The 72,089-nt window shown below is 43.4% G+C and overlaps 1 protein-coding gene and 1 non-coding gene across 3 annotated transcripts; one reads left to right on the forward strand and one right to left on the reverse strand.

The window, feature by feature from the left end:
• The first annotated feature begins 5,860 nt into the window (after positions 1 to 5,860).
• Positions 5,861 to 50,571, forward strand: APOB (apolipoprotein B). 2 transcript variants are annotated; one of them, XM_038751640.1, is made up of 29 exons: positions 5,861 to 5,962; positions 7,817 to 7,855; positions 9,749 to 9,864; positions 11,755 to 11,900; positions 14,132 to 14,285; positions 15,170 to 15,325; positions 17,172 to 17,296; positions 17,391 to 17,476; positions 18,728 to 18,950; positions 19,979 to 20,206; positions 20,430 to 20,547; positions 20,656 to 20,799; positions 23,305 to 23,516; positions 23,808 to 24,042; positions 24,557 to 24,733; positions 25,550 to 25,741; positions 26,654 to 26,821; positions 29,044 to 29,255; positions 30,350 to 30,532; positions 31,302 to 31,423; positions 32,251 to 32,461; positions 33,302 to 33,477; positions 33,915 to 34,093; positions 34,302 to 34,447; positions 36,738 to 37,111; positions 38,446 to 46,026; positions 46,895 to 47,009; positions 47,114 to 47,297; positions 48,556 to 50,571. In XM_038751640.1, the coding sequence occupies exons 1-29, from the start codon at positions 5,899 to 5,901 to the stop codon at positions 50,170 to 50,172; spliced, it is 13,683 nt and encodes a 4,560-aa protein (XP_038607568.1). In that variant the 5' UTR covers positions 5,861 to 5,898; the 3' UTR covers positions 50,173 to 50,571. The 2 variants fall into 2 exon arrangements, with proteins under 2 accessions (XP_038607568.1, XP_038607569.1); XM_038751641.1 differs by having other exon boundaries at positions 5,867 to 5,962; positions 7,820 to 7,855.
• Positions 14,894 to 15,031, reverse strand: LOC119932642. Its single transcript, XR_005452386.1, has one exon. It is a non-coding gene; the product is annotated as a small nucleolar RNA SNORA7 (small nucleolar RNA).
• Positions 50,572 to 72,089: the final 21,518 nt, after the last annotated feature.

Below are 72,089 nucleotides of genomic sequence, written 5' to 3' on the forward strand. Positions count from 1 at the left end.
ATTCATCTGGTCTCAGTTTCCTCATCAGCAAAATGGGAATCAAATACCTTTTCTCCCTCCCCCTTAGAGCGTGAGCCCCATGTGGGATACAGACTGTCTGATCTGATTCGATTTGCCCCTGTGCTTTTCACAACATAATCAAGTAACAAATACCATTAATAAATAAATAATAGCTTATTCGTCCAGCGATGGAGCTTCGAAAGAATTCTGATTTTGTTGGTCTCACTGCATGTTTACTTTCTAGAGGGAAGACTGGGTTAGCAAATGTTCTTGCGGGCTGATTTTTTTTCAAAACTAGTTCACAGAAACAAGTTAATGACTAGGAAGAGGGAGAGTTGCAATTCTGACTTGAAAAGCAGAGAAATGCAACATACTGTATATCTGATGTTGCCATATGATTTGTAGCTGGCACGGTCTTTATAGTGTCTCATCCACCACTTTGGAAAACACCTGTAAATCATAGGCTAAAATTCAGATAAAGAATTCATGTTGGAGCCTAAAATATTCCACTGGTAGAGGACTAAAACGAAATTATTCCATCCAGAGTTGCAATGGAAAGGGCAAGAATAAAGATTAATTCATTTTCAAAATAAACCTTCATAATATGACTGTTCATTCCTACAAGACAGAGAAGCAGCATGGCTCAGTGGAAAGAGCATAGGCTTTGGAGTCAGAGGTCATGGGTTCAAATCCCAGCTCTGCCAATTGTCAGCTGTGTGACTTTGGGCAAGTCACTTAACTTCTCTGGGCCTCAGTTAGCTCATCTGTAAAATGGGGATTAAGACTGTGAGCCCCCTGTGGAACAACCTGATCACCTTGTAACCTCCCCATCACTTAGAACAGTGCTTTGCACATAGTAAGTGCTTAATAAATGCCATTATTATTATTATTATTATAAGCTCCATAAGCACAGGGACAGTGTCTACTATTGTATTCTCTTCTCCCAAGTGTTTAGTATGGTGCTCTGCACACAGAAAGTGCTCAAAAATACCATAGATAGATTGATTGATTCCAAATATTAGATGGATGACTATCTGGCTTCTCCTCCTCTTGCCACCCTTGCCTGTAGAATAAATCAATCAATCATTCAGTGGTATTTTTTGAGCACTTACTGTGCAGAGCACTGCATTAAAAACTTGGGAGGGTACAACAGAGTTGGTAGATACATTCCCTGCCCATATGTAGCTTCCAGTCTAGAGGGAATGAATGAATGAAAGTGTTTGAATCAAGGTAGTAGCTGTTTGGGTGGAGATGTAGGGGCAGATCTGGGAAACCAGTGGGTGAGAATGGGACCCTGGAGAGACCCCTTGCAGTACAATCATTGTTAGGCTACATGAGGCAGAAGAAGAGCCATAATAGAAACTGAGAAGGAAGGCCAGAGAAGATGAAGGTGGACCAAGAGAGAACTGAGTGGATTAAACCAAATTTTTGATAGTTCTCCAGGAGAAGAGAATGGACTAAATGGTTGCAGTCACCTAAACAGGCAGTTGAAGAAGGTGAGGAAAGAGTAGAGTCTTTTAGATATGCAAAAGGGTGATCAGTGGTGACCTTGGAGAGTGCAGTTATAGTGGAGTGAAGAGAAGGTAACCACATTGTGTTATGAAAAGAGATGGGAGTGAGAAAGTGGGAGGCAGGAGGTGCATGTAACCTGTTTGAGGAGTTTGGGCAGGAATTGGAGGAGGGAGATAGGGCAAAGGAAGGTGGAAAGTGGACGGTGGAAGGTGGGTGATGGAAGGTGCAGTGGGAGCCAAAGGATATGTTTTTAGGAGAGAGGAAATGTGGGCATGATGAAAGACAAAAAGGAAGGAGCTATCAGGAAGTTAGCACTTGGAAAGTTCATTCAATCGTATTTGTTGAGCGTTTACCGTCTGCAGAGCACTGTACTAAGTGCTTGGAAGAGTACAATATAAAAATAAATGGACACATTCCCTGCCCACAATGAGCTTACAGTTTAGAGGGAATGGTTGGTCAGGAAGGGAAAAGGAATAGGTACAGGTGTCTTCAGGTGAGAAGACGGGGTCAGAAGCACAAGCAGAGAAGCTGGATTTCGAAAACAGGCTGAAGATTTCCTTGAGAGATGGCAGGAGATGATGAGAGAGTCTAGAATGCAGGAGTTATTTGGGCAGTTTTCAATTTCAAAATCGACAAAACTGAATTTACAATTCTCATGGAAGAATCAGGCGTCTTATGTGTCTAACTGATTAAAGCACTTGATTACTGAGTGGAAAGAGTACGGGCCTGGGGGTCAGAAAACCTGGGCTCTAATCCCAGGTCTGCCACTAGCCTGCCATGGGAAAGTCACTCTACTTCTCTGGGCCTCAGTTTCCTCATCTGTAAAATGAGGATTCCACACCTGTTCTCCCTCCCTCCTACTTTGATTATGAGCACCTTGCGGGGCTGTGTCCAGCTGGATTATTTTATATCTACCCCAGCACTTGGTACGGTGTTAGACAAATATTAAATGCATAACAAGTGCCACAATTATTATTATTACCTGATATGTGTTCTGTTCCTATGAATTGCATGAACTACATGGATTGCTACCTCCATTATTTATAGATAAGGTACTGAGATACATCAGGGTTGTAATTTATCCAAGTGTTAAGCTGAGAATGAAACTCAAGAATTCTGACACGCCGCCTAGATTCTATTCCCTGGGGCTTGGCACCTAAAAAGTCTTATACATCTTAAGTTCAAACATACCTCCCTAAGTGCTTAGTACAGTGCTCTGCACACAGTAAGCACTCAATAAATACGATTGAATGAATGAATATATTGATTGTTATTGGATTCCCAGCATGACAGTAATGTGGGTATGTTTATGTCCGTGTGTTAGAAGTAGTAATAGTGGTAATAATATTTATTTAAGTGCTTAAGGTGTACAGAGACAATCATCCTCATGACTAAATTACTCATCTCTTTTGTGCAGATTTACAACTGCCCTTCAACAACCACCACCCTCTTACTCCCAGAGGCTGAGAAGCAGCGTGGCTTAGCGGAAAGAGCACGGCCTTGGAAGTCAGAAGACGTGGGTTCTAATCCCGACTCCGCCACTTGTCTGCTGTGTGGCTTTGGGCAAGCCACTTAACTTTTCTGTTCCTCAGTTCCCTCATCTGTAAAATGGGGATTAAGACTGCGAGCCACATGTGGGACAACCTGATTACCTTGTATCTATCCCAGCGCTTAGAACAGTGCTTGGAACATAGTAAGTGCTTAATAAATACCACAGTTATTATTATTAAGAGGGCTTCTTGGCCTTTTTGCTCCTTCCTCTGAAGGACACGGTGACAGTGGCAGCCTAAAGACGTACTTCCTGCTCTGTGGCCCCTTTGGGAAGGGTCTTTGTGATCTCCCTGATTAATGACTCTTTAATTGCTGAAGGTTCTGATTGGTTTAATCAAGGGAAGCTCCACTTTCCATCACATCCCTTCACCCTCTGGAGGTATGAGAGAGACTGCAAAAGAAACAGCTGGGCTGAAGAGGGAACAGTTGGCTTGGGGCTGAAAGTATCAGCACAGGCAAAGAAAACATTGGAAACAGATCCCAGGTCTCTGTTTTCTGTTGCTTTAGAAAGGGCGATACTACTGTCAAAAAAAACTGTAAAGAAGATTATATGGGCAAGAGGTAGAAGAAAGAAGGAGGAAGAACACAGATATTTATGTCTATGAGTATAACTGTCTGTATGGGTGTGTGTTTGAGTGTTTGCATGTGACCACATGTGTGTATGTGTGTGGCTATGCCTTCATGTCTGGTTAAAGGTATTTGATTCTTTGCTCCATCTGTTTCTCTCTGACATCACCCTTTGTTATCACTCAGATGTCAATTTTCCCCTGACGCTATGCCAACTGAACAGACACACCCCCCCGGCAACCATGAATACCAGTGATAGTCACCGTCACAGAATTACTGACCTGCAAGGAACTTGGAGAGTTTAATTTGATCCTCTCATTGTCATCACCATCGACAGGCTATACTGAGTGCCTGCTGTGGACAAAGTACTAAGAATGGGCACTTGGGAACATACAATACTATAGACAATGAAGATATAGTCTCTTTCCTTCAGAAATAACAGGGTAGGGCAAGCTGACATAAATCGCCCAACATACAATGGGTAAAAGAGTACAAGCAGAATAATACTTAAGGAATTACTAGAGCTTACTATGTGTAAAGCACTATACTAAGCACTGGGTTAGATGCAAGATAATCAGGTCGGACATAGTCCCTTTCCCATATATGGTTCACAGTCTCAGCAGGCAGGAGTAGGAGTTATTATTATTATTATGCGCCATCGAGTCATTTCCGATTCAGAGCGACTCCGTGGATATACTTTCTCCAGAACGTCTTGTTCTCCGCCATAATCCACAACTTTTCTAATGGTTCTTCAGTTAGAGAAGCAGCGTGGCTCAGTGGCAAGAGCCTGGGCTTGGGAGTCAAAGGCCATGGGTTCTAATCCCGCCTCCGCCACTTGTCTGCTGTGTGACTTTGGGCAAGTCACTTAACTTCTCTGTGCCTCAGTTGCCTCATCTGTAAAATAGGGATTAAGACTGTGAGCCCCTTGTGGGACAACCTTGATTACCTTGAACTCCCATCCCCCAGCACTTAGAACAGTGTTTGGCACATCATAAGCACTTGACAAATACCAATATTATTATTATTATTATTACAGCCTTTATCCACCTAGCTGCCAGTCCGCCTCTTCCACATTTTCCCCGGACTTTTCCTAGCATTAGTGTTTTCTCTAAAGAATTAGTCCTCCTGATTATGTGTCCAAAATATGCCTATCTAAGTCAGTGAGGAGGTGTTAGAGGACAATACTGAACCGGCTGGGTTGTCGTAGGAGAGGAGTGAAGTTAGCTGTGAAAGAGAGTGATCCAGTGTCTTACAGCCATAAAAGTGGAGATTCTACTTATAAAATGAGCAAAAAATAAACAGGGAAGTTCTCTTTGAAGGGTATCAAGTCGATACATACACCTTTCCACTAAAAACATTAAAACTGTTAAAGGAAAACATCTAAGTGTCCTGACTGTATATTCCATTCAAAAACCTTACACTTAAACTTAATCAGAATTCCATAATGATTTGGTTGAAATCTCCTGGATAATAAATATTTAACAATTAATATTATAAAATAGATAAATGAAATGTTTCTCTCTTTTGATAACAGTAGAGGGGCCTAGTGGAAAGGGCACTGGACTAGAACCCAGTTCCACCCAGTGTCTGATGTTTCCACCTTTCCCCTACCCCTGAACGTAGGGAATTTATGTATATATTAATGTTCTAATTACCCTTATTATTTATAAATATGTACATGTGCATATATGTTCATATATCAATATTCTAATTACCTCTCATTATTCAGGGATATACAGCAAATCACCCTAAATGTATCTGTAGTTATATCTACATATGTTTTGGTTGATTTTCTCTCTTCACTGCTAGATTATAAGTTCCTTGAAGGCAAGGGTCATGTTTTACACATTCTCTTTGTACTGTCCTGTTCCAAGAGCTTAGCCCAAAGCTCTGCATTCTGTAAGCTGTCAATAAATACTACTGACTGATTGAATTTTGTTGCCCTAAAGGAAAGATATGACTTCTTCACTCGGATGATACCTTCAACAGACAAGGTCTTGGAAAGAAACGTAAAAAAATCTCAATCAGTTCAGTTCTCAGCCTACCCCACTTACTCTGCCAGTGGAAAAAACGCAAGGAGGAATCCCGGACTTTGACCTTTGGACCTTTTGCAATTCGGCTCTGGACTTTCCAAACAGTGTGGCTCAGCTGCTCGCCTGGGGCTATATAAATGCAGGTTTCCCCTGAGGTGTGCATTATCTTCCTCTGAGCCTGTGAAGAAGAGAAGCAGGGAAGAGCCAAGAAAGGGGATCCGGCAGCACTCCAGCCATGGGCCCTTTGAGGCTCTTGCTGCTGCTGCTGCTTTTGCTGCTGGCTAGCGGCCCTTCCTCCCGTAAGTGTTGGCTTTTCTGCTCACCTTTCGCCTCAGAAAATCCTCTTTCTCACAGAGAAGCCACAGGAGGGAAAGACCAATCGGTAGGACTGAACCTGAGATTTGCTAAACTGGAAGAGGGAAATTGGCTCTCCTCTTTCAAACAGATGTTACTGGGGAATGACAGTTTGGGGCAAAATCATGCGGGGGAAGACCTGGAAACGGGGGACGTGGCTAAGGTTTTTTGAATATTTTCCATTTTCTTGAAAGCCTGAACACAGGTAGCCTGGTCTAGTGGAAAGAGAATAGGCCTTGTATTTAGGAGACCTTGGTTCTAATCCCCACTCTGCCGATCGCCTGTTTGGTCTCTTAACTTTGCTGTTCCTCGGTTTTCTCATCTGTAAAATGGAGATGAAATACTTGTTCTCCTTCCCTCTTAGAGACAGTGATCTCTGTGTAGAACTAGGACTGTGCACCACCTTGTACCAAGCACTGTGTTTGATCCGCAGTAAACATTTAATAAAGACCATCTTTTTTTTTAGCAAAATGATATGTCTACTGTGCCTTTCTAAAATAACTTTGTACAGAATTAAGAGGTGGGGGCCCTCTCTTTTATTGTGAAAAGGCATTAGATTTCTCTAGCAGTTTGTCATGAAGCCAGGGACATTTAGATTATTTTAGAGCTAATGAAGATCAACTCGAAAGATTGGATGAAAAGAATCCTCTTGTTTCCTAATGTGCAATTTTTTTACTAAGAGGAACAGATTTGAAATTCCTAAACCAATTAAGTCAATCAATGATATTTAGTAAGTGCTTACTGTGTGCAGAGCACTGTAATAAGGGGTTGGGAGAGTACAATGCAACTGAGGTGGTAGACGTGTTCCCTTCGGACAAGGAGATAACCGTCTAGAGGCGAGACAGACGTAAGAAGAAATTACGGTCACGTATGTAAGTGCTGTGGGGCTGAGGGTGGGGTGAACAATTCAACAGGGTTAGTAGACACGTTCCCTGCCCAAAAGGAGAGTTCTGTCTAGAGGAGACAGATGTCAGTATAAATAAATAAATTATCGATATGTACATAAGTTCTGTGGTGCTGAGGGTAAGGTTAATAAAAAGTGCTTAAACCATTTCACCAAAATATAGTTTACACAAGGGGATCAAATGGGCACTGCTGTTAGTGTTAAGTTCATTAGACTTTGTCCTTTGGAGAATTGATTCTTTGTTGGGATAAAGCCAAACAGTAGTTTACTAATGGCCTCTCTTAGGAAACAGTTTATGTCATGGGACCATTTTTTTTTTTAAAAGGTGTTTCTTAGGCACTTACTATGTGTCAAACACCGTTCTAAGCATTGGGGTAGGTTCAAGTTAATTAGGTTGGACACAATCCCTGCCCCTCATGGAGCTCACAGTCTACGTAAGAGCGAGAACAGGATTTGAATCCACATTTTACAGTTGCGGAAACTGCTGCAAATTAACCTACTGTATTTCCATCCCAAAGTCACAATGTTTGCGTCATACTTTTATAAGCATACTTATAAAAGTAAAGAAGCAGCGGGGCTCAGTGGAAAGAGCACAGACTTTGGAGTCAGAGGTCATGGGTTCGAATCCCGGCTCCACCACATGTCTGCTGTGTGACCTTGGGCAAGTCACTTAATTTCTCGGAACCTCAGTTACCTCATCTGTAAAATGGGGATTAAGACTGTGAACCCCACGTGGGACAACCTGATCACCTTGTATCCCCCAGTGCTTAGAACAGTGCTTTGCACATAGTAAGCACTTAACAAATGCCATCCAAAAAAAGCATACTTTATTTGGGTTAAAAAATGACATTCAAAAGACCTCACTGAATCTGTTTATTTTTTCCTTCCTTTATAGAAGAGGAGGGATCTGAGACCCCAGGTGCCAGCTGTCCAAGTAAGGTTTAAATCGTGTATATTCAGCATCTTGAGTGTGTACAGTTTGTGTGTGTCTGTTGGGGTGTGGTGGGGGGTGCATGTATTTGTGTGCTTCTGCTTTTTCTGGGGGGTGGTTCATTTCTCAACTTTAACATCCTGTTCTTTGGCTCTTTGGAGATAGCTTGGTATAGTTTAAAACCTGCTGGGTCCATTTGAAAAGTGGTAGAGGTGGCCACTGTGAATCCACTGTAATGGACGCATTTTAATTTTACTGTAAATTCCCTATCACTTTTTCACTGGCTTCCATGGTCCCTTTTGTCTAACACAAGTTTCCAGCTTCACCAAGCCCTTTCATTCTGGTGTCTGAACTGGTACCCATTTCTGGGTACCTAGTTCTCTCCGGTGGATGGAAAAATGCAGATCCCTAAAATTTGACCCACCAACATCATCTCTATTGCACAGGGACTTGTGACACATTTTTAAGTAAACAGGCTTAGCAGCAGGGATAATAATTTATTAAAATGATCACACCGGGTGTTAGGTAATGCTGACTTTAACCTTTGTAATGAGGCCCAGGCTCCTACCCCCACTTATTCCTGGCTATTTATCGGGCTCAGAGTGACTCTGTGGGGTCAAAGATTAAATGAGCCGGGAGTTCGGGGATTTGACCTCGCCTGCTAATAGTTCTCCGCTTAATTCTACTCTGCCCTCTGCCGATTACACACACGACAATCAACGGAGCCACCAGGCCACAGCAGTGGTTTAGCAGATGACACAGCCACACATCACACTATGTGGGTCAAAGATTAAATGAGTCGGAGTTTGGGGATTTGACCACACCTGCTAGCCCTTCTCTGCTCAATACTCCTCTGCTCCCTGCTGTTACACACAAAACATCATTCAGTCAGTCATATTAATTGAGCACCGACTGTGTGCGGAGCACTGTACTAAGCGCTTGGGAAGTACAAGTCGGCAACGTATAGAGACGGTCCCTACCCAACAACGGGCACCAGGCCAAAGCGGTGGTTTATCAAATGCCACAGCCACACATCACACTATTTGGACCTTTTGTGGTATTTATTGAGTGCTTATTATGTGCCTGGCACTGCACTAAGCATTGGAGTAGACACAACACATTCGGAGGGGGCACAGTCCCTGCCCCACATCAAGTCTAACGGACTTTAAGAGGGATTTTCTCAAGCAACGGGAGAATTTTAAGATTTCCAATTTGCGGGTTTTTAACTTCAATCAATGGAATTTTTTGAACACTTCCTGTGCGCAGAGCACTGTACTAAGCACTTGGGGGAGTACAGTACAATGAAACTGGTAGATACGATCTCAGATATGCCACAGTCATACATCATACTATTTGGACCTTTTGTGGCATTTATTGAGTGCTTATTATGTGCCAAGCACTGTACTAAGCGTTGGAGTAGATCCAACATATTCAGATGGGACATGGTCCCTGCCCCACATGAAGATCTGAGTCTAATGGACTTTAAGAGGGGTTTTCTCAAGCAACAGGAGAATTTTAGAATTCCAATTTGGGGGTTTTTAACTTTAATCAACGGAATTTTTTGAGCACTTACGGTGCACAGAGCACTGAACTAAGCACTTGGGAAATTCTACTACAGTGAAACTGGTAGACATGATCTCTGCCCACCAGGATAATGATAGAGCGTGGAACGGGAATCAAGACTGAAATTAATGAACACATCCACCTTGTCTTTCCACCTGTTCTAAACCGAAGTGTGGGTTGACTTTCTGAAATAGACCAGTAGCGTAGCCTCAATCAACTCAGCCCTCGCAGAGAGTGGCTTTCAACCTGTCCGTTGTCACCATTCCACCACTCGACCTAGAAGCTTCACTAAAATGTGTCTCTGGTGCTCAGCCTGACCTTTTCTCATTTTAGAAGATACAACCAGATTCAAACACCTCAGGAAATACGTGTACAACTATGAAGCCGAGACCACAAGCGGAGTGACCGGAACAGCAGACTCTCGAAGCGCCGCCAAGATTAACTGCAAGGTCTGAGCAATCTGGATGCTTCCCTTTTAAACAGTGGTATTCATCATCATCAATCGTATTTATAGAGCACTTACTATGTGCAGAGCACTGTACTAAGCGCTTGGGAAGTACAAATTGGCAACATATAGAGACAGTCCCTACCCAACAGTGGGCTCACAGTCACTGAGGGCTTACTATGTGCGCGGCACTGTACTAAGCCCTTGGGAAAGTGCCATAGACTTGGTAGACGTGCCCTCAAGGAAGGCATAAACAGAGTGGGAAGAAGCGATCCTGTTCTTGATTTAATAGGGGACGGGGTCTCAGGGGGAGAGGAATTTGAGAGACATTGCTTGAATCCACTAAAGAATTATGTAAATGACACCTGCAAATTAAATATGTAAAGAATCATGCCCAGGTGGGACATTGGAGAAACCCAGCACACATTGCCAAGCTTAGTGGAAAGAGCAAGGGCTTGAGAGTCAGAGGTCAGGGGTTCGAATTCTGGCTCTGCCACTTGTCAGCTGGGTTGCTTTGGGCAAGTCACTTCACTTCTCTGTGCCTCAGTTACCTCATCTGTAAAATGGAGATGAAGACTGTGAGCCTCACATGAGAGAACCTGATTACCTTGTATCTACCAAGAACAGTGCTTGGCACATAGTAAGTGCTTAACAAATACCATCATCATTATTATTATCATTATTATTATCTGACAGGCCTACTGGTCTACCAGCCTCAGGTTAGGGCTGCGGCACCATGCCTCTGTCAGTAGCCCTGGCTTCATCTTCAGCTATTTGTAGTCAAGAGACACCGCCAGTTTGGCTTGCAAATTTCCCCTCCCACGATCAGTATTTCTTTTTTTTAATGGTACTTGTTAATCACTTACTATTTGCCAGACACCACAGTACATACAAGGTAATCAGTTTGGCTCAGGCTCAGAGTCTTAATCCCCATTTTGCAGGTGAGGTAACTGAGGCCTGGGGTAGTAAAGTGACTTGCCCAAGGCCACAGAGCAGACAAGCTGCAGAGCCAGGACTAGAACACAGGCCCCTTTGACTCCCGGGCCCTTGTTCTATCCCTTACGCTATATTGTTTCTGTATGGCATTTTGGGTCTCCCATCTCCCTCCATCCCACAATCAGGGGACAGATTCCCAGATGAAAAGGCATCCAGACTCATAGCACCATTTTGGAAGTGTTAAAACCTCATCTGAGAATGCTTGTGGTAGAGCAGAATAGGTTTTGCCCCCTTCCCTTAAGAATAAGAATAGTATTTGTTAAGCACTTATTATATGTCAAGTATTATTCTTAGCTCTGGGACAAGATTCAAGTTAATCAGATTGGACACAGTCCCTATCCCACATGGGGCTCACAGTTTAAATCACCCAAAACTAACAGGCAATCATTTTTGGGTTTCTGATATCTACACTGGATAGGTTTATTCGCCACCTGCATAGAAAAGCAGTGTGGCCTGGTTGGTAGACCACAGACCTAGGAGTCCGAGGACCTGGGTTCTAATCCTGGCTCTCCCACATGCCTGCTTTGGGACTTTGGGCAAGTTACTTCTCTGTGCCTTAGTTACCTCATCTGTAAAATAGAGATAGAGAATCGGAATGCCTCTAGTAAGTAGCATTTGTTAAGCACGTAGTAAGTGCTTAACAAATACCGTAAATAAAAGAACTGCAGCAGCAGCTAGTTCTGCACATAGTAAGCGCTCAATAAATATGATTGAATGAATGAATGAATTTGATGACTGTTTACGAGATACAGTCCCTTCCCTGAAGGAGTATTACAGCCTAATTCAAATCACAAATGTAAATTTATGTATTTTAAAGAACGGATGACACCAGCAGCTCCAAATCCCAGCAATCCGACCGACCAACCAACCAACTAACCAACAACGATCTTGTTTTCAGGTGGAGTTAGAGGTTCCCCAGCTATGCAGCTTCATCCTGAAGACAAGCCAGTGCACCCTGAGGGAGGTTTATGGTTTCAACACAGAAGGGAAAGCCATGTTGAAGAAGACTAAGAACTCGGAAGAGTTTACCACCGCCATGTCCAAGTAAGGAGCTAGTACTGTGTGCATGGTGTGTGTGTTAATCACTGTATGGTCTCCACAGGGTTGACTTGGTTCACCTGCCCTTTGGGTGGTCTCTGGAATCGGGGTGTTGAAGCTCTCATTGCATGTTTAATCCATTTGTTGTCTTCACTCATTCCTCTTTCTCTGCTTCCTGTCACTGGGTTCATCCACACATTGAACTGGGCCAACAATTCCTTCTCCATCTTGACTTTTCTCTTGTCTCTGGGAATAGAAGTTGTGTTTGTTGAGCTGCGTATTGTCCAGCGTACTGCATTTCTGTTTCTTTGTGTGCTCTTATGCTTAGTTGGAAGTGATGATGACCAGAATTTAGTCCTGGGACCCAGGAATTCTGGGTGATTTCATGCTGCATCACCAGAAAAGTAGACCAGGTCATCAGCAACCCCTGTTGGTAATAATAGTAGTGATGATGGCATTTATTAAGTGCTTACTATGTGCATAGCACTGTTCTAAGCACTGTGGAGGTTACAAGGTGATCAGGTTATCCCAGAGGGGGCTCACAGTCTTAATCCCCATTTTACAGATGAGGGAACTGAGGCACAGAGAAGTGAAGTGACTTGCCCAAAGTCACACAGCTGACAATTGGTGGAGCCGGGATCTGAACCCATGATCTCTGACTCCAAAGCCCAAGCTCTTTCCACTTAGCCACACTGCAACTGAAAAACAATTTAAATTCTTCCAAGACTAGATCCTTCCCCATGTGCATGTATACAGAAACACTAGCACTGAGTTAGGTTGGTAATGTTTGAATTATTGCTCCTCTCCTTCCGGAACTTGGGTTTCAATTAATAATAGCTGCTGTTGTTTCTTTTAATGGTATTTGTTAAGTGTCTACTGTGTGCTGGGCACTATGCTAAGACCTGAGTAATACAAGCTAATCAGATGGGACACAGTCCACCACAATCTTAATCCCCCTTTGACAGATGAGATAACTGAGGCACAGAGAAGTTAAGTGTCTTGCCCAAGGTCACACAGCATACAAGTGGCAGAGCTGGGATTAGATCTCAGGTCCTTCTGATTCCCAGGCCCATAGCTTACTCTCCTTATCATTATCCTGTTGCTTGGATCTAATTTGTGCACTATTTTGAGGGAATGTCTCACTCTGATGTACAAAGCATTGACAAATCAGAAGGGATTCCATAATGGCTAGGACAGGTATAGATACTGAAAAAGTGTGGAAGAAAAATAAAATTAAAATATGGGGCATCCTGGCACAATTCAGCCTGTATGGGACTTCACACTTTCCTCCTAGCCAGAAGCATGGAGCAGGAAAATAAATCACAATTCCTGGGCAAAGCCAATGGAAGGACGGACATGGAGGTACAAAGAAAAAAAAAATAAACATTAAGAGAGATTGCACTTATCCCAATTTGCTGTCTTCCTGCTGCCTGGTCCTGGATCACACACAAACACACGGATGTGTTTTCAGGATGGGGAATAGATAACGATAATAATAATAATAATACTAATGGCATTTGTTAAGTGCTTACTACGTGCAAAGCACTGTTCATCCTTCCCATTTCCCCCATGGTGTGAAAATGTGCGGCATTCTTACTCACTCATGTGCTTAAACTCACACAAATCTACAGTCTTTGGGATCTGAAATTGTCACAGCTACCAGTGAGATTCTGTCTAGGGGTGGGTATGAATAAGCAGACCAGTGAGCACCAAACATGCCTTCCACATGGCCCACAAAAAGATCATTCCTTATTAATCTGTTGTATCTGCTACCCGCGACCTAACATCTGAGAAGCAGCGTGGCTTAATGGAAAGAGGACGGGCTTGGGAGTCAGAGGACATGGGTCCTAATCCTGGCCCTGCCTCTTGTCTGCTGTGTGGCCTTGGGCAACCCACTTCACTCTTCTGCGCCTCAGTTACCTCATCTGTAAAATGGGGATTACGACTGCGAGCCCCACATGGGACAACCGGATTACCTTGTATCTACCCCAGTGCTTAGAAAATACCATCATTATTATTACTACCAATTACACTTTTGCCACTCTGTTCACCCTGGCCTCCGAGTTTGTCTGACCTCAGCCTTAGGAATAACAACGTCTGGGACAAGAATGACAAGAGAAAACTGACTGTAAAAAGGAAAGGGCATTGGGAAGTTGCGTGTGGGAGAAGAAAAGTTAGCATCACGGATTTAAATGATCAATAACTATGTCGACAATTGCCTGACTTCTCTTGGATAGGTATGAACTTAAATTAAGCGTTACTGGAGGCAAGCAGGTCTTACTGTACCCAGACAAAGATGAGCCAACCCACATTCTGAATATCAAGAGAGGCATCATTTCGGCTCTCCTACTGCCCCCGGAGATGGAAAAAGACCAACAGCAATTGGTTATGGTAAGAGTTTGGACTCTGAGTGGTGGAACTTCTTTATATTCGTTCATTCAATCGTATTTATTGAGCACTTACTGTGTGCAGAGCACTGTACTAAGCGCTTATATCATAGCCTTCACAAACTGGGGGCAAAGCCTCTACTTTCAAAGTGATGAGGATCACTGGATCAATGACTTGATCATATTTGGGGTTTTTCAACGAAACCAGGGTATCGATATTGTTCAAACAGAACAGGCTCTAATCTTGATTGGACTCCCACAGTCTCTAAGGGTTTATTCTTTTGGCCCTCCTGAAGGAAGTGAGCTGTGTTCTAGAGTTCCCATTCCAGGCTTGATTAGAACAGATCTGCCTTGAACACAGATAAAACCTTGGGATTGAATGGTGGGAACTCTGATAGGTGTCTTGTCTTATGCCGCCGAGTTGTTTCTGACCCATAGCGATACTATGGTTACAGCTCTCCGAGAATGCCCCTCTCTCCATCTGCAATCGTTCTGGTAGTGTATCCATACAGTTTTCTTGGTGAAAATGTGGAGGTGGTTTACCATTTTCTCCTTCCAGGCAGTAAACTCATGTCTCCACCCTTGACTGTTTCCCAGCATGGGTGAGTTTTGACTTGTAGCAGATCACCTTCCACTTTCTAGCCACTGCCCAAGCTAGGAATGGAATGGACAGGCCTCTGCTTGACTCTCCCTCCCATAGAAGAGACTGGTAGAGTACTGGAAACTCTCCAGTTGCGACCCTGAGAGGCTCTCCCTCTTAGAAGATGTGATTATCACAGTAGAGATCGGGATTGTTGCACTTTTTCTTCAACTTAAACATCCGCTCTCCACTCTGTTATAGATTTCCCTTCTCTAATTAGTGATGATATTTCCCCTCTTCTTCCTAAGGAAACGGTCTACGGGAACTGTTCCAGTCACATCACGGTCAAGGCGAGGAAGGGATCTACAGCAACGGAGATGGCAATTGAGCGAAACCTGAAGAAGTGTGACCACTTCAGTCCTATCAGCGGAGACATGAGTCCATTAGCACTCGTCAGAGGCTTGGTAAGGAGTCCACACCCAATCACCGGCGTTGTACATTGGCAGCTGCAGATGTAGCTTGTCCTAGCCGTCATTTGTACTAGCTGTTTCTCACCACGGGTGGTCTTGCAGACCGGAGACAAAGGTGGTCCCATGGGAAGCCAGCCTTTCAAGAAACAAAGTGGCCTAGTGGAAACAGCTCAGGCTTGGGAGTTGGACTTCTGGGTTCGAATCTCAGCTCTGCCACTTGCCTGATGTGTGATCCTCTGTCACTTAACTTCTCTGAGCCTCAAAGTGTAGCTTAGTGGAAACAGTACAGGCTTGGGAGTCAGAGGTCGTGGGTTCTAATCCCGGCTCTGCCACTTATCAGCTGTGTGACTTTACGCAAATCACTTAGTTTCTCTGTGTCTCGGTTACCTCATCTGTAAAATGGGGATTAAGTCTGTGAGCCCCACGTGGGACAACCTGATTACCTTGTATCTCCCCCAGCACTTAGAACAGTGTTTGGCACATAGTAAGCACTTAAGAAATACCATCATTATTATTATGAGGATTCATTATCGGCTCTCTCTTCTTCTTAGGCTGCAAGCCCTGTGTGGGACAGGGATTGAGTCTGACTGGATTAATTTGTAGCTACCCCAGAGCTTAGTATAGTGCTTGACATATAGTAAATGTTTAAGGTATATTATTATTATTGTTATTATGTTCAAGCAGCAGTGATGGGTAGTAGAAGCCATTTATATAAACTTTATAGCATTGGGAAGGTTGTGGCAATCAGTAAACACTTAACAAATACCACAATTATTATTATTATTCAGGGTCCATTTTGAGACCATAAGACTCTCACAGTCCTCCACCATTTTCTTTTTCCCCCATTGCCAAAAACAAACACTTATGGCTCCATCCTTGATGCCATGTCCCCGGCCACGTGTTGCTCAAAGGGACTAGTCAATCAATCATATTTATTGAGTGCCAACATGTGCAGAGGACTGTGCAGCATACTTGAGGGAATACAATGTGACATAGTTGGTAGGCATGTTCCCTGCCCACAAGGATCTTACAGTCAGTCAGTCAATCATATTTATTGAGCACTTACTGTGTGCAGAACACTATACTAAGCTCTTGGGAGAGTACAACAGGCACATCCCCTGCCCACAGCGAGCTTACAGTCTTGAGAGGAGTTTGGATGTGTTTCCCCACCCATCCCATTCCTACCCTGCCCTTTTGTGGCACAGAGAAGCGTGTTCTGTAGGTCAATCCATCGATTGTATTTATTAAGCGCTTACTGTGTGCCCTGGATTACTAAAGCTGTCCCTACTTTCAATCAAATTCTTTGTTAAAATAGTCATCAATATTAAATGAGACAAGGCCGGGAGTTCTAATTCCAGGGTGGTACATCTTTTTACCCTGTGAGCCCACTGTTTGGTAGGGACTGTCTCTAACTGTTGCCAACTTGTACTTCCCAAGCGCTTAGTGCAGTGCTCTGCACACAGTAAGCGCTCAATAAATACGATTGATTGATAAAGCTAGCACAGGTCAATTGGATATCATATTCCAACAGGGAGGCAGTCTGTGATTCTTCCCCTTAGGCAAAAATGGTGCAAATAGGAGGGGTGAGCAGGGGAAAGAGCCCAAATTCCATTCCACATCATCCATTCCCTTAGGTCCATTTTGTTACCTAGAGAAGAGTCACTTCACCATGCTTCCTCCATCCGTAAAATTGGTCTGACCATACAACAACTGGGGGGAGAAATGGAATGTCCTTTCTTCCTTCCTGAGGATTAGTCTGGAAGGGGCTGAGCTCCTCTGGAAAAAGGTTCACTAACTGGGACAAATGTAGTAAAATGGATTTCAAAACACCTCTCTGCAGAACACCCCACTCTCTACACTGATCAGAAGCAGCCAATCGTGCCAGTACACAGTGGACAACAGAAGGAAACATGTGTCTGAAGTCATCTGCACGGAGAAACATCTCTTCCTGCCATTCTCTCACAAGTAAGTTCCTCTTGCATTCATTCATCCACATGACCATCATCAGTGACGAGTGAGTTCAGGAAAAGGCAAAATGTGTTTTTCCTCTGCTCCCTAGGAATCAGTATGGCATGATGACACAAGTCAGACAGACCCTGAGACTGGAAGATACCCCCAAAATTAACAGCAGAATTTTTGATGAAGGTAAGTCTGAGTATCAGAGTAAATCTTCAGGTAACTTGCCTTTGACACACACACACACACACACACACACACACACATATACACACACACACACACAACACTTTTGGAGAATAACTTCGGGGATCTTTAACGCATGCTCTACAATGGATAAAATGCACTGTGATTTCTCTTTTCAGCAGTAGATCAGCTCATTTCAATGGGTTAACATTAGGACAGTATACCTTTGAATTTGTATAGTGCTTTTCATTTTCTCAAACCCTCCCATTCTGATTTATCATTTGCCCACTCAGCATCCCTGTAAGTAAGTGAAGGATGAGTAATATTATCCTGAAATTACAGAGGAGAAAACAGATCCAAGCAGACACGTTACCCAACATATGCAAGCAGCTCTACGGCTCTCTTCCCACTAGACCATATAGCTTGTTTTTGTTAGTTTGTTTCTTTAGCAAAATGGGGAGAAAATCTAGGGATTGAGCAAGTGAGGAAGACTGAATTTAGATAGCAGCAAACCCACACAAATCTCAAAATGCACCCAACTATCCACAGAAGCGCAACAATAAGATACTGGCCTTCTGTCTGAAGAAATAAGATTTTTCACCTCTTGCGACTTTCTAAAGAGCTTTCACTCTAACCATCTGGAGGACTATAAAGCCACTGTATGTTCAGGAGAAGAAGGTTTCCTCCTGCTTGGGGACCATATTATAAGATAGCTATGTTGCCAACTGCCACAGGTATTTCAGAGGCAAATGGCAGTTGGCCCAAGACCTTGATCAGACCTGAAAAAGAGAGTTTGTTGCAGGGGTAGCAGAGGAGATGTGGAAGCTAGAGAAACAACTGTTCTACTTATGAATAACAATAGCAACAATAATTCTGTTATTTTTAACTGCTTATTACATGCTAAACACTGTACCAAGCGCTGGGGTAGATACAAGAAAAACAGGCTGGATACAGCCCCTATTCAATATGGGGATCACAGTCTAAGTGGAAGGAAGAACAGGTATTGAATCCCCATTTTACAGATGAGGAAACTGAGGCCCAGATAAATTAAGTAACTTGTCCAAAGTCCCAAAGAAGGCAGACGGTAGAGCCAAGATTAGAACCAAGGTCCTCTGACTTCCAGCCTGTCCTGGTCATCTCTGGGCTATAACTAGATCTCCGGTAGTTAAAATCCTAACTAACTCTCCTAAGGCAGAAGACTATTCTTCTGGAGAGAAATAACCCAATGGCATTTTCTGGTTTCGTTCTTTCCAGCTTCCTTGCCAAAGAAAGGACTAGCATTTGAGAAGACCGAAGATACACCACCTCTAAAGCAGGGAGAGGACGTGCTGAAGACCCTCAAGGACCTCCAGAAACTGTCCGCCACCGAGCAGAGCAACCAGCGCGCTAACCTCTTCGGGAAACTGGTGACCGGACTGAGAGGGCTGAACGAAGAAGCGATGCTTTCATTGCTCCCGAAGCTGATTGAAGTCTCCAGGTATCAGAGTCCCCTTATGGTCAGGAGCCACTGGGAGACTAAGCCTGCCATCTTGCTCCAGGTTGATGGCGTTGTGCTGTCTGACACAGGAAAATCAAGATTTTCATTTCATACACAATTCTGAAAAACGGGCCGTGGGCCAAACGGAAAAGGCAATAGAGAAAGGGCATATAAACTTTCAGACAACAACGAACCTCTTTCTTTGTTCTTTCATTAACTAGTATTAACTGAGCACTTACTGTGTGCGGAGCACTGTACTAAGCACTTGGGGGGAGTATAATATAACAATAAGCAGATACATTCCCTGCCCACAACGAGCTAGAGTCTTTGCATTTCCAACACCAAACCGAAGGCACTTAATGTATCTTAAAGCAATCAGCGCAGTGGATAGTTGGTTTTTTTAAAAAAAATTTAAATGGTATTTGTTAAGTGCTTATGACGTGCCAAGCACTGTACTAAATGCTGGGGTAGGTACAAGATTCATTCATTCATTTTTTCATTCAATTGTATTTATTGAGCGCTTACTGGGTGCAGAGCACTGTACTAAGCACTTAGGAAGTACAAGTTGGCAACATATAGAGACAGTCCCTACCCAACAATGGGCCCACAGTCTAGAAGGGGGAGACAGACAACAAAACAAAACATGTGGACAGGTGTCAAGTCGTCAGAACAATTAGAATTAAAGCTAAATGCACAATTGGTTGGATACAATCCATGTCCCAGATTGGCCTCACATTCATCGATTCATTTAATCAGATTTACTCTCTGACCCTCTAGACTCGCTGTGGACAGGAACGTGTCTGTTGTTATACTGTTTTCTCCCAAGCATTTAGTACAGTGCTTTGCACACAGTAAGCACTCGATAAACACGACTGAATGAGTAAACAAATTTACTATTCTCCTTTTAAGCAGGTAGGAGTGGGATTTGTTTGTGTCAGGCTCAAGAGCAAGGTCCAAAAGGGGTTATTTAAAACCGTGGAACCTGGAATTGAATTTGCACTCACTGTCGCTTGTGCTTTCCCTTCCAGCCCTGTCACTCTTCAGGCTTTGATGCAATGTGGTCAACCACAGTGCTACTCTCAAGTATTTGAATGGCTGAAAGCGGAGAAAGTGAACCCTCTGGTTGTAGATGCAATCACCTATATAGTTGGCCTGCTTCCTGAACCGGGTCCTCACAGGGTGAGGGACATCTTCAAGACAGCAAAGGATCAGAAAAGTCGAGCCACTTTCTATGCCTTGAGCCATGTGGTCAACGGGTGAGTCGAGGACATTCTTGTTCTACCTCGGTGATGGTGAATCGCGGTTATCCAGGCCATTGACTCCCGAGAAGGAGCCAGAGGTCTGGATAAAACCAGCAATCACAGTTCCTTTTAGCTTTCTTTTGAGAGTAAGGATTTGATGAGGATTTCAGGAGGTGCAAACATACACACACACCACACATCCGTGAAATGTCTCTGACTCTGCTTTCTTGCTCTCTAGTTTCTATGACTCAAACCAGGAGGTGACCCAGGACCTTAAGGATATTGCTGAATATCTGATGGCACAGATTGGAAATGAATGCTCTGGGAATGAAGAATTGACTTACCTGACCCTAAAGGTACCCTCATTTCTGCTGTTCTTGACCACTTTTAGCTCCCTCGTATCATCAAATTTTCACGTGTTGCGTTCCATACACTCAGCATTGTCTTGTCTTGTTCATCTACAGGTCACTGGAAACATGGGGCAGGTGATGGATCTGGCGAACCCCAAACTGAAGTCTTCCATTCTGAAATGTATCACGAATCCAACCTCTTCTTCCGTTCAGAAAGTAGCGATCCAGGCTCTCAGAAAAATGGAACTCACTGATGAGGTAAGTCCTTTACAGTCCACTGAGAAAGTAGCATGGTACCATAGCATGATTTGTGTTAAAGATTCTGTTCAATTATGTTATGATTTTGGGACAGCTATTTGTTTAGGTGTGTAATAATGGTGAAAAGGGTTTTAATGTCAGACTCCTTCCTTGGAAAGATTATTAAAAAACTGAAAGGTCATTAAAAACTCATCCCCAAACCATTGTATATTGAAGATATTCAGGTGGGGCTTTGATATACCCAGGGCCTCATAGGAGATAAATCTATGGGGTCCTACGAGAAATCGGAGGGGAGAGAAACTAGGATTTCTGCCTCAGTTCTGACTTTAGCACACAACCCTGCTCCCCTGAAATCTTCAATTTCATACCAGAGCTTCTGGATGGAATTGGGAATTCTTGGGTTTGGAAGGGGTAGCCAAGTCTTCAAATCCCACATGCCCAAATTCCAAGATAATCCTGGGAAATGGCTAATAGTAATGATAGTACTTGTTAAGCACTTGCTATATGCCAAGCACTGGAGTAGATACAAGATAATCAGGTTGGACACAGTCCCTGTCCCATGTGGGGCTCACATGGGGAGGTACTGAATCGCCATTTTGACAGATGAGGAAGCTGAGGCACAGAGAAGTGAAATGACTTGCCCAAGACCACATAGAAGGCAAGTGGCAGATTTGGGATTATTCATTCAATTGTATTTATTGAGAGTTTACTGCGTACAGAGAACTGTACTAGGACCCAGATCTCCTACCTTGCAGGCCCATGTTCTTCCCACTAGCCCACACTGCTTCCTGTTCCTCATCACTACCATAGGGGATGGAAGCTGTATATATGTATATATGTTTGTACGTATTTATTACTCTATTTATTTTACTTGTACATATTTATTCTATTCATTTTATTTTATTAAAATGTTTTGTTTTGTTCTCTGTCTCCCCCTTTTAGACTGGGAGCCCACTGTTGGGTAGGGACTGTCTCTATATGTTGCCAACTTGTACTTCCCAAGTGCTTAGTACAGTGCTCTGCACACAGTAAGCGCTCAATAAATACGATTGAATGAATGAATGGATGAAAGCTGAGGCTCCCTATAGACAAAGCCCACTGGGCCCCTCCCCAGAACCTAGTATAGAGAGAAGCAGCATGGCTCAGTGGAAAGAGCATGGGTTTTGGAGTCAGAGGTCATGGGTTCAAATCCCAGCTCTACCAATTGTCAGCTGTGTAACTTTGGGCAAGTCACTTAACTTATCTGTGCCTCAGTTACTTCATCTGTTAAATGGGGATTAAAACTGTGAGCTCACCGTGGGACAACCTGATCACCTTGTAACCTCCCCAGCGCTTAGAACAGTGCTTTGCACAAAGTAAGCGCTTAACAAATACCATCATTAGTATTGTTATTATTATTATTATAGGGCCCCTCCCAACACAGAAACACAACATACTGCACCCAAAGTTCATAAAACGGGGAGGTAAGCATGATGTAGTGAAAAAGCACCAACCTGGAAGCCCCAAATTCAAATCTGACTCTGCCACTAGCCTTGCTGCATAACCTTGAGCAAATAATCACTTAATACCTTGGTATTTAAGTCTCTTCATCTGCTAAAAGGGGATAATAATACCTGCCTTAATTAATAATACACGCATGTATTAATAATACATGCACCCACTCAACCAGTCAGTTATCAATCAATCAGTAGTATTTATTGAGCACTTTCTCTGGCTGTACTAAGTTCTTGGGAGAGTACAATGGAGCAAGTAAAAATTGCACTCTGCCTTCCAGGACTTTACAATCTAGCTGGAGAGACAGGAGCTAAAATAAGTTACAGGTAGGGGAAATCAATAGAGTTAACTTTCCTATTGACCAAAAAAGTTCCCACATTCTGCTTTCCCATAGTAATAATGATAATAATAATTAAGTACTTAGAACAGTGTTCAGTGTTTAGAACAGTGCTTGACACACAGTAAACCCTGAACAAACATTATATGCCAAGCACTGTACTAAGTGCTGGGGTAGATACCAAAATAATCAATGGGATAATCACAGTGACAAAGAGGTTCATGGAGGAATCAAAGGACTTTCACAATTTGTAGAAAACCATTTGCAATCAAGATAGAACTCTGAGTGAATGGGCATGGCAAAGTCAGAGAGTGGCTAACAGCCCCACCACATAATAATAATAATGATGGTATTTGTTAAGCGCTTACTATGTGCAAAGCACTGTTCTAAGTGCTGGGGGGATACAAGGTGATTAGGTTGTCCCACGTGGGGCTCACAGTCTTAATCCCCATTTTACAGATGAGGGAACTGAGGCACAGAGAAGTTAAGTGACTTGCCCAAAGTCACACAGCTGACAATTGGCGGAGCCGGGATTTGAACCCATGATGTCTGACTCCAAAGCCCGGGCTCTTTCAGCTTCTCTAAGCTTCTCTGAGCCACATGACAGTTTGATGCAAATTGTTCTGGACAGCTGAAGAGTTCAACAATGTCTTCATCTCCCATGTCTATTCCAGGTCAGGGGAGTCCTCCTCCAGACTTTCCAAGATGACAGCTCCCCAGTGGATAAACGTTTGGCTGCTTACCTAATTCTGATGAGAGATCCTTCCCAGTCTGATGTCCACAAAGTTGCTAAGACCCTCCTGAAGGACAACAGTCAACAAGTGAAAAGCTTCGTGGCTTCCCATCTCGCTAACATTTTAGAGTCAGATGAAGCATTTGTCCAGGGGTAAGAGTGAATCCTTTAACGCCGCCAGGTAGAATCTGGTCAGAGTTCTGTGAAACGGTCATGTAAATGACGACTTGTTTTGGAAAGTGGTACAATTGGGAGATATTTTTTGACACCCCAGATATGGAGCCCAAAGTAAAAGAATGATATCAGGTCCCCAGAAGGGGAGATTTCTGCATAAACCACGGTAAATTAGGTCTTGAATAGTTTAGTGAAAGTACGTAAGGAAGAAGAATGCCACTGTGGTCAGCTATTTCATTGCACTTACATTTCTTTTTTCTTTTCACTCAGTCTCAAAGGCAAAGTAGAAGAAGCTCTTAAAGGCTCCCAGGTCCCCACAGCCATGGACTTTCGAAAGTTTTCCCGAAACTATCAGATTTCCAAGACGGTCTCCGTGCCAGATCTTGACCCCATCTCAGCCAAAGTTGAAGCAAATCTCATATTTGACCCAAACCATTACCTCCCTAAAGAAGCCATCCTCAAAACTACACTAAAACTCTTTGATCAGGCAGAAGATCTCTTTGAGGTATGTGTCATGTGCTTTACCAATAGGCTTTGAAAAATAACCCTGCCATCCTGTTCTCAAGTTGAAATCTGACAGCCTCTCCAATCCTCTTAGTAGAACCTACTTGCTTTGAGAACCTGAATAAATTTTGGTGGATAAGAGAAGTGAAGTACCTGCATCTTTCTAGGAGGATAGAATAGTAGCAGGTCTTTACTTGTGATTTCAGCTGTCCACCACTCTATTTTCAAAAGCCCTATAGTTCTTAGTACTAGGAGAGATAATTTTTTGGCATCTTAAACCCTCTTAATGCCTACCTTTAAGTTGTAATTATATACATCTGGGTGTACAGTGTAGCTAAAGTATACAGATACACACGGTCACACTTTTGTCATCCAATGTTCTGAACTGAGTTCTTCAATGCTGATTTCCAGAATCTTTCATAATTTAAGCTTGTATTTCTTGGATGTGCCTGAGAGTAGGAATTATGTACAGTATCCTGGTGTTTTTCCATGCTGATGACCTGTTTCTTCTTCAGATCGGCTTGGAGGGAAAGGGCTTTGAGCCAACTTTGGAAGCCCTTTTTGGCACGAAAGGATTCTTCCCAGACAGTGCCACCCAGGCTCTCTATTGGGTGGATGGCAAAGTTCCCAACCAGGTTTCCAGGACTTTGGAGGACCATTTCGGCTACAGCAAAGATGGCAAACGAGAGCAGGTACCCAGCTTCTCGATACTGTGTTTTGAAAGCAATTTGCCTAAATCAAATATTAGTGCCCCCTCATTTGGGATTAGAGAAGCAGCGTGGCTCAGTGGAAAGAGCCCGGGCTTGGGAGTCAGAGATCATGGGTTCTAATCCTGGCTCCACCACTTGTCAGCTGTATGACTTTAGGCAAGTCACTTGACTTCTCTGGGCTTCAGTTACCTCGTCTGTAAAACAGGGATGAAGACTGTGAGCCCCACATGGGACAATCTGATTACCTTGAATCCCCCCTAGCACTTAGAACAGTGCAAGCAAATAGTAAGCACTTAACAAATGCCATTATTATCATTATTATTATTATAGCAGTTCAGATCTTTCTTCTTACTGCATAGTTGTAAAGAACAAAATCAATCAAACCATCATACTTATTATACATCAGACTTATTATACATCAGACTTATGTGCTGGATGCGTAACCAGCACAACAGTTCGGGTTTTGCTTTGTATCCTAAACTTTGAGTGTTGTTCGTGGAACGTGAGATGGAGATGAATTCTGTATTAACACAAACAATTATAATAAGAACTGTATTTGTTAAGTGCTTACTATGTGCCACGTTCTGTACTAAGCATGGGACAAGAGAATCAAGCGCTTAGTACAGTGCTCTGCACACAGCAAGCGTTCAATAAATACAACTGAATGAATCAGATCACATTCTGTATTGACAGTTCCGGGTCATTACGTCATAAGATATCAGTGGCCACAGAATTTATAATCACAGGACTGACTGGGTGTGAGAGCTAATTTTCTGTTTTCTTCTGACTGATTCTCAGGATATGATGAAAGGAATTATGGTCAGTATTGAAAAACTGGTCAAGGAAATGCAGTCGAAGGAAGCCCCTGAAGCCAATGCCTACCTCCGAATTCTGGGCGACGAACTTGGCTATTTGAAACTCAGTGATCTAAAATTCCTAGGACGTCTGCTCTTCAAAAGTGCTAACACCCTGCAAACAATCCCTCGAATGGTAGGCATTCCGATGATGAATATGGAAACAGTTATAATTCCTGTTGTGCCCCTAAGTTGTCTATTGTTTATTTGTATTTAGAAGTATTTGATAGAGCCCGCCCTGAGAATATCGCCTGATAAATAGTTCCTCACTTCTGCTGTAGTTGGAAGGATCTGATGGAGCACACTCTGAGAATATCTTTTGATAAATAGTTCCTCACTCCTGCTGTCCATGGCTGAAATCTGGCAGCATATCCAATCCAATTAAAAAAAAAAATTAGACACTATCGTCCATGTCTCAGGAACTCTAAGGCAGGACAATTTGATGAGGCTGATGCTCCCACAGTCATTTGCCATTTTTTTTCTTTAACATGGTAGCTTTTCTCCCCATCTGCCATTGTTTTCAATGCAGAAGAGCTCATGCACAGATTTTGGAAGCAACGTGGCTTAGTGGAAAAAGCCCAGGCTTGGGAGTCAGAGGTCATGGGTTCTAATTCTGACTCTGCCACTTGTCTGCTGTGTGACCTTGGGCAAGTCACTTCACTTCTCTGGGCCTCAGTTCCCTCATCTGTAAAATGGGGATTAAGACTGTGAGCCCCATGCAGGACAACCTGATGACCTTGTATCTACCCCAGCGCTTAGAACAGTGCTTGGCACATAGTAAGCGCTTAGCAAATGCCAACATCATTATTATTATTATTTGGAAGGCAGAATGATTATGCTTTTAAAACTCAGTGACAGGCATGCTCCAAGTTGCAGGATGAAGGAATTTTGTTTCAAGAAAGCCCGTTTATTACAATTGTTTTCACAATTATAAAAAGCAAACCAATCATACCCCTAAAGAGTCCGCTTCAATGTTCTTTCATTTTGTTACAACTTGTAGTATTCACGCTCACTACCTGTTTTACACCCTCTTGTTTTTGACCACCAGATTGCCGAGACTCTGTCGAAAGGCTCAAAGAATGATCTGTTTGTTCACTACATTTTCATGGACAACAACTTTGATCTCCCAACCGGAGCTGGATTGCCGCTTCAGGTCGCATTTTCTGGAATAGTGGCCCCGGGAGCCAGAGCAGGGATGAGGCTTCAAGCAGCAAACGTGAGTCTGAATTCATTCCACGACCGTACTATTCGTAAAGATTAATTGCACAAAGCAGAGAAGTTAAGCAGAGTAGGTGAAGGGGATCCTGTACCGTGGACAACGAAGGAGCTGAGTGCCATAATTAATACCTCAGGCTCAGTATTGTACAGCTTTGGAATCATGACCCTGTAAGCTGTGCTACCTCGTGACGAGTGGGAGTGAAGGGACCTGCCAAAGTTAGTGGTAGTAATAGCGTTTACCAAGCACCTACTGTGTGAAAAGCACTGAACTTCTTCCTTGGAAAAAGTCTACCTGAATGGGAATCAATCAATCAATCAATCGTATTTATTGAGAGCTTACTATGTGCAGAGCACTGTACTAAGTGCTTGGGAAGTACAAATTGGCAACACATAGAGACAGTCCCTACCCAGCAGTGGGCTCACAGTCTAAAAGGGGGAGACAGAGAACAGAACCAAACATACCAACAAAATAAAATAAATAGGATAGAAATGTACAAGTAAAATAAATAAATAAATAAATAAATAGAGTAATAAATATGTACAACCATATATACATATATACAGGTGCTGTGGGGAAGGGAAGGAGGTAAGATGGGGGGATGGAGAGGGGGACGAGGGGGAGAGGAAGGAAGGGGCTCAGTCTGGGAAGGCCTCCTGGAGGAGGTGAGCTCTCAGCAGGGCCTTGAAGGGAGGAAGAGAGCTAGCTTGGCAGAGGGAGGGCATTCCAGGCCCGGGGGATGACGTGGGCCGGGGGTCGATGGCGGGACAGGCGAGAACGAGGTACAGTGAGGAGATTAGCAGTAGAGGAGCGGAGGTTGCGGGCTGGGCAGTAGAAGGAGAGAAGGGAGGTGAGGTAGGAGGGGGCGAGGTGATGGAGAGCCTTGAAGCCCAGGGTGAGGAGTTTCTGCCTGATGCGCAGATTGATTGGTAGCCACTGGAGATTTTTGAGGAGGGGAGTGATATGCCCAGAGCGTTTCTGGACAAAGATAATCCGGGCAGCGGCATGAAGTATGGATTGAAGTGGAGAGAGACACGAGGATGGGAGATCAGAGAGAAGGCTGGTGCAGTAGTCCAAACGGGATAGGATGAGAGCTTGAATGAGCAGGGTAGCAGTTTGGATGGAGAGGAAAGGGCGGATCTTGGCAATGTTGCGGAGCTGAGACCGGCAGGTTTTGGTGACGGCTTGGATGTGAGGGGTGAATGAGAGAGCGGAGTCGAGGATGACACCAAGTTTGCGGGCTTGTGAGACGGGAAGGATGGTAGTGCCGTCAACAGAGATGGGAAAGTCAGGGAGAGGACAAGGTTTGGGAGGGAAGACAAGGAGCTCAGTCTTCGACATGTTGAGCTTTAGGTGGCAGGCGGACATCCAGATGGAGATGTCCTGAAGGCAGGAGGAGATGCGAGCCTGGAGGGAGGGGGAGAGAGCAGGGGCAGAGATGTAGATCTGGGTGTCATCAGCGTAGAGATGATAGTTGAAGCCGTGGGAGCGAATGAGGTCACCAAGGGAGTGAAGAGTTCACAACTTTAGAATCAGGGGTGTTGGGGAAGAGGATGGCAAAGGCAAATAAGGAAAAATGAAGCTGTCAAAGCACAGAAGAAATCTAAATTAGAAGAATAATCATAAATGCAATAAGAAAAATATATCCCGTGTGTAGAGGAGCAGAGTTTCCTGTTCCTCGCATCTCAAAGTCCAAAGAGGCACAAGAGACACTGCCACAGGCTTTACAATGTTCTGAAGGTTGGAAAGGACTCATGTTACCCCTGGTTTCTCACCCATCCCTATTATTATTATGGTTTCTATTAAGCACTTTCTATGTGTCAAACACTGCTCTAAGCACTGCAGTAGATGTACATCAATTAATTGATCAATCAATGGTATTTATTAAGCACTTACTATGTGCAGAGCACTGTTCTAAGCATGTGAGAGAGTATCATACAACAGAATGGGTTGGACCCAATCCCTGTCCACACAGGGCTCACAGTCTAAGGAAGAGGAGGAACAGGCATGGAATCCCCATTTTACAGTTGAGGAAACTGAGGCAAAGAGAAGGTAAATGACTTGACCAAGGTCACAAGGCCAACAATTGGAAGAGCGGAGATTAGGACCCAGGTCTCCGGAGTCCCAGGATCATTTTCTTCCCACTAGACTATGCTGTTGTAACTCAGATAAATTGAGTGATGCTTCTTGTGACACTCAGAGAGTGATTTTCTGGCTCGCAGATGCAGGCAGAGCTGATTGCTAAACCAGCCGTATCCGTTGAGTTTGTGACACACCTAGGAGTTGTCATTCCGGACTTCGCTAGAAGTGGTGTGCAGATGAATTCCAACTTGTACCATGAATCTGGACTTGAAGCACAAGTTACTCTGAAAGCCGGACAGCTCAAGCTTTCCATACCATCTCCCACGGGCCCAGTCAAGCTCTTCAGTGTCAGGTACCAGAATTGACCAATCTACTGAGCCATCAATCAATACTATTCACTGAGTGCTTACTGTGCGCAGAGCACTGTATTAAGCATTTGCAAAAGCACAGTGCTGCCTATATAACCCTAATTCACCAAATTGCCAGCTCTCCACTTCACTTTTTATTGGATGGACCTTTTTGCTTTCCTTGAGTTTCCGGGAGATAATGTCCTGACTGTTCACTCTAACTGGATGATGTGAAGTGTAATTTAATCAATCTACAGTATTTATTGAGTGCTTACTGTGTGCAGAGCACTGTACTAAACGCTTAGTACTGTTTACCTAGCAATGTATTAAGCGCTTGGGAGAGTACAATTCAAACAAATTTGTGGACACATTCCCTGCCCAGATCGAACCTGCCTCCGAAAATGAACTGTTCAAGCGCATTTCAGGTATTTCAATCATATTGGATTAAAAAAATAATAACCTCCTGTTCCCGACTAAAAGCAGTTTCAAACTTTCAAGATTTTTGTGGGCTCCCAGCTTTATCAGAGGTTTGGCTAAGGGAGACTTTGTGGTATATTACTGTTCCTTTATTTCTCCCAAGAACAAAGTTTACATCAGGTAAAATAATCGGTGTTTTGATGAGTCTTAAAATCTTGCCTTGTTTCCCAACTCATGGAGTCACACTTTGTAGTGCTAATCTCTAAAATGGATTTGAGAATGTAATTAGTTGGAAGCAGTTCCTTTAACTGACATTTAGCTTATGAAGAACCAAAGGATGTGCAATATAATAATAATAATAATGTTGGCATTTGTTAAGCGCTTACTATGTGCAAAGTACTGTTCTAAGCGCTGGGGGGGGATACAATGTGATCAGGTTGCCCCACGTGGGGCTCACAGTCTTAATCCCCATTTTCCAGATGAGGTAACTGAGGCTCAGAGAAGTTAAGTGACTTGCCCAAGGTCACACAGCAGACATGTGGCGGAGCCGGGATTCGAACCCATGACCTCTGACTCCAAAGCCCGGGCTCTTTCCACTGAGCCACGCTGCTTCAATATGGCACTAGGAATGTTTTGAAGATGATTATGTTCACTGTTTTTTTGTTCTGTCTTGTTTTACCAGTAACACCCTTCATCTGGTCTCCACCACCAAAACTGAAGTCATTCCACCCTTCATTGAGAACAGGCAGTCGTGGTCAACGTGCAAACCTTTCTTTACTGGGCTAAACTACTGCACCACTGTAGCCTATTCTAACGCCAGCTCTACCGATGCAGCCCCTTTCTATCCGCTAACTGGAGATACCAGGTCAGTAGCGTTACACCTGAAAAATCACAAAATGTGGGCAAACAGAGGGTTAGCAACAGGGAAATACAGTATACTGTCCCAACCAAGGTTAGTATTACAAGTGCCTTTAGAGGAGTATTTTTTATTTCCTCACATCCATATATACACGGGAAACAACGTGGCCTAATGGAAAGAGCACAGGCCTGGAAGCCGGAGGACATTTGTTCTAATCCCTGTTCTGCTGTGTGACTTTGGGCAAGTCACTTCTCTGTGGCACCATTACCTCATCTGTAAAATGGCGATTAAAACTGTAATTAAGCACACCAGTAAGTGCTTAACAAATACCATAATTATTATAATTAAGAATTAAGAAATTATAAGAATAATTATTATATAGTTATTATATTATATATATATATATATATATATATATATATATATATATATATAGCATTTGTTAAGCACTTACTATATACTAGGCACTTTACTAAGTGCTGGGGTAGATACAAGATGATCAGATTGGACACCTAATCAGGAGAGAATTGAATCCCCATTTTGCAGATGAGGAAACTGAGGCACAAAGAAGTGAAGTGACTTGTCCAAGATCACACAGTAGACAAGTGGCAGAGTCAGGACCAGAACCTTTGACTCCCGGGCCCACATTCTTTTCATTAGACCATGCTGTTTCTCAAGATGGGAGAAAAGGGGTTTATTTCTTCACATGAAATTGATAAGAACACTGATTTTTGTTATGAAAGAGTGTAACTTTTTTGCAATAAAACATCTTTAGGTTTGAGTTTGACCTGCAACCCACAGGAGAAGTGCAGGAGTACTCTGCAAGTGTGAACTATGAATCACAGAAAGAGGGAAAAGACCTGGTGGACAGTTTGAAATTTGGTGTTCAAGCAGAAGGTAAAACAGTGTGATAAAGCACTTGTAACTTATTTTATCCTTGAGGCGTGGACTCTAATGATAACCGGAAGAAAATATTTTCTCATTTGAGTAACTCAGTGTTGAACGCAATGAAAATTCTGGGGTATATATGTCTTCAAACTGGAATCCATAGCCAGCAGGTTTTCAATAAGGAAAATCAAGGCAAAGTGAACCCCCGAAGAGGATGGTATAGTTGGAAGTGAGACTGTAGCTTGTTGTGGACAAGGAGAGTGTCTACTAACTGTGTTGGACTCTTCCAAGCAAATAGTTCATTGCTCTTCACATGGAAAATGCTTTATAAATATTTATAATTATAAATGATTGCTTGCTTGCTTGATTGATAATATATTTATTTAATAACCACATCATGCTGTGCACTTGACTCGCTGTTGGGAAGTACACATAAAAATGTGACACATTCCCTGCCCACAGGAAGCTTACATTCTAATGGAAGAGATAAAAAATATTTATAACTAGAGTAGCCAAAAAAACAAAGTGGATGTGAATATATATGTATATGAAGAGAGAGAGAGAGAGAGAGATGCATATAGTTGATATGCACACAAATACATACACACACACATATATATAGCTTTGTTTATATGTTTATATTTAAAAAATATCTATTTATAAAGACAAACCTATATATCATGCAATTACTACTAAATATGGACCTCATATATGTATTTTAGCTATTTAGGTTGGTTCTAGTTTCACTCCAGTTCAATTCTAGTTCCATTCTTGTTCTATTACAGTAGGAGAAGCAATGCTGTTCTTTGAACAACCTATTAATTATGTTTTTCCAGGTAGAAAGCTAAGTGAGGCTGCAGTGATTTTCAGATACAACCGAGGCAAGAAGATTTTGACCGGTGATTTACAAATTCCAGAATTCGATGTTGACTTTGGAGCCAATTTGCGTGTGAAGGATGAATCAGCTCAGGACAAAAAGGCATATACCCTTACCTTGGACATCAACAACAAGAAAATCCCTGAAATTACCATTACTGGCCAGATGAGGTATTTCTGAAGCTCACTTAGCTTCCTTCCAATTCCTAGAACAAGTATTTAGGAATTCAGGGGTTATAAACTTCCAAATCCTGCACATACTTGGACTGTGATTGAACTACAGGGCAGGGAGTTATGCCTACCGAAGCGATGGCACAGTGTTTGGAACATATTAAGCACAAAAAATACCACCATTGTTAACATGTGCGGGGCCTACCCTGGGTCAGCAGGGCCACGGAAGCCCAAGTTCCTCAATTACCATTTAGCATCTGTGAAACGACGGAAATCGCTGTCAATCAACTATTTCCCTCACCAGTTTCCACAGTGTGAGAAGGCCCCTCCTACAGTTCTTTATTGGGTCTGAAGGACTGTTGAGTCTGGCCAACAGTAACTCTGTTCAGTCCTTTAAATGCTTAGTTGCATATTTTTGCTACCACAGATGCCTTTTTCTAGCTTGTTACTCCATGCAGAATTTCATCCTGAAAAAAAAAATCCACTTTCTCAGGCTCTATGTCAAGTCTATATGAGAAACAGCACAGCCTTGTGGAAAGAGCACTGCCACAGAAGTCAGAAGATCTGGGTTCTAATTCCGACTCTGCCCCTTGTCTGTTTGGTGACCTGGGGCAAGTCACTTAACTTCTCTGTGCCTCAATTGCCTCATCTTTAAAATGAGGACTAAGTCCTAGTCCTTCCTGCTCAAATTTGTGAGCCCCTTGAGGAACAGGGACTCTGACAATCTTGTGTTTACCCCAGCACTTACTACGGTACATGGCACATAGTAAGCACTTAATACATACCATTAAAAAGTCTAAGAAGTTATATTTACTGTAACCTTATTTTATTTTTAAATAGATTTGACGGAAATGAAGAAGGAATGATTGGTGGCATCATATCCATTCCTCGTCTGCAGGCTGAGGCCAGAACGGAGACATTGTTCCACCAGTCCTTTAACAAACTGACGCTCCAAACGGACTCCTCTGCCACCGCTTATGGGATGACACTTTCAAAGAAAATGGGATTCCAGTATGGTACGTAAATGGCTCTCGTGCACTAAACTAACACTCTAAACACAAGTCACTTTACTTCTCTGTGCCTCAGTGAAAATGGGGATTAAATCCTACTCCTTCCTACTTAGACTGTAAACCCCAAGTGGGAAAGGGCCTGGGTCCAACCTAACTTGTATCTACCCTAGTACTTAGTACTTGCTTGGCACATTGTAAGCGCTTATCAAGCATCAATAAAAACACACGCAAAAAAGATCTGAAATCATTCATTCAATCGTATTTATTGAGCGCTTACTGTGTGCAGAGCACTGTACTAAGCGCTTGGGAAGTACAAGTTGGCAACATATAGAGACGGTCCCTACCCAAAAGTGGGCTGACAGTCTAGAAGGAAGATGTTATGAGACCTGTAAGCCCATGAAAGAAATACGCCTGGAAATTTATTTTTATATTTGCATTTTCAGATAATGAAAAGATGGAATTTGAATGGAATACCGGAAGCAATACTGACACCAAAAAAGTGGCTGCCATTTTCCCTGTGGACATCTCTAAGAGTTTACATCAGTATGCCAATGATCTGCTAGATCATCACGTTGCTCATACCAACATGACTTTCAGGCGTATCGTTTCAAACTCAATAGAAGTACGTACGAAAGTTCATTATACATCCATCCATACTGTTCAATTTAATAATGAGTTTCTCATTTCCATATTGATCAGCAAAGAAATATTGAATTACTATGTTTCACGGCATTCCAACTGCTTCAAAGACTGAGGAATTGGAACATTGATCATTTTAACTTTAATCTGGCTTTTAAGGCATTTTGGAAAATGACTCCTGTCTTTTTCAGGCAACAAACACATGGCTTCAGTCGGCTGCTGAGAATGTTCCATATGCTCAGGTGCTACAAAATAAGCTAAGAAATCTACAGGAATTGAACATGGAGAAGATGGGATTGCCGGATTTCCAAGTCCCTGAGAATCTGTTCTTGAAAAGGTACAGAAAACCCTGAGGCCATTCCTCTTGGCACATTGAAAGCAGATACTACTCTCAGTCAGTAAACTTCAGCTTCATTGGCACGGTCCTCTTCTGCTTCTCCTCCGATCTCTCCGGCTGCTCTTTCTCAGTCTTTTTAGCAGGCTCCTCCTCTACCTCCCACCCCCCTAACTGGGGGGGGTCCCTCATGTTTCAGTTCTATGTCCCCTTCTATTCACCATCTACACCCACTCCCTTGGAGACCTCATATGCTCCCATGGCTTCAACTACCACCTCTATGCAGATGATCCCCAAATCTACATCTCCAGCCCTGATCTCTCTCCCTCTCTGCATTCTCACATTTCCTCCTGCCTTCAAGACATCTCTACTTGGATGTCCTGTAGGCACCTCAAACTTCACATGTTTAAAAGTGAACTTCTTATCTAACCACCCCAAGTCTAGACCCTAGATTTTCCTGAAGTATTTTTTTCCAAAGTATTTGTTAAGCGCATACTATGTGCCAGGCACTGTACTAAGTGTCGGGGGAGATGAAAGCTAATCAGATTGGATGCAGTCCATGTCCCAGATGGAGCTCACAGTCTTAATATCCATTTTACAGAGGCACAGAGAAGTTAAGTAACTTGAACAAAGTCACACAGCGGACAAGTGGCAGTGCTGGAATTATAACCCAGGACCTTCTGACTCTTCAGTCCGTGCTCAATCCACTAGGCCACACTACTTTCAATTTCAGTAATCTTATGATAAATTAAAGCAGTCTAGTATTGTATGACATGTTTATCACTATTTCTTTTCCAAGACCATCTGGATGAAAAATGCAAATGTAAAAAGAGCAGAAACTTTGACTGTATCTCTCACATTCCCATTGCTTTTAAAGCTCTCAAGCAGCTCTCTTCCCATTCTTCTCCCACTACAACCCAGCCCACACATTAATCTCCTTTGAGCCTCACTGTCTCTATCAAACTGTTGTTTACCTCCTCCCTTCTCCTTCACGTCTGCAGACCACCAATCTCCATATAATTAAAGCTCTACTAAAATCCCATCTTTTCCAGGAAACCTTCCCTGACAAGTCTCTCATCTCCCCACCATATTTCCCTCCCTACTGCATCACTTATGCACTTGAGTCCTTAGCCACTAAGCAGTTGGGTACTCAGAACACTCTCTCCCCACCGGGGTAGCCTAGTAGAAAGAGTCTGAATCTTATTCACACAATCTTTCTGTGCCTCCGTTTTCTCCCCTGTGAAATGAGGATTCAGCATCTGTTTTCCCTCCAATTTAGACCAGGAGCCCCATTTCTAATCTTTCTGTTGGCTTCTCTCTGTCGGCTGGGTGCCAGTTTAACAAGGTTGACTTGCTGGATTCCTTAGAAATCGAAAGACCACATTCCTATTCAAGGACAACTTTTTTTCTTCCCTTTACCTTGAGGGGTAGAAAAAAACATGATGCTCCCTATTTAGCTTTGTTCTTCATGAAGTAGCCTTGTCACTCTTATGAAAAAAGCCCACTGTTGGGCAGGGACCGTCTCTATATGTTGCTAACTTGTACTTCCCAAGTGCTTAGTACAGTGTTCTGCACACAGTAAGTGCTCAATAAATGCAATTGAGTGAATGAATGGCCTAGTAGAAAGAGCACAGGGTTCTAATACCAGCTCCACTGCTTGCCTGCTTTGTGAACCCAGGCAATTTTTTTAAATTTCTCTGTGCCTCAGTTTCCTTAGGACAGGAACTCTATGTGCACTCATTGCATTGCACTTACCCAGTGCTTGGTACATAGTAATTATTAATAATTATTCTTAATCTTAGGGAAAGGTTTGCAAAAGATAAAATGGAAATGGAAAGAGATGGTAAATTTCCTGTGAAGCCAAGGTTATATTTTCTTCAGTTGGGAAAATCAAGCATTATGAGATCATGCTGTAGAGAAACGAGAGCTTTTTTTTCCCAACATTTGGGCAAAAATCCCCATCCTCATGTACTTTCAATAAACCTCATTATCACAGATCTACTGCATGAAAACCCTTGTAGGAGTGAATCAAGAATAAAAGCCATGAGAAAAGTAAAGTATCTTGAGGCATTAGATGGCGTTCTCATTGTTATTTAATTTTTTGAGCATTATTTTCTCTGTGCTGAGAGTGAGATGCCTTGACTTCATCAATCGTATTTATTGAGCGCTTACTGTGTGCAGAGCACTGTACTAAGCGCTTGACTTCTTTAAGTGCTAAATTTACATACATGGTGATATCCTACCTGAACTTTTCTAGGGCGATTGACATGTGCGTTTGATTGGTTCATTACAGCGATGGCCGGATCAGGTATTCATGGAATGAGAATAAATTTGAAATCGCGATTCCAGTACCTTTTGGGGGAATATCATCCCAAGACATGAAGGTCCCACAGTCCGTACGGATGCCGGAATTGAAGCTGGAGTCAGTGGGGATCCACCTGCCCTCCCAAGAGTTCACAATTCCTCCATTTGCTGTTCCAAAGTCTTATCAACTGCAAGTGCCCCTTCTTGGTGTCCTGGAGCTCTCAACCAATGTGTACAGTAATCTCTATAACTGGTCAGCTTCCTATACAGGGGGCAACACCAGCCAAGATAACTTCAGTCTCCAGTCTCGATACCATGTGAAAGCCGATTCCATTGTAGATCTTCTCTCGTACAATATCCAAGGTAAGACATTTTCATCTATATGGCAATTATACTGACCTAAAACAGATCTTGAAATCTTAGGGCCTTTTCATTAATTTTTTTATAGTATTTGTTAAGCATTTACTATGTGCCAGGCACTGTACTAAGTGCTGGGGTGGATACGCGCTAATCAGTTTGGACACAGTCCACGTCCCATGTGGGGCTCACAGTATCAATCCCCATTTTCCAGATAAAGTTAAGTGATCTCTCTTCTAAGTGATTAACTGATTAAGTTAAGTGATCCCCCACAGTCACACAGCAGGCAAATGGAGGAGCCAGGAAATGTGTTCTCATTTAGCATTTGAAATTCCAAGAGTGGATAATTTTTAGAGGGAATATTGACTTCAGTCAGGCAAAAATCACTCCTGCAGAGAAGGTGATGGTGCTTGATGTCTGTGTCTGATCCAGAGCTCTTTTCTGAAGCAACTCATGAGAAAAGGTAGAGATTGCAGGAAGGACACAATAAAGAATCAACAAAATTGACAAGGAAAGAGGGACAGAAGAGAGAAAACACCTAGGCTAAAAGAAAGAAATTTTTTTAAACAGCCGACTTTTCTTGGAGAGTCCAAGCAAATCACCAGCAGCTCTAGCTTGTTTCCAGGGCCAGTCATATTGAGAAAGCTCACAATCCAACTTTCATTTTGCAGCCAGCATGTTAATAGACCAATGTAGGGACCGTTAGGTATTCCTCCAAAGTTCTTAGAACTTTGGTCCCAATAATGAGTTTCAAAGCTGGAGTATTCCAAGATTAATCAGGTCCAAAACAGTCCCTTTCCCATGGAAGCCTCACAGTCTAAGTAGGAGAGAGATCTCTTCTCAAGTTTCAGTCCTGAGTGAGAAATGGGGACTCTTTCCAATACCATGAATCTTGGAGCGGAAGTTGAATGAAAATAGGCTGCCATGCAATTCCGGGTACTTTCTTGTGTCACTCTAGTCTGTCATATTGTACTCTTCCAAGTATTAAGTACAGTGCTCTGCACACAGTAAGCTCTCGATAAATAAGATTTATTGATTGATGGTTGTAACATTTTTATGTTGGATTTTCTGGGTGCCATCAAAAATGTGCTTTCTCTCTTTACCTTTTGGCAAAATTTTGTCTTGTAACCTGGGAGTTACCCAGATGCCTCCTGTGTTGGAACCCACTATGGTTTTCAGAGAGCATCTCTATTTTTTTTAGTGGGACTTTGGATTACCTCAGAAATTACATAATGTTTTGAAAGTATTTGTGACAGGCATTGAACATATTTTATTTAGACCTATATTTTGTTAGGGAAAAACTTCTATCAAAACTAATTTTTTTCTCCTTTTCCTCCTAGGTTCTGGAGAAACCACTTATGACTACAAAAACACGTTCACCATAGCTCTGGATGGATCTTTACACCACAAATTCCTGGACTCACACCTGAAATTCAATCACAGAGAAACTCTCGGAAACCATCCAGTTTCTAAAGGTTCCCTAACATTCGATTCGTCAAGCTCCTTGGGGACACAGGTGTCCGTTGCTGCCAATTTTGACTCGAAAAGGAGGCAGCATTTGTCGGTCAAAGAAGCGAAAATTGATGGTCAGCTCACCATATCCTCATTCGTCGCCAAAAGTGCTTACTCTCTGTCATATAACCGTGATGTCAACACTCAACACATAAATGGAGAATCCAATCTGCAGTTCAATTCCCCCTACCTTAAGGGTTCCAATCAAATAACTGGAAGATACGCTGACGGAGCACTGTCCATTACCTCTGCCTCTGATCTTCAGAGTGGCACCTTAAAGAACACCGCTTCCCTGAACTATGAAAACAGCCAGCTGACCCTGAAGTCTGACACAAGTGGCAAATTCCAGGACTTTGTAGCAACCAACAAGGTAGACCTGTCCCTCTCCAGGGAGAATGCTCAATTGCGCTCAGAGTACCAGAGCGATTACAAAAACCTGAGATTCTACGCCTTGCTCTCAAGCTCCCTCAATTCCCAGGGCCTCGAACTGAACGCCGACCTCCTCGGAACCGATCAGACCAACAGAGGGGCTCACAAAGCAACGCTGAGAATTGGCCGGGATGGTTTGTCTACAAGCGCCACCACCAACTTGAGGATAAGCCCTCTGATCCTGGAGAATGAAGTGAACGCCGGACTTGGTACTTCAGGTGCTTTGGTAAAAGTCACAAGTAACGGTCGCTTCCGGGAACACAATGCAAAATTCACCCTGGATGGAAGAGTAGGCCTAACGGAGATAGTCCTAGGGAGTCTCTATCAAGCTACAATCTTGGGTGCTGACAGCAAAAATGTTTTCGACTTTAGGATCAACAGAGAAGGACTTAAGTTTTCCAATGGCATCATGGGATCGTATAAAGAGATCAAGCTGGAGAACAGCAATAATCTGAACATTGCTGGTTTAGCCTTAGACTTCACTTCCAAGCTAGAGAACACCATTGGCTCTGACAAGTCCTACAGGCACGATTTCAACTTCCAGCTGCAGCCTTTTTCGCTTTTGGCTACCTTGACCAATGATTTCCAATTCGGTGCCCTTGCTGCAACCAACCATGGGAAGTTAAGACTCGAGCCCCTGAAGCTCAGTCTCGGAGGTAACGTGAAAGGGTCCTACAAATCGGATGAATTCAAGCACATCTACACCTTGACGTACGCCGATCTGGCAGCCAGTTATAAAGCAGACACCATTGCCAGCATTCAGGGCACAGAATTTTCCAACAGAGTTAACATGGGCACTGCTGGGCTGTCTTCTGCCTTGGACATGAGCACGAGCTATAACTCAAAACCCCTGCATTTCAATAATGTCTTCCGGTTTGCCCTGAGCCCGTTTACCATTACGGTTGATGCTCACACCACAACCAATGGGAAACTGAGTTTTCTGGGGGAACATACCGGACAGCTTTACAGCAAATTCTTATTTAAAGGGGAGCCTCTCGCCTTCTCTCTCTCCCACGATTTCAAAGGTTCTTCCGGACATGCCTTCGAATCTGGCCACAAAGTCAATACGGGTCTCGAAAACAAAGTCAGTGCTCTGTTTACGCCAGAGGAACAGTCGAGCACCTGGAAACTGAAGACTCAGCTGAACGAAAATGAATACACCCAAGATTTTCATGCCTACAATGCTAAAGATAAGATTGGGGTGGAATTTGGCGGAAGAGCTCTATCTGACCTCGCGATGTTGGACTCGCCAATAAAAGTGCCACTTCTGCTAACGGAACCAATTAATCTGATTGACGTTTTTGATTTAAGGGACACTGTGGGCCAGCCTCAAGAATTCAGCCTCTCTGGTTCTGTAAAATATGACAAGAATGAGCACGTTCACGTAATCAATCTTCCGTTCTTGGAAAGCCTGCCAGCTTATTTCCAAAAATTCCAAGAAGCCATCCTTAACACCCTAAAGCATGTACAGAAATACCTGAAGAGCATAAATATCAATCAGTATGTGAGAAAATACCAAGCAGCTTTGGACAAACTCCCTCAGCAAGTGAATGACTACCTAAATCAATATGATCTAGAAGGACAAGTTAGAAGTGCAAAGGAGAAATTAATCGTTTTCACCGACAGCTATCAAATCACAATGGACGATCTACAGATGGCACTGGATAATGCCAAAATCAACTTAGAAAAAATCCTGGTGCAGCTACAGACTTATGTGATACAATTTGATCAGTATATTAGAAATCATTATGACCTCCGTTCTTTTAAAACGGCCGTTACTGACTTTATTGACTATCTCGTTAAAACATGGAAAAATCTTGATGAACATTATAAAATCAGAATCAATGCAATAAAAGCAATACGAGAAATGCATTTAGTTGTGGAAAACATTGATGTTAACAAATTGGGGAGTGCTACTGCTTCCTGGGTTCAGGATTTAGATGCAAAGTACCAAATCAAAGCTCAAATACAAGAAAAACTGCATCAGCTTAAGGTTCAGATTCAGAATATTGACATCCAACATCATGCTGAGAAACTGAAACAACAGGTGCAGGCCTTAGATATCAAAATCTATCTTGATCGATTGAAGGTGTCTTTTCCACTTCAAAGAATAAAGGCTATTTTTGAACAAATCAAAGATATTATCATAAATCTCCTGGAGGATTATGAAGTAGCTGAAAAAGTCAGTGTTTTTAGAGGCAAAATCCATGCACTAATTAAGAAGTTTGAAATAGACAAACAGATCCACATCCTAATGGATAAGTTAGTGCACTTGACCCACCAATACAAATTGAAGGAAACGCTTCAGAAACTAACCGCTTCACTGAAAAAAATTGATTTAAGAATATACTTTGAGAAATTGGTGGGCTTTGTGGATGATGCCATTAAGAAGGCCAAAACACTTCACTATGACCAGTTGATTGATGACGTGAACCAGTTCCTTGACATGCTCATAAAGAAAGTAGCCGCTTTTGATTACAATCAGTTTGTGGCTGAAACCAACAACAAAATCCTGGTGATTACCCAGAAAATCAATGATGAAATTAAGTCTCTAGAACTACCTCAGAAAGTTGAAGCAGCGAAAGTGTACATAGCAGATGTCAATGCAGTGATTGCACAGTGTGTAGAAAAGCTGAAGGACACTAAAATCACAGTAATAATTGACTGGTTCAGGGATCTCATAAGCTCAACTTCCTTGGATCATCTGAAAGCTAGTATGCGGGAAAACCTCGAAGACCTCAGAGACCTCATCTATGGTATAGACATTCCAAGGGAAATTCAATTATATCTACAGAAGGCAGGCCAAGCTTACCACACCGTCGTCACTTATATTTCTAACCAATGGAGCGTTGTGGCGAAGGAGATTGATAAATTGGCTGAGCAGTACGATATGAAAAACTGGGCTGAGAACCTAAAAGGCTTTGTGGAACTTGGTTTTACAGTTCCTGAAATCAAAACCAGCATCATTGCTGTCCCCGCCTTTGAAGTCAGTCTCCGGGCCCTTCGACTAGCAACGTTCCAGACCCCGGCTTTCAGGGTTCCATTGACAGACTTGCACATCCCATCCATTCAGATAAACATAAAGAAATGGAACGAAATCAAAGTCCCATCTCGGTTTACCACCCCCGAATTTACTATTCTCGACACCTTTACGGTTCCCTCCTATACAATTGACTTTAAAGAGCTAAAACTAAGGATTGTCAGAACGATCGACCAAATGCTCTCCAGTGAGCTTCGGTGGCCCTTGCCAGAAATATATTTTAGAGATTTGAAAATGAGCGATGTCGCTTTCTCCGGAATCACTTTGCCCGATTTCCAGGTGCCAGAGGTAAAGATCCCAGAAATTGTGATCCCTAAGCTCAATCTAAATGAATTTCAAGTGCCCGACATTCGGATTCCAACATTCCAGCTCCCGCAGATCCCGCGTGCCGTGGCTCTTCCTGCTTTTGGGAAGCTGTCTGCCGTTTTTAGAATAACGTCTCCCTTTTTCTCCCTGAATACCAACGCCGGCGTTCACAACACAACAACGCTGATGAGTACTCCCGAATTTGTGGCCTCCGTTACGGTGGATTCGAAATCCAAATTTGACCTTCTGGCTTTCACTTTTGATGCAAGCACGCACCTCTCAGCTCCCAAAATGGAAAAGCTCATCTTGAAGCAATCGGTAAAATTCTCCCAGCAGTACCTAAAGACTCAGCATGAGAGCGAGGTGGTATTTCTAGGAAACTCCATCCAGGGTACAGCTGATTCGCTGGCAAGCCTACACACAGAGAAAAATGCACTCGAGCTGAATAACAACATGTTCGTCAAGCTGCAAAAGCAGGTGGCATTTGAGAGTAACACGAAATACACCCACAAATTAAACATCCCCCAAGCAGATTTCTCAAGCCAGGCTGACCTGCACAATCAAGTCAAGGCCCTGTTGGAAGCTGGGCATGTCAGCATCGTCTCTGTGGGCGCGGGGTCCTGGAAATGGGCTTCCCCGCACTTCTCAGAAGAAGGGACCCACGAGTCCCTCCTCAAATTCAATGTAGAAGGCCCAATCACCCTCTTTGATCTGTCCAATCAGATCAATGGCAAGAACCTAAAAGTGAATCAAAAGTTGGCCTTTGAATCCGGCTTCCTCAACTTTGCAAAATTTGAAGTCGAGTCTGAAGTTGGCTCTCAGCACCTGGGGCAGAGTGTCCTGATTGCCAAAGGCTCAGGGCTCCTTGGAGAAATGAAACTGCAACTTACTGGCCACCATGAGGCGAACCTCAAAGGAAAAGTCGATGGCACCTTAAGAAATGATCTTGCCTTTTTAGCCCAGCCGTTTGAAATCAGCGCCTCGACAGACAATGAAGGAAACATTAAAGTTAGCTTCCCGTTAAAGCTGTCAGGCAAGATTGACTTCCTGAATAAGTATGCACTTGTCCTGAACCCGGGGGTCCAGCAGGTCAGCTGGGAAGTCGGAGGGAGATTCAACCAGTACAGGTACAACCACAACTTTTCTGCAGGAAACAATGAGAACAGCATTGAGGCACAGGTGGAAATGAACGGGGATGCCAACCTCGATTTCCTCAGTGTCCCTCTAGACATCCCGGAGCAATACATTCCTCTGCCTTTCTTAACAATCCAAACACCCCCTGTGAAAGACTTCTCTGTGTGGGAGAAAACAGGCCTGAAAGACTTCTTGAAAACCACGAAGCAATCATTCGATTTAAATGTCAAAGCCCAGTATAAGAAGAACAAAGACTGGCATGCGATCCCTCTGCCAGTAGGAGCAGTTTACGAAGCAATTGAGCAAAACCTCAAATCCTTGAACACGTATTTTGAGAAAGGCAGGGACAACGCACTAGATTTCCTCACCAAGTCGTACAATGAAGCAAAGATTAAGTTTGACAAGTTTAAAGTAGAGCCATCCCTCAACAAACTCCCCAGGACCTTCAGAATTCCAGGATACACCGTTCCAGTGGTCAACATCGAAGTCTCTCCCTTCACCGCCGAGCTGCCAGCATTTGGTTACATGGTCCCCAAGGAAATTAGCACCGTGGGCTTTTCGATCCCAGGAATTGGCTTCTCTGTGCCATCCTACACGCTTGTCCTGCCATCCTTAGAACTACCAGTCCTCCACATCCCAAATACCCTGCGCACAATTACGCTGCCGAGGTTCCGACTTCTAAGCACGGCCAATAATATTTGGATTCCTAGCATGGGGAACATTACGTATGACTTTTCCTTTAAATCAAGCATTATCACCTTGAATACGCATGCTGGGCTTTACAATCAGTCGGATATCGTGGCCCATTTTAGTTCTTCATCTTCCTCGGTCTTTGACGCCCTGCGGTACAAATTGGATGGCAAAACAAGTTTGACAAGGAAAAGGGGACTGAAGCTGGCCACGGCTCTGTCCTTGAACAACAAGTTTGTGGAGGGAAACCACGACAGTACCATCGGCTTGACCCGCAGGAACATGGAAGCCTCCGTGACCACAGTTGCCAGAGTACAGACGCCAATCTTGAGAATGAATTTCAGACAGGAACTAAACGGCAATACGAAATCCAAGCCTACCGTCTCTTCCTCGCTTGGCTTGAAGTACGATTTCAGCTATCCTAAATCGCAGAGTAGTGCCAAAGGAACCCTTGAGCACAAGCTCACTCTCGAAAGCCTGACGTCTTATTTTTCTGTCGAGTCAATATCCAAAGGCAACATGAGTGGCTCTGTTCTGTCTCAAAAGTATTCTGGAGCGTTCACGAACGAAGCCAACACGTACCTGAACTCCAAGGGGGCACGCTCTTCGGTGAAGGTTGAGGGCCACTCCAAAGCTGATGGTGTCTGGAACGTGGAAGTAAAAGAAAACTTTGCGGGAGAGGCCTCTATCAGGCGCCTCTACGCAGTTTGGGAACACAATGGCAGAAACCAGTTGCAGCTCCAGCGAGTCTTTTCCACTAAAGGAGATCAAAACAGCCGAGTCACTTTGGAGCTCGGTCTCTGGAGCGTTTCCACCCTCCTTCAGATTCAAGCTAGCCAGCCCAGCTCCCTCCTAGATGAAGCCTCCATCAGTCAAGCTTTCCTGCTGAACACCAGCCCGGAAAACCAGCAAGTCGTCTGGAGAGGGGAGGGTCACGTTCAAACCGCCTACGTCAGTCACGAGGTCCAGCTGTCAAACGGCAGAGCCGAGGCCCGAATGGATATCGCCGGGTCCGTTGGAGGACATATGAGATTCCTGAAAGGAATTCAAGTGCCAGTTTATGACCGAAGCATTTGGGACCTCTTGAAACTGGACGTGACCACCAGTGAAGACCAGAAACAATATCTCAAAATCTCAACTGGCCTCGTTTACACCAAGAGCAAGTCTGGCTATGTTTTCCCTCTGAAACTGAATCAACTCGCTGACGGATTCACAGTCCCCGGATTGGAACTGGAAGGCCTGAATTTTCCCTGGGCAACTCCAGCCTTCCGGGTTCCCTTCACAACCCTTGAGGTTCCCTCCTACACCCTTGATTTCAGTACAGTCAAAATCCCCAAAAAGCTAAGCTCGCCCCCATTTGACCTAAACTTACCATCATTGCCAAAGGTAAAATTCCCTAAAATCGATGTATCAATACAATACACCACTCCTGATGACGCGCAGATTCCCTTCTTTGAAATAACATCACCCGAGTATCGCATAACTCTTTCACAGTTTACTCTCCCGAAAAGCGTTACAATTGGAACCGTCCCGTTAGATCTGAACAAAGTGGCAAATAAGATCGCGGACTTTGACCTGCCAACCATTTCAATGCCAGAACAGAAAATTGAGATTCCTTCTGTTAAAATCTCCTTACCTGCTGGAATTTTCATTCCTTCATTTGGATTTTTGACTGGAGATTTCAAAGTAACCTCACCCTTATATAATGTCACATGGAGCGTTGGCCTGAAAAACGAAGGAGATCACATTGAGACTTCTCTTGATTCCACGTGCAGTTCGACTCTACAGTTCCTGGAATACGATATAAATGGTAAGGCCACATTGTGAATTCTGCTCCATGAATTCTGTGACTATTTTTTTATTATTATTACTGTTATGGTATGTGTTAAGCGCTTACTACGTGCCAGGCACCGTCCTAACCGCTGGGGTAGATACAAGCAAATCGGGTTGGACACAGTCCCTGTCCCACATGAGGCTCACATTCTCAATCCCCATTTTTCAGACGAGGTAACTGAGGCACAGAGAAGTAAAGTGACTTGCCCAAGGTCACACAGCAGACAAGTGGCGGAGCCGGGATTAGAACCCATGACCTGCTGATTCCCAGGCCCATGTTCTATCTACTATGCCATGCTGCTTCCCAATACAGTGCTTCTCGATACAAATGCATGTCTAGAAACAACAGAAGCTCAAAGCAAAAGCTATAGCCCTGATTTTCAGGCACCACGGGGAAGTATGCCATCCTTAAGAGAAATCTTTAAAAGTAGCTATTCTGCAGTAGTTTGTAATGACAGCCTTCTTAACTTTTCATGTTGCTTTTTAAATGCCCCCTCTGTAAGCGTGTCTGAGGATTTCCTCATACCGTGAGAAGCAGCGTGGCTCGGTGGAAAGAGCACGGGCTTTGGAGTCAGAGGTCATGGGTTCAAATCCCGGCTCCACCAACTGTCAGCTGTGTGACTTTGAGTAAGTCACTTCACTTCACTGTGCCTCACTTACCTCATCTGTAAAATGGGGATTAAAACTGTGAGCTCCCCCGGGACAACCTGATCACTTTGTAACCTCCCTAGCGCTTAGAAAAGTGCTTTGCGCTTAACAAATACCATCATTATTATTTTCAGCCTGAGATAAAATATTCCTCTGCCCCAATTAGCCTAATAGAATACCAAATCTCTCAAATACAGTTGTAACAACATACCGAACAGAAGGTGACAACTTAAAAGGGGAGGAGACGGGTACGTTTTCCCACCGGGACTTCAGTGCAGAATATAAAATGGATTTCACCCTTCGCGGAATTTGGTAAATATATACCCTTTTCCCTTAAAGAGAAGTTAAAACTCACCCTTAGGACGGGCATTTATTCTTCTTTTGATGACCCGGTGTTGGTTCTCTCCCTGTTGTAGTGATTTGCATCAAAATCTGGTGCTTGGCATCATGAGCCCCACTTTCACCAATGTCTACTTGAACTATACAGAAGACGACGACAGTGTTACCATCTCGATAGCCTCGCCGCCCATAGGCACTTTAGGAGGTGGTCTCCAGACTAGCGGTGACATCACTACGGGAAACTTGTACTTCCGCCCTTGGGTGAGTGTGGTGGGCAATTAAGGAGATAGAGAAAACAGATAGTTGTGGAAAGGGAATTTAGTATGGGGTCGATTACACCCCGAAAAATGAGGCGAACCTTAGTGGGTTCCATCTAAGAGTGGTCTGGCAAGGCTCCTATTCTCACTGCTCAGTCTCCAGTCTCTGGAATCGTGCGTTTTTCCTCCATCGGTTTTAGTGACTCGTTTTCCCAGTGCATAAAAGATAGGGGAGGGCTATGGAATCACTCAAAGCCTAGACCCCTCTCCCCCATGTGTCCGACACATCTCTGCTCACCCACCGCAGGGCTTGGGAGGATCCAGGGGAGTGCACTGAAATCCCCATTTTACAGAAGAGGAAATCGAGACCCAGAGAAGTTAGTGACTTGCCGCACAGCAGTGGTGGGGCCGGGATTAGAACCCAGGTTCCCCCATCTGTTATTTTGGAATGTCTAACTCCCCCCAACTAGATTGTAAGATCCTTGAGGGTAGGGATTATGTCATCCAAATCTGTTGTACTGTAGTCTCCCAAGTGCTTAGCATAGTGCTCTACACTGAATTGTACTTTCCAAGTGCTTAATACCGTGCTCTGCACACAGTAAGCGCTTAATAAATACGATTGAATGAATGAACGAACAGTAAGCACTCGATAAATACCACTGATTCACTGACTGATCGATAGGTCTCCTGAATCCAGGATGCACTAATAATAATAACTGTGGTATGGGTTAAGCACTTTTTATGTGTCAGGCACTACACTGAGCGCTGGGGTAGATACAAGGTAATCAGGTCTCTGTCCCACAAAGGGCTCACAGTCTTAATCCCCATTGTACAGATGAGATAACTGAGGCACAGAGAAGTGAAAAGACTTGACCAAGGTCACACAGCAAGAAGACAAGTGGCAGAGCCAGGAATAGAACCAGGTCCTTCTGACTCCAGTCCTGTGTTTTATTCATGAGGCCATGCTGCTTCACTAGCCCACGATTTTCTGTGGAGCAGACCTGGGCAAAAAATATCCCTTGGGTCATTGACAGTGGTGTACAGAATGGTTAGGGGGCTGGGAGGGAGGCGCGGGATGGGGGGGGGGGGGGGCGAAGGAGGACAGGATTGAGCAGCTTAACCAGGGTCAATGGCAGATTACTGGTGGATAATCGGGTGCGAGAAGAACCCTGTTTTTACCTCTAAGTTCCAGGAGCACGAGTCGCCGATATTTGGCTGACTGAATTTAAACAATGCCCTTTTCCTCCTGGGGTTGTTTTTAGTCCACTCCTGAGAGAGAAGTCAACATAACCGAAATGGTGATCTTCCTCGAGGACTCGGGTGTGAGCCAGGACAAAATCAGCTGGAATGAGGATGCCGCCGAGGAAGTCCTCAACACCCTGAAGAGGTCCGTGCCCAAAATGACCACGGCCGTGTATAACTGGGTCGATAAGTATCACCAGGAACACACAGGCATGGATCTCAGGATGGCCTCTTCCAGACTGAAGAGAAGTATGCAAGACAGTGCTGACAGAGCCTACGCTGAAGCAAGAAAACACATTGCAGAGGCAACTTCAGACCTCAGAGGAGCCGCTGAGGAGGCCGCAGGGACATATCGACTGCTGAAGGACAAAGTTGAAGACGTCTATCAGGATATGTCAACTCAGGTTGATTACCAGGAATTAAAAAACAAGGTTTTAGACACTACAGTGAATGTCCTAAAGGAGTACCACAAGAAAATAAAGCACCTGATTGTCTCAGTCGTGGAGTTCCTGAGGGTCACAAAGTTCCAACTCCCCGGCCAGAGTGAAAAATATACAGCAGAAGAACTCTACACCATGTCTACCAAAGAGGTTCGAGAGGCCCTGGTTTGGGGCATCTCTAAATTTCAACATATTTTGGATATTGTGGTCATTTATTTAGAAGACCTGGATACCTCCATTCTGAAGGACATAAAGATTAAGATTCCTGGTTTTTCCAGATCCATCCAAGGAGAGGAAATAATTGAGCCGCTCAAGACATTGACCCGATATTTCATGAAAGAAATCCAGTGGGCACCTAATTATCTTCAGAATGTCAAATTTTCAGAGGTGGCCGAAAATCTGCAGCATTCTGTCCAAAAGGTTTTCGTAGGCATGGAAGAAGCCATTGAAAGCTTGAAGGCAAAGAGCTTTGATGATATCAAAACTGAGTTCCATGAAATGTTCAGCCCAATCTTTAACGTTCTTCTCCCAAATGCATTCCAAGTCTTCAAGGAGAAAATCAATGAATACCTGGCCGTACTGAATACATTTGTTCAGCATACATTGCAAGAAGTTTCCAAAGAAATGCAACAGCTGCATCAGTACATGAAGGATCTTCGGGAAGAGTATTTTGATCCGAGTGTGGTTGGATGGGCGGTGAAATACTACGAAATTGAAGACAAGGCGGTGATCTTGTTCAAGAATCTTCTTGTCACTCTGAAGGCATTCAGTTCCAGAGTCATGAATAGCACCGCTGACTTGACATCTAACCTAGTGGAGCAGGTCAACGAATTTATCAGCAAAGAAGGTCAACAATATTTAAACATTCTAACTGATGCCAACGGGAAAGGGAAGAAGATGATCTCAGAGCTTTCTTCTGCTGTGCGCGGTAAGATTCAAACTTGGGCCGCCACTGCTCGGAAAAGCATTGCCGAATATCATGAACAATTCAAGGTAAAGGTGCAGGATGCCTCTGAACAGATCTCTAGATCATACGAAACCTTTGCTGCCGAGACGAAACGGCTTGTCGACCTGACTATTGAAAACTTCTATGCGTTCCTAAAGTACCTTACGGAGCTACTCCAGAAGCTTCAGTCCGAGACAGACGGTAGCATAAATCCATATGTACAAGTGTCCCAGGGAGAGAGAATATTCTAAGCACCTCACCCACTTGAGCAACTATCCTTTAACCAAGTTCCCAAGCTCAAAGACGATGTCATCGGGGGAAGGTTGGAGCCGACTCACTCTTTGATCCCGCAAGGCTTCGAAAAAGGTTCCAAGGAATGGGAAGACTTACAGAGTCTCAATGAACATCACATTGTTGATGGACAGTTGACCTTTCAGCAGGTTGCCGAAGAGACGCGCCAGCTCATGGAGGCCTAAATAGATCTGTGTCATGGTGAAAATTGCCTGTTCGTATTCTGATGTGTATTTAAAGAGGACAGCAATCAGAATAGCTTGGACTTTGGGAGTTGATATCTTCATAGATGACAAAATCATATAATCTGGGTTTTGTTGTTGAACTAGGCAAAGCAAATAAATGAATTCTTTAGTAAACACTGTGTCGTTCAATGTGTGAGGAAAGATTCCCAATTTGCAGTGCCGATAAGTTAGTGGGAAGTGGACACGGAAAAGCAGGCTCAGGAAGTCTTTTGGAAAGTCAAAGTTGTTCCACCAAGGAGCAAGAAATCCAGTTACCTGAGGGATTCCGTTTGGAATGGAGAAAGAAGACAGAATACCGACTGCATGCTGAACAAAGGGAGTGGGAGGGAATGTCAGTTAACTGTAGACGAACCCAAGGCTTTAGGGTAGTGGCAACCTCTCATTTCTGATTGATTGATTGACTGATTTTTATGGGAGCCGGGAGCCTCTGAAGAAACGTCTCCCTTGTGTGTCGGATCTAGAGGGCCAAAACGAATGGATGGCCCATCCGGCAAAATGATGGGAAGAATCAGGAGCGAGGAGCATAGACAAAGGGATTCATAGATAGATTCTGGTATGCAGAATACATGAATGCAGGTTTGCAGAATATAGGCTGTAGAGAGACACAGGATTAGAGAATACATAATCAGTTAGATGCAGAAATACAGACAACAGTTGATTCAGGAAATGATACGATGCAGTGAATGGGAAAGATGGTTTATGGCTGCCACCAACAGATTTCTAGCTGAAAGACTTTAACATAAACCCTCCAAAATGCCCTCCCACACAGCTTGTCCCCATATTCGGTGTCTGATTCCTTCCCTTGGTCCACTCTACCTAATAATCAGCTATTTCTGGCACTCTAACCTATTATTTTTTCTGGATATCCTTTCCAAAACTATCAGTATTGCAACCTGTATCCTGGCAGATGGTCAAACTTCCTCCCTTCTCCTCTCCTGCCCACTTTTTAAGCTATTGGTTAAGTGTTTACTATGTGTCAAGCACTGTTCTAAGCACTGGGGTACATACAAGTTAATTACACCAGATACAGATCCTGATCCACATGGGACTTACAACCGAGTAGAGGGAGAATAATAATAATAATAAGAAGAAGAAGAATAATGGTATTTGGTAAGCGCTTACTATGTGCAAAGCACTGTTCTAAGCGCTGGGGAGGTTACAAGGTGATCTGGTTGTCAATCAATCAATCAATCAATTGTATTTATTGAGCACTTACTGTGTGCAGAGCACTGTACTAAGTGCTTGGGAGTACAAGTTGGCAACATATAGAGACAGTCCCTACCCAACAGTGGGCTCACAGTCTAGACGTCCCATGGGGGGGCTCACGGTTTTAATCCCCATTTTACAGATGAGGTAATTGAGGCACAGAGAAGTTAAGTGACTTGCCTGAAGTCATACAGCTGACGGCAGAGCCGGGATTTGAACCCATGACCTCTGACTCCAAAGCCTGTGCTCTTTCCACTGAGCCACGCTGCTTCTTGTGAAGCAGGTATTGAGAGCAGGTATTGAATCCCCATTTTGCGGTTGAGGAAACTGAGGCATAGAGAAGTTAAAAGACAAGTGGCAGAGCTGGAGTAATCTCCTTCTTGACAAATACACTGGCCTGTACTCCATCCTAATCCTCCTTGACCTCACAAGGATGAGCTGCCTTTAACACAGCGGGCCACATGGAAACATTATCCAACCTGGGCTTCATTGACACTGTCTTTTCCTGGTTCTCCTCCTATCTCTCTGGCTGCTCATTTTCAGTCTCTTTCACAGCCTCCTCCTCTGCCTCTCACGCCCTAACTGCGGTAGTTCCTCAAGGCTCAGTTCTGGGTTATTCTCAGTTATTCTCCATTTGTACCCCACCCTTGTAGAACTCATTCACTCCTATGGCTTCAACTACCATTTCTATGCAAACGACACTCAAATCTACATCTCCAGCCCTGATCTCTCTCCTTTTCTGAGGCTCTCATTTTCTCCTGCCTTCAGGACATCTCTACTTGGATGTCCCACGGACAACTCAAACTTAGCATGTCTAAAACAGACCCCTTTTCCTGACTTTCCCATCACTGTAGACAGCACCACCATCCTTCTTGTCTCATATGCCTGTAATCTTGGCATTATCCTTGACTCCTCTCCCTCATTCAACCCATATATTCAATCTTTCACTAAATCCTGTTGGTTTCATTTTCACAACGTTGCTAAAATCCACCCTTCTAAACTGTGACCGCCTTAATAATAATAACTGTGGTTTTGTTAAGCACTTACTATGTGACAGACACTGCTCTAAGCTCTGGAGTGCCACATGTAAACCGGATTGGACACAATGCGTGCCCCACATGGGGCTCACAGTCTCAATCCCTATTTTACAGATGAGGTATCTAAGGCCCAGAGAAGTGAAGTTACTTGCCCAAGGTCAGACAACAAGTGGCAGAGCCAGGATTAGAACCTGTTCATTCATTCAGTCAATCGTATTTATTGAGCGTTTACTGTGTGCAGAGCACTATACTAAGCACTTGGGAAGTATAAGTTGGCAACATATAGAGGCGGTCCCGACCCAAAAATGGGCTCACAGTCTAGAAGGGGGAGACAGACAACAAAACAAAACATGTGGACAGGTGTCAAGTCATCAGAATAACCTTCTGACTCGCAGGCCCGTGCTCTATTCACTACGCCATCCTGCTCCTCTATGCCAAGCTTAATCCAATCACTTATCCTAACCCAGCCAAGTATCAATCTCTTGTCTGACCTCCCAGCCTCCTGTCTCTCAATCAATCAATCGTATTTATTGAGCGCTTACTGTGTGCAGAGCACTGTACTAAGCGCTTGGGAAGTACAAGTTGGCAACATATAGAGACAGTCCCTACCCAACAGTGGGCTCACAGTCTAAAAGATCCTCACAGTCTCGTCACTCCAGTCCATACTTCACTCTGCTGTCTGGATCATTTTTCTACAAAGACATTCAGTTCATGTTTCCCCACTCCTCAAGAACTTTCAGGGGTTGCCCATCCACCCCCGTACCAAACAGAAACTCCTTGCCATTGACCTTAAAGCATTCAATCACCCGCCCCCTCCTACTTTACCTCGTTACTCTCCTATTACAACCCAGCCTGCACACTTGACTCCTCTAATGCCAACCAGATTACTGTACCTCAATCTCATCTATCTCATCACCCATGTCCTGCCTCAGGCCTGGAACATCTTCATATCCAACAGACAATCACTCTCCCCACCTTCAAAGCCTTCCTGAAGGCCCATCTCCTCCAAAACACCTTCTCTGACTAAATCCTCCCTTCCTCTTCTCCCACTGCCTTTTCTGTTTTCTTTATGATATTTATTAAATGCTTACTATATGCCAACCACTGTTCTGAACACTGAGATAGAAACAAGGTAATCACATTGGACCCAGTCCGAGTCCCACCTGGGGCTCACAGTCTTCATTTACATTATGCAGATGAGGTAACTGAAGCACAGAGAAGTTGAGTGACTTGTCCAAGGTCACACAGCAGACAAGTGACGGAGCTGGGATTAGAACTCCCAGGCCTGGGCTCTACCCAATAGACTATGCAGCTTCTGCGGCCCTTGCACTTCATATTGCTCTCTTTATTCACCCCTGCCTCAGCCCCACAAGCACTCCGTATCCAAAATTTATTTATTTATCTCAATGGCTGCCTTCCCTTCTATACTGTAAGCTTGTTGTGGGCAGGGAACGAGTCTACCAAGTGAGTTACAGTGTACACTCCCAAGAGCGTAGTACAATGCTCTGCACACAGTAAGCGCTCAATAAATACCATTGATTGACTGATCGATTGATGTCCTCTGACTCTCAGGCCTGTGCTTCATCCACTAGGCAATGCTGCTTCCCTCTGCCACCAAGAATCATTTGGAACATGCTGGGACGATGTTAGCTCCTCTGTCAATAACATAAGAGCACCACCCCATCTTGGGACAGAGCCAAGTTGCCCTGGTGAAGGAGCTGGAATAAATCAGGTCAGTTAGTTTTGGCCTTGGGGCTCGTTTCTCCTGAGATCCCCACAGAAGAGATCTCAGTCTTCACATTATGAAGTATGCCTCTTGGCCTAAAATATATCTGAGTGGAAAAGCAACATTAGAGAAGTAGCATGGCTTAGTGGCAAGAACATGGGCTTGAGAGTCAGAGGTCATGGGTTCTAATCCCGGCTCCGCCACTTGTCTTTCGTGTGACCTTGGGCAAGTCACCTAACTTCTCTGTGCCTCAGTTACCTCAACTTTCAAAAGGGGATCGAGACTTGAGCCCCACCTGGGACAACCTGATTACCTTGTATCTACCCCAGCGCTTAGAACAGTGCTTGGCACATAGTAAGCACTTAACAAATACCATAATTACTGTATTATTTTATTAAAAGAAAGCTAGAGGAATTTAATTTTATCACCTTAATTTGGTGATTAAGATTAAACTTCGCTTCCGAGCCTCTTCCTCAGGCAAAGGTGGGCAGCCACCTGACCAGAACACAAAATGTCTGACTTCTGATACTTGGCTACCTCAGCACTGGGCCTCAGGGCTGGTAATGCTACTTCATTAACTTCGACTTTCATATTTTCTGTTGTGCTGTTTTCCACTTTGCTGTGCTAATTAAATCCCAACTTTAATCTTATCTCACTTGGGAATGAGGTATGGCCATGGATACTGGGGCCTATATGGATCCCTTAAATGGATCATGGTTGGATCATGGTTGGAACTTTTGCCTCCATATTTTCCTCAGATTACACTGAACAAAGTAGTCAGTAATTTTAGCCCTAGTTCAGTGGTACACAGCTAAATGGCCCCTAATTCTCTCTCCCAAAGGAAAAGCCTTTTGAAAAAAAAAGCCCCAGCCATTAAAACTTTCATCAAAAAGTAGCATTTTAAAGTGTTTACTATGTACAGAACACTACTAAGCATTTGGGAGAGTACAATATAACAGAGTTGGTAAACATGATCCCTGCCCACAAGTCTAGAGGTGGAGACAGACATTAATATAAAGTATGGATTTGTACATAAGTGCTGAGGGGTTGAGGACGGGGTGAATGAAGGGTGAAAATTCAAGTGCAATGTGGCATAATTTAGTTTTCCTCACCTATCCCTAACATACCTGGTTCTGTGAAGGAAAAATGGAGGAAAACTGGGTGACCAATTCCTTGGATATGAAGCCCTCAGTGACTGCAATGTTTTCCCTCCAGATTCCTCAAGGCTCAGGTCTGGGTTAATAACTATATTTTGTTAAATGTTTTCTATGTGCCAAGCACAGTATTAAGCACTGGGGTAGATACAAGATCATCAGGTGCCGTATGGGACTCAAGATCTAAGAAGGAGAGAGAACATGTCTTTTAAATCTACATTCTGCAGATGAGGGAACAGAGGAACAGAAAAGTTAAGTGACTTACCCAAGGTCACACAGAAGGCATGTGGAAGAGCTGGAATTAGCACCCAGGTCCTCTTACTCCCAGGCCCAGGCCCAAGCTATTTATACTAGGCCACACTGCTTCTACTCTCCATGACCACTCACAAACTTGGAGGCCTCAGTCCCTTCCATGGCTTCAACTGCCATCTCTCTATGGATTATTCCCAGATCTATATCTCCAGCCCTGATCTCCCACCCTCCCTACAGTTTCATATTCCCTCCAGCCTACAGGACATCTCCACCTGCATGTCCTGTTGATACCTAAAGCATGGCATGTCCAAAATAGGACTGCTTATCTGCCCATCCAAACTCTGACCTCCCTGAGACTTTCCTATCCCTGTAGACGACACCACCATCCTCCCTGTCTCCCAACCTATAACTTTTGTATTAGCCTTGATTCATCTCTCTCATTCAATGCACATCTTCAGTCTGTCACCAAATTCTGTTGTTTCCTCCTTCACAGCATCTCAGGAATCCACCCTTTCTTCTCCAACCAAACTGCTACCATACTTGTCCAAGCACTACGCATAGCTTTCCTTAACTCATCTATCAGCCTCTTTTTCACTCTTCACTCCGCTGCCTGGATGATTTTTTTCCTAAAAGGACATGCAGTCCACACCTTCCCATGCTTCAAAAATCTCCAATCATTGTCAATCCATCTCTGCACCACACAGAAACATCTTGCCATCAGATTTAAAGCACTCAATCAGTTCTCCCTCTCTAACCTTACCCTCACTGATCTCCTACTACAACCCAAACGCACCCTTTCCTGCACTAACTCTCCTCGGAATAGCAGCATGGCCTAGTGGAAAGAGTATTGGGAAAAAGGGGACACAGGTTCTAATCCAGCTCTGCCACTTGCCTATGTAATTTTTAGCAAATCCCTAAGTTCTCTGTGAAATGGATTGAATATGTAGGCTAAATGAGAGAGTGGAGTCAAGAATAACATCAAGGTTACGGGCTTGTGAAACGGGAAGGATGGTGGTGCCGTCTACAGTGATGGGAAAGTCAGGGAGAGGCCAAGGTTTGGGTGGAAAGATGAGTACTTTTTTAGACATGTTTTAATTTGAGGTGACTGTAGGACATGACTGCAGAGATGTCCTGAAGGCAGGAGGAAATATGAAACTGCAGAGATGGAGAGAGATCAGGGATTGAGATGTAGATTTGGGAATGATTGGCATAAAGGTGGTAGGGGAAGACATGGGAGTGAATGATTTCTCTAAGAGGGTGGGGGTAGATGGAGAATAGGAGACCCAGAACTGAATCCTGAGGGACACCCAGAGATGCTGGGGGGGAGGCAGAGGAGAAGCCTATGAAAGAGACTGAGAATGAGTGTCCAGAGAGCTAGGAGGAGAACCAGGAGATGGCAGTGACAGTGAAGCCGAGGTTGGATAATGTTTCCGGGGGAAGGGGATTGTTGACAGTGTCAAAGGCAGCCGAGAGGTACAGAAGGATTAGGATGGAGTAGAGGCCACTGAATTTCGCAAGAAGGAGTTTGGTGGTGACCTTCGAGAGGGTGGTTTCTTTCATTCATTCATTCATTCAATTGTATTTATTGAGCACTTGCTGTGTGCAGAGCACTGTACTAAATGCTTGGAAAGTACAATTTGGCAACAGATAGAGACAGTCCCTACCCAATAACGGGCTCACAGTCTAGAAGGGAGAGACAGACCACAGAACAACAAAAGTAGACTGGTGTCAATACCATCTATGGTTTCTGTGAAGTGAAGGGGACAGAAGCCAGATTGGAAGGTGTCAAGGAGAGAACTGCAGGAGAGAAACTTGAGACGGAAACTTGAGACAATGCCTGAAGAGTTTGGAGAAGAATGGTGGGAGGGAAATGAGGCGGTAACTGGAAGGAGTTGTGGGTTCAAGGGAAAGCATTTTTAGGATAGGAGAGAAGTGTTTAAAAGTGGGGTGGGGGGAAGAAGCCAATTGAGAGCAAACAGTTGAAGATGGCAGTCAGGGGGAGAAGGAGGGAGGGAGCAAGTGTTTTAATAAGGTGTAAAGGGATGGGGTCAGATGCACAGGAGGACAGGGTGGATTTTGAAAGAAGGCAGGAGCTCTCTTCTTGAGATACTGCTAGGAAAGATGGGAGAGTTGAAAGAGGGGCAGGAGAAGAAGGGACTGGGAAGGGGAGATTTTAGGAAGAACACTCCTGATCGTTTCAATTTTCTCAAAAAAGTAAGTGACCAGGTCATTAGGGTCAAAGGATAGGGGAGGAAGGGGCACAGAAAATTTGAGGATGGCGTTAAAGATCTGGAATAACTGGAGGGGGCAATGGCATGGGTGTCAATAAGGACAGAGAAATAATTTTGCTGGGCAGGGGAAAGGGCAGAGTTGAAGCATGCAAAGATAAACTTGAAGTGGATGAGGCCAGCCTGATATTTAGATTTTCACCAGCAGAGCTCTGCAGCTCATGCGCAAGAGTGAGGGAGCTGGACTGTGGAGACAATCCAGAGCTGTGGATTAGTGGTAGGAGTGTTTGAGAAATTGATCTCAAAGTCATGGTGTCTCTGCCATTCTGCCAATTTGCCACTCAAGAGGACTATGGTTCCCTCATGGGCTCTACACCTAGGCTCCTTGACCAAATCTTTCATTTTTGCCCTCATCTATTTTGAAACTGTTCATATCCCAGAAAATGCCCCCACAGTAACAGAAACACAGGACATTTTCCTGCAACCTCTATTGATACAAAAGTCTTATTAAGTTAAAACAGGAATTATTCATGTCTAAGAACTTCAAAATTGGGCTCAGGAAAAGGAAAGCTGAAAAAGATCATTGTAGGGAAGGTTAAATCAATTTCCTTGTGGGCTAAAAAGCAAGGATTCAGCACTTCATTTGGAAAGAAAATTATAAGTACATTGGGCAGGGGACCAACATCAGTATAATTACTTTAAACTCTGCAATCTTTGCTAGGAACTGCAAATGCAATCATTCCAGGTCTCGGGGCAAGACTTTAAATTCAGCTAAAAGGACACATCTTTGGAAATTAATGATCAACTTCAATGATTAAATTTTAAGCTCCATGAGGAGAGGTATCACAATAATAATGATGGTATTTGTTAAGCGCTTACTATGTGCCAGGCACTGTACTAAGCGCTGAGATGAATACAAGCAAATTGGGTTGGACACAGTCCCTATCCCACATGAGGCTCAGAGTTGCCATCCCTATTTTACAGATGAGGTAACTGAAACCGAGAGAAATGAAGTGACTTTCTAAGGTCACACAGCAGACAGGTGACAGAACCAAGATTAGAATCCATGACCTTCTTACTCTTGGTTCTATCCACTATGCCACAGTGCTTCTCATGGTATTTGTTAAGTGCTTACTATGTGCTAAGCACTGGAGTATATGCAAGTAAATAGGGTTGGACACAGTCCCTGTCCCACATGGGGTTCACACTCTCAATCCCCATTGTGCAGATGAGGTAACTGAGGCACAGAGAAGTGAAGTGACTCACCCAAGGTCACACAGCAGACAAGTGGCAGAGCAGAGGTTAGAACACATGACCTTCTCTGTCACCCAGACCTGAGCTTTATCTGCTATGCCATGCTGCTCAAATCTACAAATGTTACTGTTCCTCCTAAGTGCTTAGTACCATGGGATAAGCACTGTGTCTATCCTGATTAACTTGAATCTATGCCAGTGCTTGACACACAGTAAAGGCTTACAATAATAATAATGATAATAATAATACTGATCGATTAAATCTCCAGCTCTATCCTTATAAAACAAATCATCAGTCTCTCACAATTAAACCTTAACACTGAAAATGTCTCGTACAAAATCTCATCAAGTGCAAGGCTTGCAAAGTGTACATCTACGGTTGTCCATTTTCATAATTTATCCTCCAGACAGAAATTCCTAATCAAAATGAGAATATCAATCAATCAGTGGTATTTATTGAGTACTTAAGGGAAGGGGAATGAATTACCCCACCATCAGTAGAAACGTATCCAAAGTTGATTTTTCAGTAGTGGTGTTTTGGGCATTACCATCCACACGCTCACCCAGCGCACTGTGATCCCTCGAGACTATAAGATCACTGTGGGCAGGGAATGTATCTACCAATCCCGACTCCGGCAAATGTCAGCTGTGTGACTTTGGGCAAGTCACTTAACTTCTCTGTGCCTCAGTTACCTCATCTGCAAAATGGGGGTTAAGACTGTGAGCCCCCAGTGGGACAACCTGATCACCTTGTAAACTCCCCAGTGCTTTGAACGGTGCTTTGCACATAGTAAGCGCTCAATAAATGCCATCATTATTATTATTACCAACTCTGTTGTATTCTCCCAAGCGCTTAGCACACAGTAAATGCTTAATAGATTCCACACTTAATGAGAGGCAGCGTGGCTCAGTGGAAAGAGCCCGGGCTTTGGAGTCAGAGGTCATGGGTTCAAATCCCGGCTCTGCCAATTGTCAGCTGCGTGACTTTGGGCAAGTCACTTCACTTCTCTGAGCTTCAGTTCCCTCATCTGTAAAATGGGGATGAAGACTGTGAGTCCCCTGTGGGGCAACCTGATTACCTTGTAATCTCCCCAGTGCTTAGAATAGTGCTTTGCATATAGTAAGCACTTAATAAATGCCATTATTATTATTATTATTATTATTACCATTGATGATGATCAGAAAACGTAATACTGAGTGGCAACATGACATCAAGGATCGTACCATTTTCAGCCATGATTATCCATCAGGGAATGAAGCAGGGCTGCAATCTGCATAAATCCTGGCACAGATCTACAGTAGAATCCTGTCTACTAGGCCCATGAAGGATCTTTGGAACAGACCAGGAGTTTATTGCTTCAACCTTGTCCCTCACCTAGTTCATTCCCCATTCTAGGTCCTAGGAATGTCATTTATTTCAGTCCCAACTGACATTTCATCGGGCAGAGGGTCAAACATGCATCCATCCTGGATGGTCCATAATACTAAGACAGAGGCGAGTACTTGAACCAGCCTGGTAGCAGTTGGAATAGAGAGGAAGGAGTTGAACCTGGAGAGGTTATGTGGTCATCATTCACTCATTCATTCACTCAAGGCCCTGCTGAGAGCTCACCTCCTCCAGGAGGCCTTCCCAGACTGAGCCCCTTCCTTCCTCTCTCCCTTGTCCCCCCCTCCATCCCCCCCATCTTACCTCCTTCCCTTCCCCACAGCACCTGTATATGTGTATATATGTTTGTACATATTTATTACTCTATTTATTTATTTATTTATTTATTTATTTTACTTGTACATATCTATTCTATTTATTTTATTTTGTTAGTATGTTTGGTTTTGTTCTCTGTCTCCCCCTTTTAGACTGTGAGCCCACTGTTGGGTAGGGACTGTCTCTATATGTTGCCAATTTGTACTTCCCAAGCGCTTAGTACAGTGCTCTGCACATAGTAAGCGCTCAATAAATACGATTGATGATGATTGATGATGATTGATTCAATCGTATCTATTGAGCGCTTACTGTGTGCAGAACACTGTACTAAGCTCTTGGAAAGTACAATTCAGCAACAGATAGAGACAATCTGTACCCAACAACGGGCTCACACTCTAGAAGGGGGGAGACGGACAACAAAAAAAAACAAGTAGACGGGCATCAAGAGCATCAAAATAAATAGAATTTTAGAGATATTCACATCATTAATAATAATAACGATGACATTTATTAAGCACTTACTATGTGCAAAGTACTGCTCTATGCGCTGGGGAGGTTACAAGATGATCAGGTTGTCCCACGGGGAGTTCACAGTCTTAATCCCCATTTTACAGATGAGGTAACTGAGGCCCAGAGAAGTTAAGTGACTTGCCCAAAATCACACAGCTGACAACTGGCAGAGCCGGGGTTTGAACCCACGACCTCTGACTCCAAATCCCATGCTCTTTCCACTGAGCCACGTTGCTTCTCTATTTATTAATAAATAGAATAATAAATATGTGCTAATAAACACAAATGCTGTGGGGCAGGGAGGGGAGTAGAGCAGAGGGAGGGAGTAAGGGCGATGGGGAGGGGAGGAGGAGCAGAGGAAAATGGGGACTCATTACAACCCCATACTCAGTCTGTCACAAAATCCAGTCAGTTTTTCCATTTCCTTTCCAGGTTCCACTCCCTCCAAACTACACCCACCATCAACCAGGGGCTTATCATATCCTACTTTGACTACTGCAAAGTAGTATACTGCACCAGCCTTGTCACTGGTCTCCCTGACTCCAGTTATTACCTCTTCTGTATGCACTTCACTTGGATGCCTAAATTATTTTTTTCAAACATTGTTCTGCACAAGTCTCTCTAATTATCAATACCTTCAATGAGTCCACATTCTCCTCCATATCCACCAGAAGCTCCTAACCATTGGCTATAATACATTCGACTGAGTTTCTTCCATTTAGTTATTTATTGTCTCTCCTCCCACTAAACTCCAGCTCAAACTATTTATTCCTCTCAAGCTAGCCTAACCACGTAGCTTATTCTCTTCTCCTCTACTTCCAACCCCTTGCTTTCATCTTTCATCCTGCCTGGACACCCTTCTCTTTAAAATTTCCCAAACCACAGTTCTCTCCATCTTCAAAGCCCTTTTGGAATCACATTTCCCAAAGGAGGGCTTCCTCAATAAATTTCCCTTCTCTGCAGGTCATATTCTCTCAATTACAATCTTGGTATCTTTGAAGCAACTACACAATTCTGGACTCACAACCACCTAACACATTTTTAACCTATTGATTTACATATTGCATTACCATAAGCACTCAATCATCTGTGAATCTGCTTCTTCTTTCTCCTGTTACTTACTTTTAAGTCTATCTATCTACTTGCAAACTTGTACTTCCCAAGCGCTAAGTACAGTGCTGTGCACACAGTAAGCGCTCAATAAATACTGATTGATTGATTTTAAGTCTATCTCTTCTGCAAGATTGTAAGCTCCTTGATGATGACAGGCATCATCCATCAATCCATCCATCATCAAGTATTTATGGAGAAATTACTATGTGCAGAGCTCTGTACTAAGTGCTTTTACTAACTCTTACAAGCATTTAGTACATGTGCTCTGCATTCAACTGGCATTCTATAAATACTATTATCTAATTAGAAAGGAAAGAAAACAGCATCAAGCACTGTGGGTGACAAATGCAACAACGCAGCAAGGGGCAATCTGTACATCCATGTGATCCAGAAGGAGTTTTTATTTGTTATTTTTGTTTCGAGAAGGGGAGCCAGACAGTCAAGCAAATTACAGGTAGGATAATTTTTAGTATTTATCATAGATCGGGCAATCATTGATATTTATTGAATATTTACTTTGTGCAGTGCACTGTACTAAGCACTTGGGAGAATGAATACTGTTGGTAAAAATAATAATAATGGCATGTATTTAGTGCTTACTATGTGCAAAACACTGTTCTAAGTGCTGGGGGGGTTACTAGGTGATCAGGTTGTCCCACGGTGGGCTCACAGTCTTAATCCCCATATTACATATGAGGCCGCTGAGGCACAGAGAAGTTGAGTTGCCCAAAGTCACACAGCTGACAATTGGCAGAGCCGGAATTTGAACCCATGACCTCTGACTCCAAAGCCCGCGCTCTTTCCACTGAGACACTATCCCTGACTCCACAGTCTTACAGTCTAATAGGGGAGTTGGGCAATAAATTATTAGTTGGGCAAACATGCTCTGGAGGAGGGGAAGGAGGGCATATCCAAGTGCTTGAGGTATGAATAAAAGTGTATAGGTAACACAGGAAGGAGGGAGAATAGGATGGGGATGAGAGATGTTAGTCGGGAATGGCTTCCTGGAGGAAATAAAATTGTAGTTGGGCTTCTAACGGAGGCCAGCCAGATATGGAGACAGAGGGAGTTCCAGTTCGGAGCTAGGACATGGAAAAAGAGTCAGCAGTGACAGAGATGAGATTGATAAACAGGAAGTAAATTCATGTTAGGAAAGTGAAGTGTTCAGACCGGATCGTGATGGGAGATGGGTGTGGATAGGAAGGAGGGAGAGATCTGATTACCTTAAAGCTGAAGAGCTTAAAGTGAAGAGTTTCTGCTTGATGAGGAGATGGATGGGCAACATTACATATGGTATGAACTCTAATTTTCAGTATGGAACTGTACTCTGTGGGTACCAGGGCTTTCAATCTGGGATTGCTTTGTCCCAGAAATATTTGACTGATTTGAAATATATTTGAAATATATTTCCCCCTTCTAGACTGTGAGCCCACTGTTGGGTAGGGACCGTCTCTATATGTTGCCAACTTGTATTTCCCAAGCTCTTAGTACAGTGCTCTGCACACAGTAAGCGCTCAATAAATACGATTGAATGAATGAATGAAAGAATTTGACCCTCGTGACTACACCCTCTTTCTTCTGTGCTGCCCATGAAAATCTGATATTGTTAAGACTTGTAAATGACGTGGAATAATAGGAGCCAGGTACTGAGAGTCTTATAAATGAAAATAGTCTCTTCTTACTGTACTGTTTCACACTTTTGTCAAGGATGCAGTTCTTCAAGATCAAGGCACCTAGAGCCTCATATAAGACAGCCTGGCTTAGTGAAATGGGAATGAGCTCAGATTCAAGATACCTGTATTCTTATCCTGCCCTGCTCTGTAGCTTTTTGCAAGTCACTGTACTTCTTTGTACCTTACCTTCCTCATCTGAAAAATGGGGATTATGGTATCATAAGGACGCTTTGAGAAGAAAATGAGGTAGCTGATGTAAAAATGATTTGGGCAATTGAAAATATTATACAGATTCAAAAGGTTATTGGGTCATAGGGGTCCTGCTTTATTTGTCGCGGGTTCTGGCTGTTCTGCCCTATTTACCAGTAACATCATCTTTACTTTGGAGAAGAAGCATGGCTTAGTGGCTAGAGCACAGGCCTTGGAGTCAGAAGGTCCTGAGTTCTAATCCTGGCTCCACCTCATGTCTATTGTGTGACCTCAGGCAAATCACTTCACTTCTCTGGGTCTCAGTTACCTCATCTGTAAAATGGGGATTAAGAGTGGGAGACCTGTGTGGCACAGGGACTAAATCCAACCTGACTACTTTATATCTACCCAAGAGTTTAGAACAGTGCATGGCACATAGTAAGAGCTTAATAGTTACCATTGTTATTATTATTATCATTATTATGTATAATAATGATATATTTGAAGGATGATTTCATACAGACATATACACATGCATGCATGCACACATAAATACATACATGTATAGAACTAATTATTTTACATTTTTATTCAACCTCTTTCCATTTGCTCCATTTAAAGTTTCGCACAGAGGGAAGGGCAAAAAGCAAATGCCCAGAGGTGACAGAAGGCACAGAAGGGAGAGGGAACCAGGGAAATGAGGGATCAATCTGGAAAAAAGGGGGCTTAATTGGGGTTTGTGATAGTGATAATAGTCATAATGATTTATGTAGCAGTATTCATACTCTCTTGTCACTGTCAGTCACATTCCTGCTAGGGAACAGAGCTCAGCAATGAATAGGCTGGTAGGGGTGCAGTAGATTGTGAAGTGTTTTTTATATGATGACTCATTTACTTCTGAAGTGACTGCAGCATAGTGTGATATAGGAAAACAGACTCAATACCTGCCGTCAAAGAAGTCTTGATCCAAAAGAGGTAGTATTGATCTGGACTAATTAAAACAAAGAAATCCAGATCAGAAGACCTGGGTTCTAACCACTATTAAATCACTTGTCTGCTGTGTGACCTGGGGCAAGTCACTTAGCTTTTCTGTGCTTCAATTATCTCATCTGCATAATGGAGATTAAACTTGTGAGACTTATCTGGGAAAGGGACTCTGCCCAACCCGCGTATAATAATAATAATGATGGCATTTATTAAGCACTTACTATGTGCAAAGCACTGTTCTAAGCACTGGAGAGGTTACAAGGTGATCAGGTAGTCCCACAGGAGGCTCACAGTCTTAATCCCCATTTTACAGATGAAGTAACTGAGGCACAGAGAAGTTCAGTGACTTGCCCAAAGTCACACAGCTGACAACTGACCGAGTTGGGATTTGAACCCAAGACCTCTGACTCCAAAGCCCGTGCTCTTTCCACTGAGCCATGCTGCTTCTCTAATCTGAGTATCTTGTATCTACCCAGTACTTAGTGCAGTATCTGGCAAATAGTAAGCACTTAACAAATACCACAAAAAATATGGATATAGTAATTTGTTCTACAAAGCAAAATGATCCAGAGAATGAAATATGACAAGAGGATTCTGGATAATACAGTAGTATCTAAATTTATTAAGTAATTGCTATGTGCAGAACAATGTACTGAGCACTGGGGAAAAAAAAAAGAAAACATGGGTGGGAATTAGAAACGGTACCTGGCCCTCAAGGAGCTAACCAACTAAGAATATAAGTGGGGAGAGATGACCGGAGACAGATGCAGAAGGAGCAATGAAAAAATAAAATATAAAAGCAACATGAAAGGCAAGATGGAAACAAAAATCTGTAGGGTGGTGTGGCTAGAAGAGAAGAATTTCAGGCTCCTCGTGGCTCAAAATCCAAGGTGCAACTGTAGTCACAGAAATGCTGAAATGACAGCTGTTCCAGCATTTACCAATCTTCCGGATGTCTTGGATCTCGGGCAAAGAAGTTCATAGGGAAGAGAGGCATCACTGATATTCCAGCCCGTGATATATCAATTTACCAAATGATAAACAGGGACCAGTCCCAAAATAGAATCCTACCTCTAGTCTTAACCTTAATACAGTTTTGAGAGGTTGATTTTAATCAGTGACTGGGCTTGATTGCCCAAATTATTAGGCTCACAGAAGAAGGCATCCCCTTGCTACAGTACCTAGAATGAAAACTCAAAGAGCCTTTTCCCAAGACAGACATTCAGAATTAAAAAAAAGAGATGTGAAATCTGTCCAGAATCCAAAGGGAAACTTTGCCTGAGGTGTTGGAAGAGCTGTGAGACTTCAATTGAGCATGTCTACTAAAACATAATATTTTCTCAGAGATATACTTGAAAAAAACTACCAGACGAGAGTTCCACCAGAATGAAAGACACCCAAACAAGGCAACCAGCTCCCGATTACCCTGATTAATCTTTCCCAAATAGATTGATTAACAGAAGATGACTCACTACGTGTCTCAGGCCACAACTCAGAGAAAAGCAGCCCACTGCTTCCAGTCCTAGGCTCAGAGAGAGACAAGTCAAAAATTCCTCCAAAACTTGGCCAGAGAACTCTGAGATCTTGGCTCCAACCAGGAGAGCACCTTCCTGCTGGGAAATGCAGTGTAGTTTTCCCTTACCTTCTCTATAGTCCCCTTGCAACTCCCAAGAGAAACACTGTTTGGCTTTTTGGAGATCACACAGCTCTTTCCCTAAATTTCTGCAGCATAACACTTGTACATTTTGCATTTTTGATATTATCACTCAGTATTTCTTGGCAGATGGAGAGCAGGGCGTTCTGGGAGAGATGGGTCCGTGTTGTCGCTATGGGTCGGAAACGACTCGACGGCACAAGACAAGACATTTCTTGGCTAATTAGTGAGTTGGCAGGCCCACAGCTTGCTTCTTCTTAAGAACAGGTGTTTGGCAGAGATGGGATCCATGGGGTTTGAGAAGGAGAGGAAGAAGAAGGTGGGCTTTATGGACTTGGGACAGTACATCATCCCAGATATCTGGCGATCGTGTGAGAAGGCTAGTGCACTAAATTGTAAGTCTCTTGTGGGTAGGGATTGCATCTCCCAATTCCATTGGATTGAACTCTCTCAAGTGATTAGACAGTGCTCTGCACACAGTAAATACTTAGTAAATGCCATTGACTGATGGATGGATAGTTGGATGGATGGATTGAGAAGGCACTGAGTCACAAGTGGGATGACAGACCAGGGAGAAGGTGAGGAAGGTGAAGTGGAAGGAAGAGAGGGAGTCAGGCAGGACTCTACCCGGAGGCAAAGAGATGAAATAGTAGGGACCTGAAGACAGAGGAATGTAAAATGAACGGTGAGGAGTGTAATTTTGATTTGGAAACTGAAAGATTTTGGTCAATTTGGCAGGAAATAATAATAATAATATTCACTGAGCACTTACTATGTTCCAGGCACTTTACTAAGCACTGGGGTGGATACAAGCACGTCGGGTTGTACACAGTTCCAGGCCTACATGGGACTCACAGTCCCGATCTCCATTTTACAGATGTGGTAAGTGAGGCACGGAGAAGTGAAGTGACTTGCCCAGGGTCACACAGCAGACAAGTGGCGGAACCAGGATTAGAACTCATGGATAGTTCTAACAGTGGTCTATCCACTACGACCTGGGCCATAACCTTATTTGGTTGAATGCATGCAGGAAGCTTAGAATAGTAATAAAGAAAAGTGGTTTATTGGAAGAACTATGGGTCAAAATAGCTGTTTTGAAAAACATTTTCCTCCAAATAGAGGTGATTCAGCCTAATGCTCTGGGATCCCTTTCTTTAGCACACTTCCAGGTTTGGAATTATTCTCTTCTTTTCACAGGAAAAACAAAACATGTCAAAGGAAAGGGCCCAAGGTATTGCTCTAAGGATACCAGAACACACCTTGAAAACTGATTAAAATGAGGACTTGCAGATTCTAATGCCCATGCTATTATTAGTAGTAGTAGTATAATTATTTTTGTAAAGTCCTTACTATGATTTCTATGTGTCAAAGGATTTCTATGTGTCAAGCACTGCTCTAAGGGCTAGAATAGATACAAATTAATCACATGGGACACAGTCTCTGTCCCACATGGGGCTCACAGTCACATTTCAGGGAATAGAGTGATTTCTGACTTGTTTGAATGCTGATTTAAGTGACTGTTTAAAGGTATTAAAACTTCCTTTCTCCCATTCCAGCTGATGGCTCCTTCTTTCTGGGTTCCACACACTAAAGCTGGAGGGTTATCTTATTAATTATTACTTTTCTAATTAATAACTATTAATAAGGATATTATAATAATAATAATGGCATTTATTAAGCACTTACTATGTGCAAAGCACTGTTCTAAGCACTGGGAAGGTTACAAGGTGATCAGGTTGTCCCACGGGAGGCTCACAGTCAATCCCCATTTGACAGATGAGGTAACTGAGGCCCAGAGAAGTTAAGTGACTTGCCCAAAGTCACACAGCTGGCAATTGGCAGGGCAGGATTTGAACCCATGACCTCTGACTCCAGAGCCCGTGCTCTTTCCACTGAGCCATGCTGCTTCTCTGTTAAGTGTGTGCTTAGTTCCAAGCACTGTACTATGTGCTTGGGTAGATACAAGACAATCAGGTCCCACATGGAGCTAACAGTCTAAGTAGGAGGGAGAACAGGTATTGAATCCTAATTTTGCAGATGAGGGAACTGAGGCACAGAGAAGTTAAGTGACTTGCACAAAGTCACACAGCAGGTAAGTGGCAGAGCCAGAATGAAAACCCAGGTCTTCTGACTCCCAGTCCCATTTTCTTTCCACTAGGGCAGGCTCCTTCTCATCACCAACCTCTCACCCACATCCTGCCTCTCGCCTATAACATATAATAATAATAATAATAATGGCATTTGTTAAGTGCTTACTATGTGCAAAGCACTGTCCTAAGCGCTGGGGAGGTTACAAGGTGATCAGGTTATCCCACGGGGGGCTCACAGTCTTAACCCCCATTTTACGGATGAAGGAACTGAGGCACAGAGAAGTTAAGTGACTTGCCCAAGGTCACACAGCAGGCAATTGGCAGAGCCAGGATTTGAACCCATGACCTCTGACTCCAAAGCCTGGGCTCTTTCCACTGAGCCACGCTGCTTCTCTGAAAGACATTTGCTCATCCTGTCTTATTGAAGGCACATCTCCTCCAAGATGCCTTCCCAGACTAAGCCCTCTTTTCCTATTCTCCCACTCCCTTCTGAATTGTCCTGACTTGTTCCTTGTATTCATTCTCTTTTCTTGCCCCACAGCACTGACGTACATATCTGCAATTTATTTATATTAATGCCTATCTCCCCCTGTAGACTGTAAGATCGTTGTGGGCAGGGAATGCTTCTCTTTATTATATTGCACTCTTCCAAATGCTTTGTACAGTGCTCTGCACACATGAAGTGCTCAATAAATGCAATTGAAGGAATGGATGAATGAATTACTGACGTTGCGGAGCTTCCACCTGGTTTGACTACTCCAGGGCCTTTCAGAATTTTCAATGGGAACCTGGATTTCCAAGAGAAATCCAGCTTTTCCAGAGAGATGCCAGCAAGTCGTTACATGGACAGATCATTAGTACCCAGCAGCAACTGGGGTCAAAGGCAGCAAACGAACACCATTTCCCATTCTCCCTGAAGGACCACCCCAAGCCAAAAATAACAGGATGAAGAAAAAAGAAAAGAAAAAACCCTCAAGTCGTATTTGTTACCGCGACTTCATCCCCATTCCAGGCTGGCAAACAACAGTCACACAAATTTCACATGTCACAGCATTAGTGAGTACTGAATAGCACCGCTTGATGGGAGAATACAATGCCAGGATGTCTCTGAAACAGCTGAAAACAGGATCAGTGGTAAATAATAAAAACAGAAGAAACCGTACTTGGCAGTGCCTGAGTTTTAAATGCTTCTTGCTTTTATGTCCCCAGCATTTTTCTCCAAGTGCTTGGGATTTGTGGACGTAATGCAATTCTTATTAAATAAATCATCTCCCCCTCATAACCTACGAGGTCTCCTCCTCCTGTAAACACTGAAGCAGGAGAAAAAGTGTTTTGTTTCATAAGCTATGTGCACGTGTAAGCCTGTGAATGAGGTAGTGTTGTTATTTCTGAAAAGAAACATCTCCACTGTAGGAATAAGCTCAAAGGTGACCATTATTTCCCAGACTAAAAAGTTGAAATGAGGGAGAATATTAATGAATTAATATTAATTAATTACACTATTACTTTCAACTCTTAGTAGTCCATTTGGTTATTTTTCAGTTCCATGTTCAGCAGTTATCTGAATATGCTTGCAAAGGGAACCCTCTGAAACAGTTTCTGAGAGCTGTCAATCAATTTATCAATCCATGATAATCATTGAGTGCTTACTGTGAGCAAAGCACTGTAACAAGTGCTTGGGAAAGTCTTAGAACAGTTCTTTGCACATAGTAAGTGCTTAACAAATGCCACCATTATTATTACAACCCAATAGTGATGGTAGAGGTGATCCCTGCCCACAGGAAACTTACTGTCAGCATTCTAAAAAGAGCTAGTTTGTGCATCTTAACATACCCTGTAGGTAACTTGTGCTTAGGAATAAATGCATTAGCTAGACTGTCATTAACTTCATATCTTAGCATTTTTTCTCTCAAACTGCTAATGAAACTTGCAGCCTTTTATCCTAGAAATAGTTAGTTAATGCAGTTAACTCACCTTTCTATGACTCCAAATTATTTTTATTATAGGTCTCTTTCCAAATAAGTACTATTATAAACTTGGAAGGCCGATCAACCTAAATATTTGCTCTCTCTCATAATTTATTAATTCTTCCAAGAATGAGTAAACATCTTTGTTTCCTCCAGAAAATTCTATCAATTGATTTACTTTCCTATCTCTCTTGAACAACTGCAAACTACAGTCTTACATTAGGACCCAAAGAGAGATGGAGAGGTGAGGAAGACTCTGAAATTAAACAATATGGATGTGTTTTTTTCCATCTGAAACAGAATCCTTTCTAACTTCGACAGTCATGAGGGAGGCTCTAATCTTCCTTGATTTCAATCCAATCAGGGATGCTGTCATCACTAATAATTTCAATATCACAAAGGTCACCAATGAGCTCTTTCTCGCCAAATCAAATGTCCTTTACTCCATCCTAATCCTCCTCGACCTTTAGGATGATTTTAACACAGTGGGTCATGTCCTTTTCCTGGAAACATCATCCAACCTCGGCTTCACCGACACTATCCTTTCCTGGTTCTCTTCCCAACACTCTGTCTTCTTCATAGGCTCTTCCTTGGACTCCCTCTGCCTCCCACCCCCTAATTGTGGAAGACCCTCATGGCTCAGTTCTGGGTCCCCTTCTATTCTCCATCTAATCTCCTTTGCAGAACTCATTCACTCCCATAACTTCGATTACCATCTCTATGTGGGTGATTCCCAAATCTACATCTCAGGTCCTCATCTTTCTCCTTCTCCGCAGTCTCCTATTTCCTCCTGCCTTCAGGACTTCTCTACTTGGATGTCCCACTGGCACCTCAAACTTAAAAAGTCGAAAACAGAACCCCTCATTTTCCCACCCAAACCACGGCCTCTCC

This window comes from Tachyglossus aculeatus, chromosome 9, assembly GCF_015852505.1.
Source record: "Tachyglossus aculeatus isolate mTacAcu1 chromosome 9, mTacAcu1.pri, whole genome shotgun sequence".
NCBI lineage: Eukaryota > Metazoa > Chordata > Mammalia > Monotremata > Tachyglossidae > Tachyglossus > Tachyglossus aculeatus.

Bases quoted from the DNA above. Each gene is read 5' to 3' on its own strand.
- APOB (XM_038751640.1), top strand. From the start codon at position 5,899: ATGGGCCCTTTGAGGCTCTTGCTGCTGCTGCTGCTTTTGCTGCTGGCT. The intron at 20,548-20,655 runs GTACCCTCATTT...GTTCATCTACAG, and splicing joins TGACTTACCTGACCCTAAAG to GTCACTGGAAACATGGGGCA. The intron at 30,533-31,301 runs GTCAGTAGCGTT...AAACATCTTTAG, and splicing joins CCGCTAACTGGAGATACCAG to GTTTGAGTTTGACCTGCAAC.